Genomic DNA, 72089 nt, shown 5'->3' on the forward strand with positions numbered 1-72089 from the left:
ATGTTGTGTTCCTTAGTCAACATATTATTTCTTCAATTACTTTAGTAAATATATACCTAGATGTTCTATCTTAACCATTAATATTGAATTAATTGCCATTATTTAAATTTCAGACACATATAAAATGATAACAAACCAAACAAAAATGTTAACAAACAGCTGAAAACAGCATTAGCAATCTATTCTTAGTAGCAAAACTATAATAATATATTGATAACATAAATAGGTACTATTTTTCCCCTTTGGACATCTATTTCCTCATTAATAAATGAGGAAACATAGACTTCATAGATTCTCCTTGTCACAAAGAACTAATATTTTTAAATCCAGTGAAATCATATAAACGTATCAAAATGATCAATTAATATTTCTAGAGCTTTCTTAGTATTCTTATTCTTTTTGCTTGCATTTTTCTATCATTTGCTAATGTTCTCATATATTCATATATAATGCCTTTTCAGCATTGCTTTCCTATCTGGAGTAAAAATGTCCCACAGTTTTGCTTAATCCCCAGTCCAAGCATCACACAGCCCGACATTAGGAACCAGAATTTCAAGAAGCCTTCTCCTGTCCTATTTTCCATTAGAATGAGTTTCGTTAATTTATCTAGCAAACTGGAACTCCCAAATGCTAACCGGGATTAGAAGACTAAAGATTACAAAAGAATAGTTAACAACCAGATACACTATCAGTGCATTCATGGAAAATATATTTCAAAAAGTGACTCCATGGCTATTTAAAGAGATGTCTTTAACTGCATAGAGGCACGCAGAATCACTAAATAAACCAGAGCAAAGCAAAGAGGAGAGTAGGCTGGAGGAACAGGGAAATAACTCACTCATTTGCTGTCATCTATTTCCAGTCAGTCTGTGGAGGAATGTTCTTGACTTTTTGAACTCATGACAGCGCAAGGGCAAAATACAGTTTCCACCGAAATAATAACTACATCTCTGACAGAAAATAGCAACGAGAAACGTCATGTTTGATGTCTAGCTTTCAAATTACACTTAAACTTGATAGACCCAAATGCTAACTCTGCTTAGTCACCAGGAGAATAACAAATGTTATATCTGTCTTAACTCCCGATAAAATGGCTTTAACAAAAACGAAACAGTCAGATGTAATCCAGTCCTTTGTCCGCTCTTTCTTCCTGGCGATAGAGCAGTGTGAAGCTAGGTCCATTTTGTCGGATCAATGGGTCTGGACTCCTGGAGAAGCTCAGCTGAAAGCTTTGGAAGGAGTATTTAAAGGCACTTCAGGGACAGGAGAGGAATCCTGGGGGCAGTCCCTTGCCTAATTCCTGGACAAAGTCAGTTTAAAAAAAAATCTGCTTCTCCACCATCTTGTTTAACTTTACTAATTGCATTGCCTTTCCTTATGCAAATTCTAAATTCTTTTAAATTGTTTCAAATACATAATGCCACCCATTTAATATATGTTTATGATTAATGACAAGAAAGTAATGCCTATTTCTTTCAATGGACTCCGTGTATTTAAAATTATTTCTCTGCCTCCACGCCCTAGGACAATAGTTTAATATTAAAGTTATTTTGCTTTTCTATTTTAATTAAGACCAAGCTTAAGTGTGTTTGTATTTTTATTTTCCATGGAGATGCTAGTGAATATGAGGGAGGCCATTTGTGATTCAGTGGTACAATTCTTGCCTTCCACAAAGGAGATTGTTTTGATTCTTGGCCAATGCACAACATACCACCCTTCTCTGGAAGCTGTGTGTTCTCTGATGCTGAAATTGTTACAGCAGAACTTTCAAGCAATATTTGATCTGTTATGTACGGGGACTGACTAGGTAGCAGCTAACAACAAATTCATGCAAATTAACGGATAATGGTCATAATCAAACAACACCTAGTTTAATGAAATGATTTTAGTTTAATATGGAAGAACATTTTCAGAAGAATCTTCTGAAGCCCAAAGGGTCAGATTTTGTTTTTGTTAATCCCAAATCTGGATGATTCCATTTGTGATATTTGGACCCAGTTAAATTTAATTGTTGTAATGTTGGCAAAAGAATATTGAAAATGCAATGACAAAAAATTGATCTTAGCAAATAAAGCATGTAGGTAAATATGTTTACTCCCTCCCTTCTCTCTCAGTGCCATCTTGTTAATTCTGACTTAGAGTGAAAATATTTTATTAACTAGTAAAAATGTAGGGTCAGAAGTAACAGTCCATGCTAAGCCAACATTCTGAGCTGAGAATGTTTGAGCTCTTCCCTTGTAAAAACAGTAGTTTCTACTAGGGATGGAATCTGACCAGTCATTCCATACAACAGTCCATGATCTACATTTAATCTATTGTATTCAACTGTACTCAAGGTTCTTCCAATATCCTCTCTGGAATTCCAACAAAGAGACCTATAGGCATAAGGGAGAAGGAAGATGGGAACAACTCATAGAATGCATGAAAGAATAGGTCTCAAAAAGCCACCTTGAAAATAATAGAAGATATTTTAAGACAAACAAATCCCCCAAAATGTAGTTTAAGTACAAGAAAGCTAAAAAAAAAAAAAGACAAAGGAACAAGAAGACAAATAGTATACAAAATCACAGAATACAAGGGATGCTGTAGTACTGGTTCCAGTATCTTGAGATATGGATACCTTCCTAGTTTTTCCCGCAGTCCATTAGTACGAATATGACTAACATGATTTTCAAAAATAAAATGATCAGTGTTCTCTTTTGAGCTTGACTGAAATCATATTACTTCCAAAATAACAACTGTGATTTTATTATGACATGTAAGAAGTAATATATAACTGTGTCCTCCATTCTTTCATGATACCAGCAAGGGTGTGGAGAACTATTTTAGTGCTAAAAGTCATAGGCATAAAGACAATGTTAGATTGCTTGGGATGAAGGGTGAAGTCAGAACCTTCAAGAACTTAACAACTACAGCAAAAACCAAACCCATTGCCACTGATTAGATTCCAACTCACAGTGACCCTGTAGGCCAGGCCAGAATCTCACCATAGGACTTCCTGGGCTGTGATCCTGAGGAAAGCAAATTGATTTCTCTCATGGGTTCCACGTACTGATGACCTCTCAGTTAACAGCCAAGCTCTAACAATTTTGACATAAGGACTAGATGACCACTAACAATAAAAATTAAATGCCCTTATTTTTCAAATTCTGATTAGAGTTGAATTGTAAGAAAGATAAAGTCACTGCTATATATAAATATATAGAGATAATTTAATACTCTAAATATATTTAGAATATATATAGAGTTCATATGTATTTAATTAAAATATATATAATTTTAGTACTCTCAAGAGTATTAAAAGAAAAATAAAGTCAGAAAAGTAAAGTCACTACCACATATATATATATATACAAAGAGAAGGAGAGAGGACACGAGAGAGAGACTAGAAATCCTCCTTGATATAAATTGAAATAATCAGAGAAGATGTGTAGTATGAAAAATCATTAGACATTAGGATTGGTTGTTGATAAGTGCCAACAAATCATTTTGGACCCGCAGCGACCTTATGCACAACAGAAGGAAACATTCCCTGCTCCTGCCCTATCTTCCCAATTGTTTCAGTTCTTGAGTCCATTGTTGCACCCACTGTGTCAGTTCATCTCATTGAGGGCCTCCCTCTTTCAGATGCCTCTCCACCTTAGCAAACACGAAGCCCTTCTCCAGGAACTAGTCCAAACACCTTTCCCAAAATATCGAAAAGGAAGTCTCGCCATCCTTTCTTCCCAAAATGATAGGTTAGTCTTGTTAACAGCTCGTGGTACTTTGAACATTCTGCTCCAGCACCACATTGAAAATGGAGGAAGGCTTATTTCCAATCTGCCACATGAAGATGACAGCTTGCTTGCTGAAAGTGAGGACATGAACATTTGTGGGTGAAGTTCGAGCATTGCAGACTTCAGGATAGATTACAACTTAATGCAAAGAAAATGAAAATCTTTACAAAGAGACCAATAGGGAACACCCTGGCAAATGGAGAAAAGCTTGACGTTATTAAGGATTTCTCATGCTTGGATCCACAATCAATGCTCACGGAACCAGCAATCAAGAGAGCAAAAGATGTATTCACCAGGTAAGTCTCCTGGAAAAGACATATATAGAGTGTTAAAAATTAAGCAGGTTTCTTGGGGAAATTAGGTGCCCTTGACCCAATCCAGAGTGTTTTCCCTGGCCTTATATGCATGTGAAAGATGGACATTGAATAAGGAAGACCAAACAGAATCAATGCATTTGAATGGTGGTGCTGGCGAAGACTATTAAAATACCACGGAAGGACCATGGACATCGGTTCCTTAGAGACAAGGATAGCAAAACTTCATCTTACATACTTTGTACATATTGCCAGGAGATCAGCTACCGGAAAAAGACATCATATTTGGTAGAGTAGAGGGTCAGCGAAAAAGAGGAAGACCCCCAAGGACATGGATGGATAGAGTGGTTTCAACAATGGCCTCCGGCAGACGAACACGTGGGAGGTCGCGCAGGATTGAGCAGTGTTTCTATTGTACAGAGTCCTTATGGGTTGGAGCCAAAATGATGGCACCTAACAACTAAAACAGAAATCTGTTTGCTCTAAATTGAAAGACATATTTTTATTGACCTCTCTTCTGATTGTTCACAAAGTTTGCCATCTTAACTAAAAGCAGAAACTCTCAACCCATACTAAAAGGTGAAGAAAAACAGAAGCTGTTTGAAGTCTCTAAATATGTCTATTTGAATATTTAGATGGATATATTTGTATGTTAATGGGTAGGATTTGTATATTTAGGAGCATAATTTGTTGGTAATCAGGCAATATGATCCCACGATACTGGTCATAATTTATTCCCTAAACATTCCCTCATCCTGTAATATGTACTTGGTAGTGGGGATTAGTGAGGTAGGGTTATGTGTTTTGGTGCAAGAATTCAGGGAGCAGTCAGGGAAAAGATTTGTCCTTAATTTTACATACAGACTTACCCATCATTTTCCTCCACGGTGATATCTGGAATGTTGTTGTTCAAATAAACTGGAATTATATGTATGCATATTTATACAAAAAAATCATGAGGATGGTGCAGGGCCATGCGGTGTTTTGTTCTTTCTGTTGTACATAGGGTTGCTAGAGTGGGAATCAGCATGATAGCACCTAACAACACAATAATGTGTGTGTATGTTTGCATGTCTTAAAAATTAAAGCTGCTCTTGAGTAAATTCTGATTCATTATAACCCCTTGTGTTTCAGAGGAGAAATCTGTTCCATCAGGAATGAAAAACTTGTGATCTTTAGGAAGTCAGTTACCTAATTTTTCTTCCAAAAGAATTTTTTTTTCATTAAGAGTTGAGCACATACCCGCTTGGATCCCCCAGAGACACTCTCTGTCTAGAGTGGCTGATGGATTCAAACAACTGACTTTGAGATTAACAGCCAAACAAATTATTCCAAGGCTCTTGGACATATCGCAAACCAATCCATATGCACTGCTATTACGTCAATTCTGACACATAGAAATCCAATAGCACAGGATAGAACGGTCCCTGAGATTTTGAAACTGTAATTATTTTTTAATTCTATATTGTGAAATATTTATTTCTAATTACAAATAAATTAAAATTTTTTATTTTAAAATATAATTTTATTGGGGGATCTTACAACTCTTATCATAATCCATATATACATCCATTGTGTCAAGGACATCTGTACATTTGTTGCCGTCATCATTCTCAAAACCTTTGCTTTCTATTTGAGCCCTTGGTATGCTTTGACAGTAATAATTTATAAATTATCAAGGGTTTATGAGGGAGCATGGGGGGGAACAGCATGGGAGGAAAAATGAGGAGAGTGTAATTCTTATTTTTTTCTTTTTAAAATTGTTTTTTAAGGGGCTCATACAACTAGTATCACAATCCATACATGCATCAATTACATAAAGTGCATTTGTGCATTCATTACCCTCATCATTCTCAAAACATGTGCTCTCCACCCAAGCCCCTGGCATCAGTTCCTCATTTTTCCCCTCTCTCCCCACGTACCCTCCCTCTTGAACCCTTGATAATTTATAAATTATTATTTTGTCATATCTTGTTCTGTCCAACGTCTCCCTCCACCCACTTTTCTGTTGTCCGCTCCCAAGAAGGAGGTTATATATAGATCCTTGTAATCAGTTCCACTTTCCACCCCACCCTTTGTCCACCCTTTTGGTATCGCCACTCTCTCCACTGGTCCTGAAGGGATCATCTGTCCTGGATTCCCTGTGTTCCAGTTCCTATCTGTACTCATGTACATCCTCTGATCTAGGCAGATTTATAAAGTGGAATTGGGATCATGATAGAGGGGAAGGGGGAAGCATTTGGAACTAGAAAAAAGTTGTGTGTTTTATCGTTGTTACCTTCTTTACTGGAACAGAAAGGCCCATCTTTCTCTTAAAGCACAGCTGGCTCTTCAGTTAGCACTCCAAGGCGTGTAATCACGGCACCAGGAGGGATTAGTTGCTGGAAAAGAACACCATGCTTGCTGAACACAAGGTGAACAAGTACGATCAAGATGTTAAGATGGATTACCTAAACAAAGAACTCACACATGTCAGCAAGATCAGGAACTATTTTATTCTGTTGTATACTAGTATCCCTGAGTGGAATCAATTCAACAGTCACTAATGACCTTTTCCTAATCTTTTCTATCAGTTTGGCTGCCTAGGATAGATGGGATACATGGAAATATCAACAGTCTGGAATCATGAAAACAATTTTACATTTCTGTTTCTCATAAGCAGGTCTTATGTCCCAGGCAATGTGTTCAGGATACCAAGTCAATGTATCACTTACTATGTAAGCCTTCCAATACCAATGTGCTTGGAAGCATGATAGAGACAGACACAAAAACTATATCTGAATAATTTCCAGTAAGTATTTATGATGAGGATTACACACAAAAATAAATTTGTAAAACAAATAGTTTTAAAGTAATTACATTACTCTATATTATCGAGGCAACCTTAAAGCAACAAAACTATCCTTAATGTTTTAACAAAGAAGCAGAAGAGAAAGAAAAAAAATGTGGTGATTGAAGAAGGGTCAAAGTTATGCAATGTTTCTGGCTTTACAGATGTTAGGGCATGAAACAGGGAAGGTGGGTGGCTTCTAGAATCTAGGAAAATCCTAGATCCCCTAAAAAGAAGTGTAAGGTAAGTAGACTGTTTAGAACTAGGAGGAGAGGGAGGAAGGGAACCTGCTACTGAGAAAGAGAAATTGACCAGTGCAGTGGTTAGATTTTATGTCACCTTGTACCTGGATGAAAGTGGAGTTGGGGAGTTCAGCCTATCCTTCAGGTCACAGCCTGATGGGGCCTCTTAGCAGTGGCCCTTTTTATAAGAGAGTCATTGGGAAACCCTCTTTCTCTTTCTCTCTTGCCCTCCTCCTTCCTGCTTGCTTGAATTTTGTTTCTGCCCCCAGGTAGCTCCCCATATAGGCTGTTGAGTCTGAGAGCTGTCTCCACCCTGCCATGTTTCCATCAACCTTGTATCCACGTGACTCTGACCCCACTGGGCTGGGATCGCCATGCTTCCAAAGTCACCTTGCTGCTTCATTGGCCTGCAGTATGTGAGTCTGAAGAGGGCGCTGGATAACATCAGACACATGGACCTGAGTTGGGGTGGGCTGAGTTGCCTTCTTGATATAACATGACTTCTTGATATAAAGTTCAAAACATATAAAGTTCTACTCTTCGCTGCATGCTATCTCTTGGATGAATTCTTTTTCACAAGAAAACTTACAACCACTCTGCTACCAAATGTTACCGAAACATAGCCAAACTGACATATTTTAGCCCAGTGAGACCTATGTCAGGCTTCCAACTTAGATATTTTTGTTGTAACTAGGTGCTCCTGAGTCAGTCTGATCAATAAGGACACTATGCACATGCTTGGTCATGGTCCATTCTCCCAGTTGTTCGTATGCTGGAACCGGGCCCAATGTTGCAATCACTGTGCCAATCCATCTAGTTGAGTTCTTCCTCGTTCTCCTGCCCCCTTATAATTCAAATGTGCGCATTCCCCTTCAGTCTTCCTAATTCAATGTCCAACTTTCACATGAATATAAGGCAGCTAAAAATACCATGACTGGCACCAGATACACCTTAGTCCTCAAAGAAATATCCTTGCTTTTCAGTATTCTATTATAGTCTTAGGTTCGCCTCATTAATCTCGTGAGACCCATGTACATTCATTGTATAATTAGGGTCCTTCAGTGTATGAAATCCAAGACAGATAAACATTTCAGAAATAGCAAAATGAGTCATGATTCCCGGAAGGTGTGGGAAGAGTAGTGGGGTGAGACTGATAGCAATGATTCCAACTGGAGGGAATGATTTACAAAATTATAGGTGAACAAATACATTGACTGGTATAAAATATGGCAAAAAACCCAAATAGAATTTATAATATAATATAATAAATATAAAATAAAATTAAGTGTTTCTAGGGGGTTAAGGTGGGGGAATAAGGGGAGCTGATATCAAAGAGTTCAAGAAGAAAGAAAATGTTTAGAAAATGATGATGGCAGCAATTACACAATTATGCTTGATCTAACTGAATTGTGGATTGTTATAATATATGCAAGAACTCCCCAAAATGATATAGATAGATAGATAGATAGTGTTTAAGGGCAGGGGGAAAAATGAAGTTTTGTGCATTAGATTTATCAAATGTTATGCGTATTGTGATCCTGACTGCTGCCTCCATTACCCTTGATTGTGGATCTAAGCAAGGCAAAAAACCTGATTTTGATCTTTTCCCTATATATACCTTAAGACAATAACTGTGTGTTGCTTTAAAGCACTATATTTGTAATGATTTGTTACAACAATACAAAAATATTATAACGCAAAAAACATATACTTTAAAGATCCATTACAGATGTCATTTCCAGAATACCAATAATCTCTGATCATTGATGAGTGTCCTCTTTCAAAAAAAGAAGTATAATCTCCATAATAATTTTCTTTAACCCTGTGCCAAAACCTCAAGATCAACTCCTAACCTGAAGTGTTTCCCCAATTCTCACTAAAAATATAAGCTGTGTATTACAATACTTTTATGTACTGACATTTCTAAAAGGGTATCAAGTATAATTTACTGTTTTTGCTTTTTTGAGTCTTACCTGGTTGCTATTTGGAAGCATAGGAGAAATCTCAGGAGGAGAGTAAATATTAATGCATGGCCATTCTTCAGTTTGGGTAATAAAAAATGGATCAAGCAGAAGAAGACTGATTTTCCCTTGCATGGGGGCACCAACCCACAATATCAAGCAATTTTGGTTCATGGTTCTCACATTCCTCACAAAGATGCTTCTATTTTAGCTCTCAGGGTCTCTCATTCTTTCTCTATCATGGTTCTGATTAAGAAAAAAATTTTCTTGAGGTTGCAACTTCAGTTGTCTTTGAAACTCTGTTACTTTCACTGGAAAATCTGACCCTGAGCTATAGCACAGGTTCTTCTTCAGGAAACGTGGAGGCCATGACAACAGGAACTCTAGATTGAGTGCATGTCCAGGAAAGGTGATATGTGAAGGGGCCCCCTCAAAAGAATCATACTTTTCAGTAACAATCAAATCAAAGTGGCCTCAGTAACCAGTAATAAACTATGTGAGATGAATTTCACCTTGAAGTGCACAGAATTGAAAACAAAGCAAAAATGTATACACATGTCAGAATAGATTATTGCAGAACCCATTGCTTCCCATGTCCACACAGAAAAAGAGATGTTTATATTCTTAACCAAACGATATACCAAAGTGCTTAGTAAATTAATATTCATACCAATTAACAACTTTAATCAATTTAGTACAAAGAAAAGAAACAAGAACTTCACGTAAGTAAAAACTCATGTTTAACTTTCAATGTAGATGAAAGTACAAATAAGGAATGGCATTAAAATTAATTTCTTAATCATTGTGAAATTACAGATTGTGGTGTTATCATTGTGAAATTACAGATTGTGGTGTGATGGTAACAAAAATTGGAAACTATCCCTAAGACAGAAATGTACATCTCATATGAACAATTCAGCCCACTCTACTTAAGTCATTATCCTGTTTGAATTGTATTGAAACCTCAGCGTAGTTTTCTCTCTGAGATATACAAATTTTTCTTTGAAATACCCAATATTCTTCTCTGAAAATTATAATTTTCAGCTGTGAAAAAAATATCTACCAGAAAGATCAGCATCTAGAGTGATAATTGAAATGATAATATAAGCAACCGGGCACCATTATCACTTATTTGATCACTGTTCATGACAGCCCCAGTGTTGTACAGAGCAGAACCGTCCCATGGGGGGTTTTGACTGTGATAACTATGGGAGCAGATTTGCCAGGCCTTTCTTCTGTAGCCCTGCTGGGTGGGTGTGCACTGCTAACCTTTAGGTTATTAGTCAGGTGACATCAGAAATCAACATGGGCAAGGACAGAGAAAACACATGAACAAAACCACAAGTGGTCCTAGACATTCAAGAGACAGCATTTTATGTCCTTAGATTTTATGTCAACAGAGTGGTTCCGTATTCTTTCATGAGGTAACCTGACAAAGTATGGTCACTTCCACGATAGGATCTACTGTAAAGCAGCCAAAGAGTTTGGGAAAGAATTGGGTAGAAAACCATTTCTTAATCTGGTCACAGCCTAGATACAACTATGGGAGGATTCGATTTAGGGTGTGGACTACTTTTAGTATCAATTGTCAGTGTGTGGAAGGTAGCTCACTTCTAGTGCTGGATCTGGACTATATCTGGTTCTTCAGTCTCCTTATACCAACTGCCAATCCCAGGAGCCATCAAAAGACGGCTAACCTTGGATTCATTCATCTAAACTGGGATTCATTCAGCATGTCATCTACCAGCCTGTGAGCTTCCTGGTTCATCTTTGCCAGCCACTGCACCTACAGGCATAAGGAAAAGCCTCCAGCTTGTATCTGACCTGTACTAGACCTGGATTAAACTTCCATAATTTAAAACTGTGTGGACCACTTATTAATAAACACCTCTTTGCATATATATTTCTAAGTGGCCATAAATGGTACGCCTTCACTAGACAACCCAATAATATCAGTCAATGGACCTTACATTTCTGTTTGCTTCTGGTGTTATTTCCTCCTCTCCACAAAATAAAGCTCTCTATTCTTCTACATGAAATTGTTTCAACACTAATTAGGATATGTGTTCATATTGCCTATCTACCTGAAGAAACTGACTCTCATTCTCCAACATAGGATTCTATTAAATCTCTAATCAGAAAATAATATTCTCCGTTGAATTATTTTAGGTCAACACAAACCAATCCATTCATCTTCAGTATGCTGAGATCAGTTTCTTGCTCCACAAATTCCTCATGGCATTTTTCACCTCTGCATTTCTTAGCGTATAAATCAGAGGATTGAGCAAAGGAGTTGCAATGGTATAGAACACGGCTATCATCTTATCCATGGAGAAGGTGGTCGCAGGGCGTGTGTATATAAATATGCAAGGCCCAAAGAACAGGATGACCACGATGATATGGGAGGTGCACGTGGAGAGGGCTTTTTTCCTCCCTTCAGCACTGTGATTTCTCAGAGAATGCAAGATGATAACATAGGAGAACATCAGCATGACAAAACTCACTGTGCAAATGGCCCCGCTATTGGAAACCAAGAGGAGGTTGATCACATAGGTGTCTGCACAGGCGAGTTTCAACAAGGGCTGCAAGTCACATACATAGTGATCAATCACATTGGGACCACAGAAAGGTAAACTCAAAGCCAAAATAATCTGCACTGAGGAATGCACACAGGACCCGACCCAGGCGACAGCTACCAATATACTGCAAACCCTCCTGCTCATGATGGTCGTGTAGTGCAGGGGCTTACAGATGGCCACATAGCGATCAGCAGCCATGAGGATGAGAATGAAGATCTCCAGACAGCCAAAGAAATGGAATGAAAATACCTGGAGAATGCACTCATTGAAAGAGATGGTGCTGTTCTTCAAAAGGGCATCCACAATCGTTCTAGGGGCTATGGAAGTAGAGAAGCAGGTATCAGACAAGGATAAGTAGAAAAGGAAGAAGTACATGGGACTCCCAAGTGTTCGGCTGGTCTTGATAGTAATAATTATCAGCACGTTACCCACCAATGTGCCCAAGTAGAAAAACAAGAAGAGGACAAATATGATTTTCTTCTTAGCAGGATCCTGTGTCAAGCCAAGCAGAATGAATTCAGTCACATTATTATTCAGCAGCATGATTTCATGAATGAGAAGAAGTTATACGTGTGAAATATTTTATCTGAAAGAGAAATTACAGAAATCGGTTTACAGTGCTATGAAATTGTCGAATACTTTAACCAAGCTATTTTGTGATGCTATGCAATATTATGAAATATTTTGAGCAAAATGAATAGTCCTTAATAGGGAGAATCTAGCTGTGGTCTATTAATAAGTCACGTCAACTTGTGCCTCAGTTTTTAAGGACCACTTTATAGGGGCATTGAAAGTTTCTTTTTTTTTTTTTAATTTTTTTTAAATTTTGGCATTGAAAGTTTCTTTTTTTAAATTTTTTTTATTTTGGCATTGAAAGTTTCTTTTTTTTAATTTTTATTTATTTTGGCATTGAAAGTTTCAAATAGCTTATGAAAGATTCCTTTCTAGATCACTCTTCAAAGGCAACACTGTGCTAATTGTCATATTTTTGTGTTCTTCTTAAATTAAGTTATTTATTTTAAAAATCTGAATATATGGTTCCAATTTATTTTTTGCCTTTAAAAATTCATATTCAGTGGACATTTGACCCTATGTTTAGCACAGTTTATCACTAAGTTTATATATTTGTTTTTTTGATTTTAATGTTATAAATATCAAATCATACATTATGGCATTTCCTTCTTCATAAAAATGCCTCACTTATACAAATATTTAACATTGCATATATATTAGTGACTCATATTTATATTCAAGAATATTACTTATAAATCTATAATAAGACAAGAACCCAAAAACCTCCAAAAGAGTTGCCATTCCAACTCATGGAGACCCCTTGTGTTGCTAAACAGAACAACTTATGGGGTTCCCCTCATGACAATTTTCAAGGAAATGTCTCATCAGGCCTTTCTTCCCTGGTGGTGCTTGGTAAATGTAATGTCAACCTTTAGATTAGTAGTTGAGCACACACCTTTTGCACCACTGAAAGACCATCAAATAGGATATGGCCCAGTGATTTCCTAAACACGCTCTCCCAATTTTTCCAGTTTGAAAATGACAGTAAGAAACTCTCTTCCTTTGTTGTGGAGTCGGTTTTGATGCATCCACACTGCTGGCCAGTGGATAGCATCGCACAGTGATTCTACAAGACAGAGCACAATGTTCCCAGGGTTTCCAAGGTTGTACATGTTTAGAAGCCAAGTGACACATATGAATCCCACGAGCAGTTGGTGAGTTTGAACCACCTAGGAACCCAATACTTAGTCCACTTTGCCACCAGGGATCCATATAAATTTTTATTGGCCTCTAAGTCATGTAATTTTTACTTAACATTTTAATGGTCTTTAGTGTGTAACACATGCGAATAAAGATAAATGTTCTTTGATAATTGTTCTTAAATTACCTACAACCTTTGGTAGTACAAGGGTTCCAATGCTCAGCTGATCACCAAAATATCTGATGTTGAACCTCACTAGCTGCTCCACCAAGGAAACATGAGGCCGCCTGCTTCCTTGAAGGTCCACAGTCTTGGGAGCTCTATGGAGCAGTTCTCCTCTGTTCTAGAGGGCCGCTAGGGATTGCAATGGACTAGATGGCAGTGGGTTTGGAACAAGGCCTCTCAAAGAGGGTTGCTGACTCCAAGGTCAGCCGTTTACACTACAAGCCTCTCAGCAAAGGGAAGATGGAACTTTCTGCTTTTGAAAAGAGTTACGATCTTGGAACCCACGGGGCAATACTCTAAGGACACAGTGAGTCAGAATCGACTGTATGGCATGTAGTGTGTGATATTCTATGTGGTTGAAAAGTACCAGATAGAAAACTCAGAGTTCTTGAAGTTACATTTCCAAATTTACATGTGGGAGGTGATGGCTTAATGGGTTCTTGTCTGATCATTCAAGTTTTTGGCTTAGATGTCTGAGATCTGTGGCAGTGAGTTTGAGGTTATCACCAGGCTACCAGGCAGCTGGTGCAGAAGCAGCGCATAACTGTAAACCCCAGTAGAGTTTGTATTATCTAAGTGTCTAAAATGCCCATGTTTCTGGAGCAAAGCAGAGAAGCAGCCAAAGGAAGATAGGTACAGGCTCCAGGGAACAGCGCTGCTCCTGTAAAAAAACACCTTCTCCTCAGCATATGTTTCTTGTGACCTAGGTAATTTCCATATGAAAAGGCAAGCATCTTGCTCTCTTCCTGCTAACCTACACCTCTGTTTACTTGCTGCTTTGTTAAATCTCTTTCACAACTCAAGAGACTGGTTTATAAAATTCTGTACTCAAAGACAGTTCATTACAATAACAAAGAAAACGAATTCCCAAATGGCCTAAAGCCCCAACACAGCAAACAAAGGTCTAAAGAGTCCATTTCTACTCATACTTATTAAGAGCAAACCTGGTTATTTCAATCATGTCTTTGTTCATATCACTCAGATACATTTTCTCTAAGCTCTAGTGCAATTTGCTTTGTTCTTTGCACAAAGGGATTTTTAAATCAGTTTTAAGATATCATGGTACAGAGTAGCACAAAACAGTTCCAAAATTAACTATTCATTGAATTCTGTGGATACTAAAAAACATATTAAAGTTCAATAGGAACACAGGAGTAACATGTCAGATGGGAAATTTATCATGAAATAGTATAGAAGGCAAATAATAAAAATGAGGAAGGACAATATCTCAAAACACACCTTGCTGTCTCCTTTCTTCTTGGGATCCTTTCCATTGTCGCTTGCTTCCTCCTTCTCATGACTCCTTAACCAATCATAGAGAATCGTCTGTTCCCATTTCCATTGAGTGGATTGAGACTCATTGTGACCCTATAGAATGTGCACAACTGCTCCTGTTTCTGAGTTTCTGTTCCTCGATTTCCAGTGCTGAAACTTTTTTCTTTTGTTTTTAATTTTTATTTATTTATTTATATTATTAACAAATCATTGTACTGGGGGATCTTACAACATTCTGTACATCAGTGATATCAAGCATATTTGTACATATATGTTCCATCATCATTTCCCAAATATTTTCTCTCTAATGAGCCCTTGGTATAACCTCCTCTTTTATCCCCTCACTCCCTACCCTCCCTCCTTCCTGAATCTTTGATCAATTATATATTGTTGTTAATATTTCGCATCTTTTACTGTCTGTGGTTTCCCTTTACTAAAGGCCCTGTGGTAGTGGAAATTCTCCTGTTTTCCACATGCTGTCTTTGTAACATAACATATTGTTACTTGCAATACAATTATTTGGATGGGGGTGTTTTTGCTTACTTCAAGGAGTAAGACTCTTAGAACACTGTTTTAAGAATTATATTATGTATCAGTTCATACCAAAAGCCTTGTGTAATGTGTACTCAATAAATGTTTTCAAACAGAACATTCTCTGCTTTTAAAACACATTAATATATATATACTTTTCATATATTATTATAAACCATATAATGTGTCTAATTACTGCTATTGTGATTATAAAGTACATTCACTCCATTAATTATGCAGGGCCTTCTACCATTAATTGAATAAAAGGCAGACAAATATACTCCACATTTATAAAGTTCAGATGAGAGGCATGTTTAAAATAAATTAATGAATTCGCTGTATAAACCATATTAGAATATAATGTATTTTTCATCATACCACATTGCCATGTCGGACTCTAGACAAACCACCAACTAAGATGATCATCTTAAGCATTTGGCTTCATGTACATGAATAGTTGACCTTCATTGTTATCTATCATTAAGTTGCTGTTGACTCCTGGAAACCCAGATGTGTAAGAGTATGTCAACAAGTAGCTACAGGCTTTGACGCTCAGAAGTCCAATTTAAAAATACAAAAGTTCACCTTCTGTGAGGTCCTCACTCTGTGTTACTGAATCCCATGCCTCCTGATATCTGACAAAGAGACCTGGAAAAAATCTGACCTGAGAAGAAAGACGTTGTCATAAAACTCAATGTGTATTATTATGCTTCCTATATATAGCTGCCCTGAATATTGATACTACTATTTAATATTTCTTTTTAACTTTTATCAGAGAAGAGGAGTCTTATGGAACCAAAATGGTGGGTATAATAGCAAGAGAAAAGGAGTGAAATAGGGATTAATATCAAGGGAAGGGATGAGTTTTAGCAAAATAGTTTCAAGAACTCCCTTTTCCACATGTAGAGAAAACTATCCTTCACCTCCTTTACATAGTTTGCAGCCTCTTTATTTGAACGTTTCTGTAACAAACCTTTATTCAGCTTTTGAGAATGAATTACAGAAGAGGGTGAACTGAAAAGCACATTTTTTTTTTCTATTTCATGTTGAAAGCAGTGTTATATAATATTCTGGTCCATGCATCTCATGGAGATAGAATATCTGGCATTTTCCAAAAATTTTACCAAGATCACCACCCCCATTCAATTTTTTATCTAATTTCTAACCAGACACAATCTCATTTAACTTTCTAGTGCTTGTAGTTCTCAGTAAGGATTTCATTGCTACCATAAAACAAAAGCATCGGCAAATGTTTCCCCATCTGCCAGCTCAAGCAGCGATAGGCTTCATCTCTGCCCACACAATAATGATGACTTTCGCATAACAGATGTTTAGAATCTTTGTTGAATCCAAAGGATATATATTTTTTTTGAAAAAAAAATTGCCAAGGCATACTGGTTAGGAAGAGATAGGTGGGACGCCTTCAAACTATAGCCCTTAGTCACCCTCAGGACCTGAATTCTCCTCTATGGCAGAGTTATCAGCCATTTAAGAGAAGAAGGGCAGCATTTAACAATGATGAAGTTCAGAGGTGGAGGAAAGAAGGAGGAACAGAAGTAGAAAACACAGGGAGAAAGCAGAGTAAAAGATAAGTACACTGAAGGTATAGCAATGGGTGAGTTGAAACAAAATGTTTATGAATTGTTGAATGTAAAACCAATGATTTGGTACATAAACATTTGCCTCATGAATAATGAAATCATTTAAATAATTTTAAAGGTTCCAAATTTTAAAAGATTGATATTAAAAAAGCTTATATTTTATTTAAACTGTTTCCTAATTTAACAGTAACATTTTTATAAAGGTTCATTTTAAATTTTATTTCTGTTGCTTCTGCAGATCAAGTGAGATCAAGATAGTCAGAAAGAATATGGAAATATATTACAATATAATATTTGATTATTTGGTAAGCTCAGAGTTCATAATGATAAAGATAATGGGTAACTTACTTGTTTGAAGGCTGTCCATTTACTATCACATCTGTCTTTTCCTTTTATACATAAGGCTACTCGTAGCATACTGGAAATGAAAAAAATTTCCTCTCTGTACCCCAGAGGGAATAAACACATAATGACATAGGGCATATCATTCTACAGCGTATTAGTCCCTAACGTCTTCTCCCCCTCGCTATTCAGCACAACCCTCAGTGTGGTAATAAATTAACTTTTTATTTGTCTATTTAGACTATCAGAAGAGCAAGTCATTGTTGGCTGCCATCAAGTTGATTTCCACTAATATCTATCCAGTTTTAATATTTAATCGTTGCTCTTTTTAAATTTTATCAGACAGAGAAAGAAAAGAATTATGGAGCTACATAGTAGATACAGTGTTCAGAGCCTATGAACCAGAAGGGCCTTCATTAAGGACAAACATTGAAGAAAGGATGACTTTGGATCAAAGTGTTTTCATACAAACTATGCATGTTTATCCATTCAAACTATGGAAAGCCTTGAGAAGAATACACCGTCCAGAACAGTTCTTTGTGCTCCCGTGGACTTGCACAAGGATCAAGAGGCAGTTGAGCAAATAGAATACGGGTACACTACATGGTTTAAAATCAGGAAAGATTTGTATCATGATTTTATCCACACATAATGCACATTCAAAATGAATGCTGGGCAAATACCCAGAGAGGTGGTTATATGAAATACAACTCAATGTAAACAAAATTGAAATCTTCACAACTGATAATTAGGTAACATCATGAGAAACTGAGAAAAGCTAGACATTTTTAAGGATTTCACCTTGCTTGGATCAATAAGCAATGCCTATGGAAGCAACTGTCTATACACTAGAGACACACTGTATTGGATAAATCTGCTTCATAATTTTTTAAAGAAAAGTGTTGAAAAGCAAGGATGCTACTTTGAGGACACCTAACTCGAGTAAATCAACTGCCTCGTCTACGTGTGGAAGTTGGACACAGAGTAAGGAAGACCAAATGAAAATAGACAGACACATTTGAATTATGGTACCGATGAAGATATTGAAAGAACATGGATTGTAAAAAAAAACAAAACAAAAAAACGAACAAATCTGTCTTGGAGGAAGGATAGCCAGAATACACTTTATATGCAAAAATAGCAAGACTTTATCTCATGCTTTGGAATGTTGTCAGGAGAAATCAGTTCTAGGAGAAAGACATCATGCTTGGTAAAGAGGAGGGACAGAGAAAAAGAGGAAGGTCTTTGCCAAATGATTAACACGGTGGATGTAGCAATAGGCCAATAGGCTCAAACATGAGTTCAATTGTGAGGATGGTGCTGGGCCAATTGGTGTTTCATTCTGTTGTACATAGGATTTCAATGAGATGTAATTGATTGGATAGGACCTGACAACAACAAATAACTGGCCTGTAATGACTACTCTATTCTTCCTATTTTCATACATTATGAAAATACTTTCATATAGTCATAATGACTACCATATTCTTCCTATTTTCATACTTTCTTTGCTTTTTGTGATCGGTCTTAGTGCTGCAGCTATAGGTTTGCCTTAGTGAATGAGCATGTTTGAAATGTTCCTTGTGTCTAACACTCATTTATTTTTTGTTAATAGTTTTATTGGCACTTACGCCATATATCTTACAATAGATCAATCATTCAGTCATATGAAGCGGAACTGTACAATCATTAACACAATCAATGTGGAGCATACCCCCCAATTCTGATATGATTAAATCACCTTTAAAATGAGTTGTGTAATCAAAATCAGTTCCAGTGCTCCTTCCCCACAGCTAGCCTTCATTGTTTACTCCTGAAATCTCCTCACCCACGCCCCTCACCCACGCCCCTCACCCACACCCCATCACCCACACCCCAACCCTACAGCCCTTATCAACCCGTGCATATGTTATCATTATTCATCAACTTCTGTGTATCACTAAGTGGGAAACCCAACAGAAACAATAAAAACAAAAGCAAAATAAAGTGGTAAGGATAAAATAATAATATAAAGATAAAAATACAAATAATTAGTAAGAAAAAAGACCCCCATCAATATTTTAAAAGCCAGGGAAGAAATTTTTGTCAGGAAAGAAGTAAGAGCATCTTACATCTAGAACAATTTCAGGGTCTGTCTACAGGGAAGCCAACTGTCCAAGCTTCAAGTTTGACCCAGCAGACTCTAGATTACATTGGTCTCTGCCTGATATTGTCCATTCAAGACTCTTGCCTATGGGGCCTCCTCCTTCATGTTGGCTATTTTGTAGTGTGCACAGGAAGATGATGTATAGTTCATGGCCGGTAGGTAGCCTTCTTGTCTTTGTCCAGGAATTGATTCCTAAAACTTGTTTAATTGGTGTTTCTTCTTATAGTAGTGGACTCATAAAATACTTGTCATTTTGTGATTGATTTTCTTCACTCAGCAAAATGATTTCCAGGTCCTTTCAAGTAATGCAGTGTTTCATGCTTTCACTGCAGTTTTTTTGGGATGCATAATAATCCATTGTGTGTGTTTCTTTATCCATTATTCAACTGTTGAGTATTTGGGCAGCTTCCAGGTTCTCATTACTGTGATTTGTGCTGCTATGAACATGGGAGAGCACACTCATATTGTCTTATTTCTTTAGGCTATATCCCTTACAGTGAATTTGCTATATCATATGGGATTTTAATTTCCATTTGCTTGAAGTATCACCATATCATTTTCCACAGAGGCTGTATGTATTTACAAGTGCACCAGCAATGTATACAAGGTCCAATCTCTGCACATCCTTCCCAGCATTTGGTTGGTTTTTTATGTTTTGTTTTTACATTTGGGCTAGTATTGTGGGTGTAAAGTGGTATCTCATTGTGGTTTTAATTTGCATCTCTCTCATGGCTAGTGATTGTAAACATGTTTTCATGTGTTCGTTAGCCATTTGTACTTCATTTTTGGTAAACTGTTAATATCCCCCCACCTTTTTTCAGTTGGGTCTCTTGTTATTTTCTTATTTGGTTGTTGTACAGTTGTGTGTATTTGGGTAATTAGTCCTTTGTCTGATCTCTCATTGAGAATTTTCTTTCCCAATCTGTAGGCTCTCATCTCACTCTCCTACTGAAGTCTTTTGGTGTCCAAAATGATGTAATTTTAGCATGTTCCAATCATATATCTTATCTTCTGCTGAATGTGCTTCCACATTATGCTTGGCAATATAAGTATGCCCTATAATAGGGCTTTTAAATTAGTTCCAGCCTTCTCATTGATCTTCTTGAGAGTTTTGGGGCTTCCATTCAGGTCTTTAATCCATCTTGAGTTCATTTTTGTGCATGGGAAAAGGAATGGATATTGTTTCATTCTTCATTCTTCTGCATATGGAAATCCAGTTTGTCCAACACTATTTGTTGAAGAGGCTGTCTTTCTCCCACTGGACATTTCTAAGTTCTTGGTCAGAGATTAAATGCCTGTCGGCTGAAGTATATATGTTTGTATTTTCTGTTCTGATTCATTGGTCTATGCATATCTCATTGTTCCAGTACCAGGCTGGTTAGACTACTGTGGCTATGTTGTAGGTTTATAGGTCAGTTCATGTTAGGTTGCCTACGTGGTTCTTTGTTTTAAGAAGTTCTTTGCTTATCATGTGTCTTTTCTCTGCCCATAAGTAATTGGTAACTGGTTTTTCCATTTCGTTAAAAACATATTTGGGATTTGAATAGGTATTTCATGTATCTATAAATTGTTTTAGGTAGTATTGTCATTTTCACGATATTAAGTCTGCCTATCGATGGACATGGGCTATTCTTCCATTTATGTAGACCCTTTTTAATTTCTTGTAGTTATATTCCATAGTTTTCTCTGTATAGTTTGTTTCTTTAGTTTAGTTTATTCTTAAGTATTTCATTTTTTGTGTGGCTATTGTAAATTGTATTGATAATTTTCTTTTTTTCAGATCTCTTCCTTGGCATAAAGGAATAAGATTGATGTCTGGTTATTAACTTTGTATCCTCCTACCTTTCTGAATAACTTGATTGTTTCCAACAAGGTTTCTCTGGAGACTTGAGTTTTCTCTATATAGGATCATATCATTTGCAAATAGCAAGACTTTCACTTCTTTGCTTATTTGTATTCCCTTAATGTCTTTTCATTGTCGATGGCTCTAGCTAAAAGTTCCAGCAAAATGTTGAATAAGAGTGGTGACAGGGCATCCTTGCCTGGTACCTGTTTTCAATGGGAATGTTTCTAGCTTTCCCCATTGAGCATGATGTTGACTGTTGGTTTCTCATATATGGCTTTTATATAGTGAGGGTTTTTCCTTTTATTCCTATTTTGGATGACTGTTTTAAACAAAAATAGATGTTGAATATTGTGAAATGCCTTTTCTGCATCTATTGATATGATGATGTGATTTTTATTTCTTACCTTGTTATGTTGGGGTTTAAATTGATAGTTTTTCAAATATGAAATATCCCTTTATACCTGGAATGAATCTCATTTGATGAAGTATATATTTGATATACTGCTGTTGTCTATCACCCAGGATTTTGTTGAGGATTTGAGCATCAATGTTCATGAGGGATATTGGCCTATAATTGTCGATCTTTGTGGGGTGCTTGACTGGTTTGGTTATCAGTATTACTCTGGCTTCATCAAATGGGTTTGGGAGTTTGTTGTCTCTTCTTATATTCTGGAAGAATTTGTATAATATTGGTTTCAAATCTTCTTTGAATATTTGTTAGAAGTCTCTGTGAAACCATTTGGTTTTAGGCTGTTTTTGTTTGATAGTTTCTTAATGACTTGCTCTATTTCTTCGTTGTTATGGGTATGTTAAATTTTAAATATTTTATCCATCAATTTATCCTAGATTGACAAATTTGATTGAGTACAGTTTTTCATATTAACGTGTTATTCTTTTATTTCCATTGGATCTGTTGTAATGTCACCATTTCATCTCTTATTCTGAGTTTTGCTTTTTTTTTTCTCTTTATTAACTTTTGCTAAGTTGGCCAATAATCTCTATTTTGTTAATCTTTTCAAAGAACCAGTTGATTGTCTTGTTGATTTCCCCCACCCCCTTTTTCCCCCATATCATTTATTTTTGCTTTGATCCTTGTGATCTCTTTCCTTCCTTATTGGAGGGATTATGTCACTGTCCTTATTCCAGATCTTGGAGATGTTGTACGAGGGTGTTGATTTTAGATATCTCCTCTTTTTGCATGTGTGTGTTGATAGCTATAAATTGACCTCTAGTTACTGCTTTTACTATATTTCAAAAGTTTTGATATGTAATGTTATGATTCGCATTTTCTCAAGGAATTAAAAAAATTTCTTCCTCTATTTGTCTTATTACCCAGACATTTTTTTCAGTATTTTGCTGTTCAACCTTCAAGTGTTCTTCTTTATATTTCTGCTTGTTTTATTGTTGATTTCTAATTATATCACATTGTGGCCTGAAAGGAATAATTGTGAAATCTCAGTTGTTTTTAATTTGTTGAGCCATGATTTGTGCCCTAGTATGTGGTCTATTAAGGAGACTGTTCCATGTGTGTTGGAGAATGTATAGTGTTTTTTTGTCTGATAACACACTCTATATCTCTACTAGTCATTTTTAATGATTGTGTAATTGAGTTTTTTTAGTCTTTGTTGAGATTTTTCTTGACATTCTGTCTTTCCTTGACAGTGGTGTGTGAAAGCCCCCTGCTATTATTGCTGACAAGTCTTTATCCTTTTTCAGTTTTGTGAGGATTTGATTGACCTATGTTGAGGGCCTCTCATTGGGTGCATACCTATATTACAGTTATGGGTTGTTGAGCTACTGTTTCTTATATCATTCTGAAGTGTCTGTTCTTATCTCTAATTATGGTGTTTCACAGATATCTGTCTTCTTGGAGATTAATATGGCTACCCCTGCTTTCTTTTGTTTGCTGATTGCTTGGTATACGTTTGTCCAGCCTCTGATTTTTAATCATTCATGTCTTTGTTTGTGAGGTGTGTTTATTGTAGGCAACATATTGGTGGATTTTCTTTTCTTTCCCATTCTGCATCTCCCTGTCTCTTTATTGGTACATTCAGTCCATTAGCATTCAGTGGATTTAGTGATAAAATGGGGTGCCCCACTCCAAAAAAATGCTCATTTGTTTGTTGATGTAAGAAGGGTAGTGCATTTGGAGTTTGTTATACCAGGTCAGACTGCTCATCAAACTTTCTATTTAGAGGTTCTGTATGTAACAGTGTGAGACAAAAAGGCCTGATTTGAGGCAGGTAGGGGACTGGTTTCGCCACCACAACAGCGCACGTGATCACAGTCATCTTAATATGCCAATTTTTGGCATAAAACATGTCTCTCTTGCTTCATGACATTACACACCAGACCTCACTCTGTGCAATTCCATTTTTGTTTCTGTAAATGCAGAGCGACATGAAAGGACAGTGATTTGATGTCTTAGAATAGGTTAAAAAATTAGGGAGATTCTGTCTACTATCCAAACAGATACGGTTCATAAGTTTTTCTAAGAAAGGAATCACAGATTTGGCAAATGTATTAAGTGTAATGGAGAGTAAATAAAAGGAGGTATGCAAAAACAAAAGCAGATTTTTTCAAAGCTGTGTATTTAAATTATTTTATAAAACAACCTTATCACCTTCAAAGTATTCTTCATTTAATTTCTCTCTCTCTTTGTTTGTTTTTAGTGTGCACACATATCTTCTGTTGTTTCCTTGACATCTTGGAGTCCCTATTAGGGGTTTTAAGTAGGTGGTGCTCTATGGGTGTGGTTAACTCTGTTATGTGGTATAGAAGAGGGCTGATGGACAGTTTGTATTAAGTATCTGGGGAGAGTGTTAGATTAGGTACTAGGAGAGTGTTCAGAAAGTGGGAGGGGTGAAATAAACAATAGGTAAAGTTTAAAAAAATGGGAGGAATCAGGTAGTGGTTTGGGTAGGTTAAAGGAAGACATAGTAGGTCCCCCAAATGCCTGATTTACAGTGATGGAAAAATGGGTACTATTATTTGCTAGCAAGAAAAAAAAATGTTAATGCAAGAATAGTTTCAGCTATTCATATCCTAATATATATATAATTTCCCCCTGTCCTTATGTATAGTTGCAAATGTGGAAATTCTCGTTTTAAGACAATGCACAACTTTCTAATGAGGTGGGGGAGGGTGGAGTATAGGACTGTGAGAACACAGAACAACAACAATACTAGCACAGTGAGCTACTTGGTCCCACACTTTGCCCTGCAGGGTGTTGATGGGGTGAGTGGACTATTTGGAGCAGCCACCTATTGCACAGTTTAAGACAGTGTTTGTAATATATTGTTTTACTTCCTTGTGATGGTGTAGGGTGTCAGAGTATGGTGGAGATTAAGGATAGGGGAATTATTTAGGTATCTGGTGTGCCTGCAAGTCCTGTATTCTTGTCATTCAATTTAATTATTTTGAAAAGAGAGACCTCTGGTGAATCAGGTCAAAGGGGATGGAGTTTGCTATTTTCAGATGGTGGGAGTGGCTAAGTGGGGGTGGGAGAAGGGTCTATTCCTATCCCTGACCTTTTGGTCTAGAAAGGTGGAATAAAGCAATGACCTACTCAGAGGGTCAGTGATTTTTTGTGGGAGGCTTGGTGTACTCACTAGCTAGTTTTGTGGGCTCTAGGCAGCCTCTGTGCCCCTAGGACTCTGTCTCAAACCTAAATTTATAAAACCTGTTTCACTTGTAAATGTTGCTGCTTGTTTTTTTCTGGCGGTTTCTTCCTGCTTTGTTATGCTCATACTTTGTTCATGAACCAGATGTTTGATGTCTACAATCAAAGGAAGTATGAAAAGTAAACAAAATAAATCCCCAGAGTGGCCATATTTTTAAGATCTTGTTCTTTTAGGGTGTCTTGCAATCAGGGGTTGTGCCGTTCTTCACCTCAGGAAGAGGGATTGGATTTTCCAGGTGGGGTTGCAGTTCCCTGGGCTTTTTTCCTCCAGTTGTGCCTGTTCTCAGTGGCCCTGATAACTCACTTTTGTGTAGCTCCGTAGGCTGACTTGTCCCATGCATTGGGGATCCTGGTCTGTGGTGTCTTCCTGGGTTATTCTGGCCTGGGTGGAGGTTTAGAGCAATTTCTATTTTAATCTACCCAGCCTGCTCCCTTAGATTTATGTTCCTGCCTCTCCTGTGCCCCTCACGCCCTACTAATAACTCAATCCATACACCTGGGAATCTGTGCTCTGTCAGCGAGTGCCATGGGGAAATTACCAAGGGGATTCTAGTATGTAGACATCGCTAATTTCTAATTTTAGTATATTTATATCTCCTTTTCATTATGCTGGGAATCCTGTGGCCTGGAGGTTTAGAATATCTCAGTTAATTCATTTTTTGTGCTGTTCCCTACAGAGTCCTTGCCATTTGTGCTACTTGATTGCCTGCCATCTTACACTCTCTCTCCGCATTGCTTTCTGAAAACAGTGTGAAGTTACTTAAATTTTTACCCTGCATAAGTGAAGATACTTTGTGATTTATCTAAACACTCTTCTATACATGTATGTTCTTTTCCCCAAAGCATTGAAATATCTATATCATTGATTTCATTAGTGATATATATCATTATTAGAATAACCAGTGTCTCATGGAAGTTACTTAAATTACTTCTCCACCAACTGATAATCCTCCATTTAAAGTGTATAAAGGGATATATAAAAACTTTAGCTATACACATGGATTTTGAGCTCAAAATTATGAATCACAGTCTAAAAATAATTAGTTCTTACAATGTGCCCCCATGCAGTAATGATGGAAGATATAGGTGCTGGAGCAAAGTGTAATGACTAAATTAGATGGTGCCTGAATATCAGAAGAATAACATATGGAGTCTTAAAAGCTTTCCTGGAAACAAACAGCATCTAAGTAATGTGTAGAACACATCAACATGTGTGATTCTAAGTTTGTAAATAATAAAATCCAGCAATAAGATCAGTATGAAGAATTGCATTAGAGCTTAAATTCTGAGCACCTAATGTTCAAAAGGCTATGGATGACAGTGAAAGTCTAAAATCGAGTTTCGGAGACTCCATGAAGAGTCTCTGGGTTCAATTGGCTGAGGATGTGAATAGTGTTGCCATCAGATAGAGCGCATTAAAAAGTAGATTGTTGCAGATGTAGGTAGGTAAAAATTGAACATGTAATCAGAATCACTTGTTTTTCCTCTTGACTCATTTCAATGTCTAGTTTTTATTGTTTTCAACTTTCTTTTGGATTAAGATTTTTCTCTGATTTATTTTGTTGGTTTTGGGTGGCATAATTTTCTGTATATGAAATCCATCATAGGTAATCCATAGATTTAGCAACTAGATTAATAATTATTCAGGATATGGCAGTGTTAATAGGGAGCTAATAATAATGGGAACAAGAATGAAGGAAATGATAAAAAATTGATAGCAGTGAAGACTTCAAAATTATATTAAATATATATAAACCATTTAATTGTATGATATGTGAGTTATATACCTATAGAAGTTAAAAATAATATAACAAATATACACTTTAATGAAATTTACCATTAAATATGTACATTGAATACATGTTTATATACTAGATTTTTTGATTACCTCTTAATTCACATAAATAGTCCATGACTTTAAACGATGCCATTTCAATGACATTTCATGATAGAAAGTTGAAATTCAGATAAAATAAGTAGCTTGTCCAGGTTGCATATAATGAAAGTTCAGTAATTGCTTATGTACAATGCATGTTTCCTTCCACGGTTTGTCTTCCTTCTGTCCATTTTCCATGTACTCACCTCAACTGGAAATCGGTACTAGAAAATCATGATGATGAAATATATACAAAATAGCTTAGAAAAATTATGTCAAATGAAGAGTTTAAAATTAATAACAAAGTAATGAAATCAAGTTGATATTCAGGTGTCTATTCTTGTTTGTTAAGGTAAAGTCAGGGCTGAAGAACTAGATTTAGCAATGCTTATTTAATAAGCTAGTAGAAAGCATGGAAATGGAGGAGGTCACTCAAGGAAAAGACATTAAGGCACTGGTTACACGCACCATGTAATAAAATGTAAGGTTACGTCAACATTTAAAACACTGGGGAATAAAGAAGAAAAATAATCTCCAAAGGTACTCAATAATCATGTTCAAAGAATCTTGAGTGAAATCATGAGAGATTAGTGATTGAGAGCCATGACTTTGAACAGTGTCATCCCAGTTCAGTTATTCCTGATGAAGAGACAAAATTTTTAAAGTGGTTTATGTGGAACACTATTCAGAAGGAGGAACAATGATGAGTGGCATTCCTAATAGAAACTTAATCTCCATCTTAGAAAATGAGGGTCGTATATACATTATAGTCGTATATGCATTATAGTACCCATCTTAAAGATGGTGGTAGACACACTAATCTGAAAGTGTGTTGGTCTCCACCATAATCCAAAGTGGATTAATCCCATAATCCAAAACACCAAACTATTACACCCCTTTCAAGTCTCTAATTCTGAGTTGGATCCATAATTTTTCATGTTCCATTGGAAGCATGAAATGAATTTTATTTTAAAATGTCAGATCTGTTCACATTTCTGATTGCTAACCAAGATTAAACTGGTTTGAATCAGTTTGAAGCCCGTGAATGGAAGCCAAAGCTGGATAATTTCAGCAAAGATTGAATCTTGTGGATAAAAAGGTTCCAGCATAAACACTATTGTCTGAGTTTTACCTATGTAATTATTTATTAAAGTGATCAATAAATAGACAAACATAAAATAGAAAAATATCTAAAAGACAGCAAAAATCTACTTCCATTCCTTAAATTTAGCAGGTTCCACTCAATTTTAAACATTTAATTAAATAAGGATTGAGACTGTCTTGTTCACCACCATATCTATTATAGCAAGTATTTAGTGAACAGTAGCCTATAATATGTAGCTGCTAATCTTTTTTTAGCAATTGAATGAATAAATCAAGTAAAATTGAAAAAAGCTAATTTAAGTAATTATTTGTGATTGAGGAACCATAGTAGGATATTGTTTATTCTTCAGGCAAGGTTGGTAGTTCAAAACTCTATGCTACTCCTCAGGAGAAAGACAAGGCTTTCTACTCCTGAAAAATTTAGTGTCCCCGAGACACAAAGAGGCAGTTCTATCCTGTCCTGCAGAGTCACTATGAATTAGAATCGACTCAATGGCAGAGACTTTTGAGAGTCTGAACCTGTAATTACCTTTTCTGATAAGTTCCCTACATAATGGTAAATGAAATAAGGAAATGTTCTGTGAATGTATACTAAAAGAACTACTTGAAAAACAAAGCAAATAGAAGTGAAGAGAAGGCTTGGGACACACACACTTTTCTAGAAATTCTTTTCACTGATGTGACTTAAGAATGCTTAGGATCCATAGCATTGGCTAATGATACCAAATGGAGCATTGACAATGACAGATTGTTTCCATACTAGAGTGTGATGCCTTTCATGATGCAGTGTGAAATGTGATCTACTAAGGAATGAAAGCAGGCAGCCTTTGGTGACTATCTGCTATTATCTAAACATCTTTTCAGATGTAACCTATTTGCCTAATTAAAGGCCATCCTTGCATAAACCATCTTAGTGGCCCTGGTTGTTTATGCCATATACTTCCAAAAGAACAACTCTGATTTTGAAAAATACTTATAGTCAAAATGTTCTTTACACAGGCATGATGAGACTTCTTCTCATGTAATCCGTACATTTGTCAGGTTGAACCAGTCCCTGGAAAAGGACATCATGCTTGCTAAAATACAGGGTCTACAAAAAAGAGGAAAACCTTTAACAAGATGGATCGACACAGGGACCCCAATGGTGACCTCACACATAACAATTGTGAGGAAAGCACAGAGTCAGACAGTGTTTTATTCTGTTGTCCATAAGCTTGCTATGACTCGAAACCCACTGGATGGCATGTCACAAAAACAACAGAGTCCATATTTCTTCTTTTGATAACTGACCATTGATCTTTCTCTGAAAAACTAAATTGCAGAATGGTGTAAGATTTAGTTTCCAAGATAATACCATAGTTCCACAAACAGTACAAGAAATGCAACCTAACTATTTGTCAAAGAAAGGAGAAGATTTGAATATTGTAAGCACCCCTAAAAACTTCCACATGATAAGTGGGTGGGGTTGGGATTAAACAGAATATTCTATTTTTTTATTAACTAGGGGCATGGGTAATCTATAATCCTCAAAACAGACTGACTCTACATATTCATGCTCTAAAAATGTCAACTCCTAACCATTTGATCTGTGTCATATTTAAAATACAATTTAAAAAATACTAAAAGACACTGGCGTCCTATGTAAAAGAAAAATGACCAAAATCCTTTCTTGTATTTTTTAAATATTATTAAGATTTGTGGTCTTTGAGCTTGGGGTATTCAATTAAGTTTTTATTAATCAGAAATATATCTATAAAATGTTTCCATCTGCCACAACACTTGTATTCCAACTGTATTTCAGAATTTTTTGAAGCAAATGACTAAGGAGGACTTGCAGAGGCTAGGCGAGGCATGATAGCGAACACATTGTCCAGCTGTGTGTGATTCCACACAGTTCTTTCTTTCCTAGAATATGATACAGATGGTTTCGGACGTCTCACCAAGCAAGAGAAAGTCTCCTGTTTGGAAAGTGATAATGAGATGTACCTGAACAGTTTTATTGATTTACTGCACAGCTCAAAAATTCCCGATTCTGTTCCTGTATCATTTTAATGGAAGACTCAGTCTGCAGGCATCTTAGCCTATAAGAAATTTCATAACGTGAAAAGGTCTGAAAGACTGTAATCAAAGATATTTTCACCTTAATTCTAGTTCCTAATTTTGTATGGATGCTGATATACATATGCCAAGTATTTCTCTGGGGTGCAATTTCTTGAGGCTAGGAGCTAAATTAGAGCAATGAGAACGGTGTATTTTTATGATCAGCACTGCTTTCAGGTTGCCTAGAACTGCCCCTGGCACATAAGGCAGAGAAAGAGAAAGTGTATTCCCAAAGGTAAGACAGCAAGAGGTGGTCAGTGACTTCTCACTTGGTCTCTTGGTCTCTAAGGCTGATGCAATTCCTTAATTACTCAGAATGTTTGTTGCCAAACTTTCTTCCATACAAACAGGCTTTTTTTTTTTGGTCAACTCCCCAGTGATAACTGCTAGCAGCAGTGGTTTCTTGGCAAGAACTTTGGATCTGAGTCCTACTATTAAGTTATTAAAAATGGCTCCAACTACCAACTTCCTATTGCCTCATCAGCATAAGAGATTCTATGAAGACATTATATGCCGTTTCTATAGTCAGAATCCTAGCTAGTTAAGGACCATGACTCAGGCCTTCTTACCTTTTTGACATCCATGAGTTCAAGCCACCTCTCTGCCTTCAGAGCTCCTTAAACACACTCTTCTCCTCTGTCTGTCATTCAGATCATGGGAAGCACTCCAGCCTCACATTCAAGACTTCTGGTTCCCTTTGAAATTTCCGTATGACCTCAGTCAGAGTGCATGTCAATATGCAGAAATGTTTTTAGCAAACTTAAATACATTAGAGACAACTTTTCAAATGGATTTTTCATTCATTTTCATTTTCTGGCAACTTCCCAGTACTAGATCCATATACCATAAATCCAGCTTAAAAGTATTAAGAGATGTTTGTAGTTGTTTCTTCCCATGTTGGGTCATTCCCATTGCTAGGGTGCCAGACAGAGATGGAGGGTTGTCCCTCCCATGTCAGCAAACTCCCCCTACATGAAGTTGAGAAGGAGAATCAGGCAGTCATTAGCCACCCATAAAGACCTAAACTGGGCATGCTACAATTGAGGCCCCTGAGACAGGTGGGTGTTACACATGGATGCCTCAACATAGGCCCAGGTGGGCTTGATTCAGCCAATGGGAACAACTATGACCTTTGACCACGCCCACCTAGCCATAGTTTAAAATACCCTGGTGGTGGGGAGGCAGTCACGTTTACCCTTTTCCTGCCAATCTCTTTGACCCCTATTCCTGACCAGTGGTAGGTCAGAGAGGTTTTCTCCTCTCTGGTCTCAGGTCACCACTTGTTGCATGCAGTCCAATGTGGTTCCCTGTGTTCAGTTGTGGGCTCCAGAGTGGCTCATGAGTGTGCTTTGGCATGTTTCTGTGAAATAATGGATACTCTTTTGAGACTGTAAGACCTGTAACTTCAGCCATCCTTCTTTTTTTTTTTTTTTTAATTTTTAACAATTTATTGGGGCTCATACAATTCTTTTCACAGTTCATATATATACATACATCAATTGTATAAAGCACATCTGTACATTCTTTGCCCTAATCATTTTTTTCTCTTTTCTTCTTTTACATTTTATTAGGGACTCATACAACTCTTACCACAATCCATACATATACATACATCAATTGTATAAAGCACATCCATACATTCCCTGCCCCAATCATTCTCAAGGCATTTGCTCTCCACTTAAGCCCCTTGCATCAGGTCCTCTTTTTTTCCCCTCCTCCCTCCCCATTCCCCCCTCCCTCATGTGCCCTTGGTAATTTATACATCGTTGTTTTGTCATATCTTGCCCTATCCGGAGTCTCCCTTCCCCCCTTCTCTGCTGTCCCTCTCCCAGGGAAGAGGTCACATGTGGATCCTTGTAATCAGTTCCCCCTTTCCAACCCACTCACCCTCCACTCTCCCAGCATCGTCCCTCACACCCTTGGTCCTGAAGGTATCATCCACCCTGGATTCCCTGTACCTCCAACCCTCATATGCACCAGTGTACAGCCTCTGTCCTATCCAGCCCTGCAAGGTAGAATTCGGATCATGGTAGTTGGGGGGAGGAAGCATCCAGGATCCGGGGGAAAGCTGTGTTCTTCATCGATACTACCTCACACCCTAATTAACCCATCTCCTCTCCTAAACCCCTCTATGAGGGGATCTCCATTGGTCGACACTTGGGCCTTGGGTCTCCACTCTGCACTTCCCCCTTCATTTAATATGATATATATATACATATATATACATACATATATACATATACACATATATACACATACATACACACACTTACATCTTTTTTTTTTTTTTTGCATGATGCCTTATACCTGGTCCCTTGGGCACCTCGTGATCGCACTGGCCGGTGTGCTTCTTCCATGTGGGCTTATTTGCTTCTGAGCTAGATGGCCGCTTGTTCACCTTCAAGCCTTTAAGACCCCAGACACTATCTCTTTTGATAGCCGGGCACCATCAGCTTTCTTCACCACATTTGCTTATGCACCCATTTGTCTTCAGCGATCCTATCATGGAGGTGTGCAGTCAATGATATGATTTTTTGTTCTTTGATGCCTGGTAACTGATCCCTTTGGGACCACTCGCTCACTCAGGCTGGTGTGTTCTTCCATGTGGACTTTGTTGCTTCTGAGCTAGATGGCCGCTTGTTTATCTTCAAGCCTTTAAGACCCCAGTCACTATCTCTTTTGATAGCCGGGCACCATCAGCTTTCTTCACCACATTTACTTGTTCACACACTTTGGCTCCAGCCGTTGTGTCGGGAGAGTGAGCATCATAGAGTTCCAATTTAATAAAAGAAGGTATTCATGCATTGAGGGAGTGTTTGAGTAGAGGCCCAAGGTCCTTCCGCCACCTTAATACTTGACCTATAAATATAGACACATAGATCTATTTCCCCATCCTCCTATATATATTTGCATGTACATGTCTTTGTCTAGACCTCCATGAATGCCCTTTGACTCCTAGCTCTTTCCTCCATCTCCCTTGACTTTCCTCCTGCCCTACTACCATGCTTCATCGCCACCTGGGCTAGAGTATACCTCTTCTCTAAGCAACCTTACCCTTGATCATTTCCCACCAGGCCTGCCACTCCCACTTCTCTACCATTTGGGGTCCCATGTTTTTCCCTTGTCCCTGGGTTTGTTAACACCACTTCCTTACCCCCCCTACCCCCCCACCCCAAGTCCCCACAAAACTGTCGGTCCCGTTGTTTTTCCTCCAGATAGTTCATCCAGCCTGTCCTATTCAGACAGACCTGTGGAGTCACTAACATGCACGAAAACTAGACAGAGGAAAACAAAGCAACAGTATACAACCAGACAACAAAACAACAAAAACAAACCACTGACAAAGAACAGAATAAAACAGTTCACAAGAGAAAAGCTTGTAGTTAGTTCAGGGATTGTTTGCTGGCCCTTAGGAGCGTTTTCCAGTCCAGTCTGTTGGGGCACCACGCCCTGGCTCTGAAGTCCACTTTCAGCATTCCCTGGGGACCTTGCCACTCCATTCCCTTGCTGTTCCGCTGCACTCCCCCAGTGATTTGCCTCGGTGTGGTGGGATCAGGTCAGGTGCAATTCCCACACTGTGTCTCCGGTGCTGTCCCCTGTATCGCCCTTAGTCACTGAGGGGCATCATGTCTCATAGTGGGGCCAGCCATGTTGTTCTCTCTGTGGACTGGCTGCTCTACTCAGGAACATCATCATCACGGCCTGGTGGGCCAGGCTGTGCTCCACTCTCTCCTCCTGCCCCTTCATCTGCTCCCGTGTGCTCTGATCAAATATGTCCATCTCCCATAGCTGCAGAGTCAATGTCGTCCTTTGGAACAAATTCTTTTCGGGGGAGGGGCAGGAATCCACATAATTTATGGTGCTGGGAAAAAACTCCCTTAAATTACAAAACCAGGCTTCAGAATGAATTTTTTCTTGTGTGAATCCAAGAACCGAGATATTACCCATTCAAGAAAGCTCACATCATCAGAAATACTGCATGATTCAAAAGTAAGAAATGTATACATTAAGGTTGTATCCTCTCACCATACTTGTTCTAAGCATATGATCAGAACATTTAGACTATGATAAAAAGAATGAGGCCTAACGTGTGGAGGAAGGCTTATTCAATATTCAAGTGACACAACTTTGCTTGCTGAAAATGTGGAAGGCTTGAAGTACTGTGGACAAAGATTAGGGATTTTAGACTTTGAAGATGGGTTATACATTCATGTAAAGAAAACAAACATGCTCACAACTGAGCTAATATGTAACATTATGATAAATGGAGAAAATATGAAGTTATCAATGATTTCCTCTTGCTTGGATCCACAACCAATGCTCATGGAAGCAGCAGTCACAAAATTAGATTCATTTTATATGAAAAATCTGTTACACAAGATCTCTTTAAAGTATTACAAAGCAAGGATGCTATTTTAAGGGTTAGGGTTTGCCTTAACTGAACCATGGCATTTTCAGTTACTTTATGAATATAAAGATTGGACATTGAATAAGGAAGATAAAAGAAATCAATGTATTTAAATTATACTGTCAGTAAAGTATTTTGGAAGTACCATGGACTAACAAAAGAACAAATAAGCCTGTCTTGGAAAAAGTACTTCCAGAAGGTGCTTTGGAAATAAGAATGGCAAAATTTCATCTTATGTACTCTGGACATGTTGTCAGGAGAGACCAATCCCAGGGAAAAGACATCATACCTGGTAGAGGGGGCAGTAAAAAAGGAGTAAGAACTTGAATGAGATGGATTAACAGTGGCTGCAACATGGGGCTCAAAAATAACAGTTGTGAAGATGGCACACCAGAAGGTAGTATTTCATTCTGTTGTGCAAAGGTCATTATGAGTCAGAAAGGGACGTGATGGCACCTAACAACAGGTGAACACTGATACCGGTTAAGAAAAATGACTTTAATGTTCTGTCCTTTGAAAAATAATTGGAACCACCATTGCATTTCCAGGTACTATAAAAAATAGGAGGTTTGTTAATTGTAAGAGATTTTGAAATAAATATCTGATAAAATCCAGAACAGATGATGCTCCAGAGACTGCTCCGGAAATGGAAACAGATACACTGGCATCTTTCTTATTCCCAGATTATAAGGGGCTTTCAATCATCAAAAAAGGAATGTTAACAGTCAATTAATAGAACTCATAACCTCAGCAGACTTTCAGATTCTCAGGTAAAAATAAAGCAACAAAGACCCTAATCTCAAGTGAAATGGAAAGAACTCTTGATTAAAAGCCTTGACAACAACTTTTTAAAAAACACTGTTGTTGTTAGGTGCCCTTGAAACAGTTCTGTTCCATAGCAACCCTATATACCATGAAGCAAAACACTGCCCCATCCTGTGCATCCTCACAATTGTTCTTATGTCTCAGCTCATTGTTGCAGTGACTGTTGAGCCATCTCCTTGCGGTCCTTCTACTTTTTTGTTACCCCTCCATTTTAACAGGAGGAATTTGCAAAAATGGTAACTGGGACATTGGGCAGCCCTAAGGATGAGTTAATTACAAAGATGCTATGCTGCGGTTACAATCCTAATCTCAGACGAAATTGATCTCAAGTTTGCAATCCATAAGAAGAGAGAAGGAACACTGTATAATGCTCAAGGGAACAATAGACCAAGAACCAGTGAGCTTAATAAACATATACATACTTAACGAGAGACCTATGAAATTTGTCAAACATTCCAAAAGATGTAAAAAGAAATCACAGGCTCAACAATTATAGTAGGTGAATTTAACACACCACTCTCTGAAAAGATAGACCACAGGGACAGAAGTTTAACATGGAGGCTTCAGATCTAAACATTACAATTAAATGACTTAACCTGATAGATGTTTTCAGAGCTTTCCAACCAAATTTTAAAAATGCATTATTTTCAAGGCTACATGGCACACACTTGAAGAAAGACCATATGCTGGGACACAAGTCGAATGTGTGGAAATTCAAGCACATACAGATCATACAGACTTCTCTCACCAACTACTGTGCCATAAGGTTGGAAATCAACCAAAGGATGATAAAGAAATCCAACGTAAAAAATTGGAGGATGAACAACTATTGCAAAAGAGATGAAATTAGGAAGTTTTCAGAAACCAATGATAATGAGAGTCCAATGTACCAAAACCTTTGAGACACAGCATAGGCAATTATCACAGGAAGTTTGATAGCAAGACATGCACACATGAACAAAGAAGAGAGACATATGATTGCTATGCTGATACAAAACTTACACCAATTAAAGCAGAGTCAACAAGATAATCCTACTAACATCAAAAGAAAATAAATAACAAAAACCAGGGCTGAGATTCATGAGAGGGAAAATAAGAAACCTATGGAAAAAATTAATGCAAGTAAAAGTTGGTTCATTGAAAGGATTAACAGAATTGACAGACCACTGGAAAACCTAATTAAAGAAATGAAGGAAATAATTTCAATAGCACTGATGAGGGATGAAACAGGGGACATTATAAGGAACCCTAATGAAAACCCAAGGATAATAACATGATGCTATGAAGAAACCAGTATCTTGGAAGACATGGACAAACACTGTGAAAAACAATCCCTCCCTAGACTGTCCTAGATGAATGTCAAGAAACTCAACAGAGCCATAGCAATAAATAGAAGAAACAAATAAGGTTTTCAAGGGATTATCAACAAAAAATTCCCCAAACCAGAGAATTTCACAATGGAATTCTACCAACCATTCAGGGAAGCACTGAAACCAATCCTATGCAAAATCTTCTAGAATATAGAAAAAGACAGCAAACTCCCAAACTATTTCTATAAAGTTAGTATAACTCTGATACCAAAACTGGGAAAGGATCCCACAAGAATTCAACATCACTAATGAACATCGATACAAAAGTCCTTAACAAAACACTGGCCAATAGAATACAAAAGTATATAAACCAAATAATTCACCATGAATGAATTGAATTAATACCAGGGATGCAGGGATGATTCAACATAATAAAGACCATTAGTATTATTCACCACATTGACATGAAAAATTATAAGAACCACATGATAATATCAACAAATGCGGAAAAAGCATTTGACAATATCCAACACCAATTCCTGTTAAAGAAACTCAAGAAGATAAGAAGGAAAATTTCTCAATATAATACAAGCTATGAATGGAAAACCAACAGCCAGTGTGGCAGTCAATGGAGAAAAAAACAACAATCTCACTGAGAAAGCAGACCAGACAAGGATGTCCCTCATCCCCACTCTTATTTGACATCATACTGGAGGTCCTAGCTAACCGCATAAGACAAAAGAAAACAAAACAAAACCATCAAAGGTATTCACCTAGGGAAGGAAAAGGTGAGCTAACATTAATTCGAAAATGATATTATTTTACATATGGAAAATCCCAAAAGTTCCACAAAGGGAGTCCTGAAAGTGATAGAGGAACATGACAGAATGGCAGGATACAGATCAACAACTCCATCCGAATGCTATACACATTTGACAAGAACACAGAATAAGGGATCAAAAAGGTAGTGCACTTCACAGTAGCAAAGCACAAATTGAAATATCTAGGGATATACCTAACTTTAAAAACAGAGCATTTGTCCCGGGAAAAATACAAAACACTATTGCAAGAAACCAAGACTCACCTAAACAAATGGAAGAATAGCCCATGCTCATGGATTGGAAGACTCGATATAGTAAAGATGTCAGTTCTGCCCAAGGTACTATATAAGTTTAATGCTATCCTGATACAAATACCATCATCTTTCTTCAAGTAATTGGAAAAACTGATCACCAATTTCATATGGACAGAGAAGACCAGAATTCACTGCGAACTCCTCAAGAAGAAGGATAAAGTGGGAGGGCTTGTTTTACTTGACTTTAGCAACTATTATACAGCCACAGTGGTCAAAACAGTGTGGTATTGGTATAATGAAAGATACTCAGACCAATGGAAAAGAACTGAAAACGGAGAAATAAAATCATCAGCATAAAGACAGCTGATTTTTATTAAGGGCCCCAAAAATATCAAATGGGAAGTGAATGCCTTCTTCAACAAGTAGAGCTAGAAAAAAAAGGTGCGATAAGTAGGTTTATTGTGCCAACCTGGCCAATGAACACATATCGGTTTAATTGATGGAGAGAGAGATAGAGATAGATGGCTCTGCAAGTCTCTTGCTCTTAGATGATCAGATCAGTGTGAGACTGCTTCATCTGGTTCTCTGCCTCAATTTGCGAGCTACTTTACCTGTGGGAAACATAACCGGTGGACTGTGTCACTGTAGTTGGAAGTTTCTTCAAGACCTACTTGACATGCTACTAGAGTCTATATTGCTTGAGCTGGGGCCTGTCAGTCCCTGCCATCTGGCTGACTGTTGGTGACCTGTCTTGCTCTTTTCTGCCTATGGCTGGATTGCCTCAAGTGCTCTAAAGAAGACTCAGCTATCTGCTTCCTTGACTTTTACCCATGGCCCTCATGACTTGGAGGACTACCAGTGTATTAGCTGCCTCGGAGAAATGAATTGCTCTGAGCCATTTGTACTGCTCTATAGACCAATTAGCTATTTTTTCTTATGCTTTATATACCTATCTATATAACTATATATAAAATCATTAGTGTCCTCGTTTTGTTTCTCTAGCGAACCCTGCCTAATGTAAATGGGCACCTACCTGCAGAAAAATGAAGGAAGACACTTTCCCTCCATTCACAAGAATAAATTCAAGGCTGATCACAGACCTTGAGGTAAAACCCCAAACTATTTGGCCATCAATAAGATAATTGGGTCAAACCTGAGAACTTTGGCACAGGGAATACACAGGTTATCGGAAATAGGAAAGGATACAAACACAGAGGAGTCACAGATTGACAAGGGGATATATTGAAGATAAAACACCTTTGTACATGAAAACAATGCACCAAGAGAGTAATAAGAGAGCCGACAGATTGGGAAATCATCTTCAGAAATGACACATCAAACCAAGGTCTTATCACTAAAATCTACAATACTCTGCTAGCTTACTGTGGCAGCCACGTAATCTGGTGTCAATTTAAGGATTTCGTATAGGGGTGGAGTTTAGCCTTTCAATCTGGAGATAGCCAATGAGTAGGCATGACCTCCTGAGAATTCTGGGAAACCTGTTACATCCTTCTCTCCCTGCTACTCCCTTGGAGACTCTCTACTGATAAGACTGGCTTCCTGCAAGGCACCTGAGGAGATGCAACGTGAACCTACCCTGATACAGCCCTGGGAACTGGAGTGGCCATGTGGAGACCCCTGCCAGTGCTGAGATGCTTCTAACACCACTGACTTTGTAGCCACTGGCCTGTGATCGTTCTGCATTTGGCATCATTGCATGCTTTTTGTGAGTCCGAAGAGGATTTTATGGATTGCTGTTGGACATATGGACTAATGTCCGACTTAGGGACTTGATCTGGACTGGGCTGGGATGTTTTCTCTATATTCAATTGCTCTTGTATTTAAACCTCTCCCTTATATACATATGAGTGTTCGTATATTTGTGTCTCTATTCCACCCAGACTAACACAGTTAAAATAAGAAAAAAGGCTAATTGCTCACTAAGGAGGTGGGCAAAGGACCTGATGAAAGCTTCTGAAGGGCAGAAATCCGAAAGGCCAATAAACATATAGGAAAATGTTCCAAATCATTAGCCATGAAAGAAATATAAATGAAAGCATTCATGAGATATCACCTAACACCTTCAAAGATAGCCCAATTCAAAAAAAATCAGAAAGTAGCAAGTATTGGAGGAACTGTGGTGAGATAGGAACTCTTGTCCCCTGCTGGTGGAACTGTAAGTATGCACAGCCATTATGGAAATTGATTTGGTGATATCTAGTAAACCAGTTCTAAATTGAGCTACCATATGACCCAGAATAGGCAAGAAACAAACAATTGCCTAACCTCTGTGCTCTATAATGTTCATCATGGCACACTTCACAATCCCAAGGATTTGGAAACAAACCAAGTTTCCATAAACTGGTGTGTCAAGGACTGAATGCAACATATCGTCATGAAGCAGGGGACTAATATAGAGGTCTATGGGGCTAGCCCCAATCTCAACTACGTGGACACCCTCCCACCACCCCCAAGAAGAATGCTCTTCAAAGGACAGCACTGAAGCTATAGTTCAGAGAGAGGAGCAAGTCTGATCAGAGCACACAGGAGCAAAGGAAGAGGAAGGAGAGAGAGTGGAACATATCCTGTTCCACCAAGACCTGAGAATAATATTCCTCTACAGAGCAAACAATGTACAAAGAGCACCATAGGGACCACCCCACCACAAGACCATGCATCTTTCATGGACCCATAATGCTATAGGGGACAACACTGAAGACACAATACAGGAATTGTGCCTGATCTGACCCCAACCAAACAGGGTGAAACACTAAAGGCATGCAGCAGAACAATAGGAGGAAAAAAAATCAATAAATTCTCTGGGGAATAACAAAAATAGATGTTGGGGCCAGGGTGTAACACCCCATAAGACTCAACTGGAATGCACTCTTAAAGGTCAACAGACCTGGAAGTTTTTACAGGCTTTTCTTTTTTGTTGGTTTTTGTTGTTGTTGATTTGTTTTCTTTTGCTTTTTCTTGTGTTTGTGCTTTAATGTCTCTGCATATCTATCTAGATAAGATAGACTGGATAAACAATCTGGAGGAGAAAACAACAGGACCTACGGTTCTAGGGGCACACAGGAGAGAGTGATGTAGGGAGAAAGGAAGTGGGGTGTCAATGAACACAAGGACAAAGGAACAACAAGTAATCTAAAATGGATGGAGAGGAGGGTATAGCAGGCCTGGCGGGGCTTGATCAAGGGAAAAGTAGCCAAGAAATTACTGAAACCCAAATAAAGGCTGAACATGGCAGTGGGACAAAAGGAAAGTAAAAGTAAATAGAGGAAAGAACTAGGAGGCAAAGGACATTTATAGAGGTCTAAATACAAACATGAATATATATATATATATATACACACACACACACACACACAATGATAGGAAGACAGAAGTATGTAGATGTATTTTTCTGTTAATTATTTAGGTAGCAGACAGATATTTGGCTTCTGCTCAAGTCCTCTTTCAACACAAAAACACTTTGCTCTAATAACATTCTGTGATGCTCACCTTCCCAACGCAATAGCTTAAGACAAAATGGGTGCATAAGCAAATGTGGTGAAGAAAGTTGATGGTGGTGGATTATCAAAAGATATAGTACCTTGGGTCTTAAAAAATTGAAGATAAACAAGTGCCCATCTAGCTGAGAAATAAAAAAGCCCACATGGAAGAAGCACATCAGCCTGAGTGATCATGAGTTATTGATGGAATTAGGCATCAGGCATCAAAGATCTAGAACAAAAAAGTCAGATCAATATGAATGAGGGGAATGCAGAATGGAGACCCAACGACTATCTGTAGAAAATTGGATATCTCCTTACAGAAGGGTCACAAGGCAGAGATGATCCAGTCAGGGCGCAATATAGCACTGAGGAAACATTCAACTTTCCTCTATTTCTTTAATACTCACCCACCCTCTATCGTGACCCCAATTCTACCTTACAAAGCCAGATAGATCAGAGCAAGTACACTGGTATAGATAAGAGCTAGCAACACAGGGAATCAAGAACAATCATGAAAGTAGTGATGTCAGGAGTGTAAAGGTAAGGTGAAGTAAGAAAGAGGGAACCGCTCACTACGAGCTACACATAACCCCCTCCCAGGGGGAAGGATAATAGAAAAAAGTGGGTGAAGGGAGATAGTGATCAGTGGAAGACATTTAAAGAATGATAATTTATAAATAATCAAGGGTTCATGAGGCAGGGAGGGTGAGGGAGGGCAAAAATGAGCTGGTCCCAAGAGCTCATGTAGAAAGAACATGTTTTGAAAATGATGGTGGCAACATATGGATTGTGATATGAGCTGTATGAGCCCCCAATAAAATGATTAATAAAAACAAACAAACACAAGTGATGCGATGATAAGCATGCTGGAAGAAAGTCATTGCAATCCTCTAATTCAGATCAAACTCACTGCCATGGAGTCTATTGTAATGTACAGCAACCCTGTGGAGGAGGGTAAACCTGGCCCTGTGGGTTTTTGCAACTGTAACTCTTTACTGGAATAGAAAGCCTCGTCTATCTGCCGTGGAGCAGCCCAACGCATAACCACGAGGCCACTTCTGAAAAACCAGTCAATGAAAGTCTTGTGGATTGCATCTGTCCAGTCTGTGAGTCATCCTGGGGATACTACAGGAAGGAGCAGCATGTTGTACACACACCAAACCCATTGCTTTTAAGTTAATTCTGACTCATAGCGACCCTCCATAGGGTTTTTGAGAGTGTGAATCTTGATTGGAGCAGGAAGCCTCATCTTTCTCCTACAGAGTGGTTATGTTCAAACTATGTATTCCTTTCTCAACTATTTGTCTTTTGTGGACATCTGTTATTCCTCTAACAGCTCCCAAGATGACCGTTGACTTATTAGCCAAGGGTAAAAGGATCTCCTACGTGGGGTGCGTGTTGCAACTCTTTGGGGACCATTTCTTTGGCTGTATTGAGATCTTCATCCTTACTGTAATGGCTTATGATAGGTATGTGGCCATTTTTAACCTTTACACTATATGACCATAATGGACCGGAACAGATACAATAAAATGTTACTAGGGACATGGATATGTGGGTTCATACATTCCTTTATTCAGATGGATTTGGTGGTCCAACTACGCTTTTGTGGACCCAATGAGATTGACCACTGCTTTTGCGATGTCCACCCTGCATTGAAACTGGCTTGTACAGACACCTATGTGGTTGGTGTTGTTATGACAGCTAATAGTGGGACTATTGCTCTGGGAAGCTTTGTGATCTTGTTAATCTCCTACACTGTCATCCTGGTGTCCCTGAGAAAGCAGTCAGCTGTGGGCAGGCACAAAGCCCTCTCCACTTGTGGCTCTCACATTGCTGTGGTCATCATCTTTTTTGGTCCTTGTACTTTCATGTACATGCGCCCCGATACGACCTTTCCTGAGGATAAGATGGTGGCTGTATTTTACGCCATCATCACCCCCATGTTAAATCCCCTAATTTATACCCTTAGAAATGCAGAAGTGAAAAATGCAATGAAGAAACTCTGGGTTAGGAAGGTTTTCTGGGATCCTAATGGAAAATAGAATGAAGCAATGACATTTCAAGTTGTGTGAGTTTAACCCCTCAGCCAAAATAACCATACCATGAATACAATACTATCTACCTGGCAAAATTTGTAAAAGAAAGAAGAAAATCCTAACACATCCCACAGAAGTATGTATTCATTTTCATTATCATTGAATTTATTCCTCTATTTCATTATCAGTAATTATGAAAATAACTCAGTCAGAGAAATCTTATCACACTCCGGATGGCATTATAGTCCACTCAGCATCTTATTTTTCTCCTGCGTATTCATGCCCACTTTCTTTCCATCAAAGGTAAAGGTCTCCTCAGTGTTAAGAACTGCGAGCAATACATGCTAAGTACTCCATATGCATATGTTGTATGAAAAGGTTACAAGAATTTGAGCAAGAATCTGAGCGAAAGCATGCTGAGATATACATTTAAGAAACAATAATAACAAAGAAACCCTCACTGCCATCGAGTTGATTCTGACTCACAACGACCTTATAGGATAGAGTAGACATTCCCCTGTGGGTTTCAGAGAATGTAACTCTTACGGGAATAGTAAGTCTCTTATTTCTCCCATGGAGTGACAGTTGGTTTTGAACTCTTGACTCAGAAGTTAGTAGTCCATTCATAACCATTATGCCACTATTCTGCTTAAAATTAAGATTCTTGTGATGTCTAAACCTAGAAAGTTAAAAATGGGAGAGGAATGATATGAAGAATGTAAAAATGATAAAACACAAGCTTATACATCGTCCCCCCGTCTTTAGCGGTCGCCCCTTTAACAGCAGTATTGCTTGTGCGTTTCATCTAGAAAAATCTGAACCACCGCTGTTAAAGGACTTTTCTGTTAAAATGTGAAGGAAGCAGTTTTTGTTTTGTCCTGAATGTGTTCTCACACATACTTGATGTATAGCCACTAAAAGTTAAGTTGATGCTCAGTAGGGCTTGCCTTCGTCCTCTTGTTAAACTAAAACTGCGTTTTCAATAGGAGGCCATTGTGCTTTTCCAGAAAGTTCACCCATGTTTGTAAAGTTCCTCCAATACAAAGTTCCTCCAACACACTGAGAACGGTGTGTGCTGGAACTATGCCTGGCAAGACTCGGGCAAAGCTTGCATCTCCCAATTCCTTGTCCAAGTGAGATTTTCAGCCTGGACCTTGTAGAACACAGGCAGTCCCCGACTTTTGATGGTCGTTTTCTTCTGGTGGTTCCATCGTATGTTTTGATGGAAGTCAAAGATTTCATTTTATTTTGTTTTCATGATTATTCCCTTTGAGTATCAGTATCATTACATATCATAACATCAAACATCCGCGAATGGGAATAGCAGCAAACTACACCCTGAGACAGTGGTCTGTAGTGCATATTCCTAGTGATGAGATGTACCGAAAAACACAGTCCTTAGTGGGCTTGGTCACAACGAGACTACATTGGGAGTTGGGGACTACCTGTCCTTTTAAGTTCACAATGCTTTGAAATACATACCTAAATTTGTAAGATAAGTTCCTTTTTAGCTTCTGTTTGGACCCACCAATGCTGTCAGCAAAGGGCTACTGAATTGGCCCAATGTCTTCCTGTTCCCTCTCTGTGAAGCCATTCTTCTTGACCTAAAATCTCAGGAGCCTGTCTTGGGCTGTGTTGTCGCACTGTTCGTGTGTTAAATTTTGAAAGAATCATCTGGACTTCCACTGATGTAGAATGTTGAACTGCAAGCACAAGTTCAGGTTTCTGGTAAGAAAACACTCACTCTGCTGTTAAACTTCCTTGAATCAGTAAGTTATAAACTGGTTGTTCTTTTAATTCTTAAAAAAAAAAAAGGCATTCTCATCCTCTTATCTTGGGGGGCAGATTACAACTTTGGTTTTCTATTTCTCATTTTGTTTCCCAGATATTTAGACTATTGGAACTGTTTTCCATTTTTTAATTGCAATAGGCCTTAATCTTTGTATTCATTTACTCTAATCCTTGCCTGAAATCTGTAGCCTGATATCCTGATTAATGTAAAACAACTGAAAAAGGATTCTGAAGAAATGGACTGAGAACACACCTAATTTGATTATTGAGGTCTGATGATGCAATGAACACGACAAATATAATTTTTATTAATTTACCTGTCACTCCATGTTTTACAAAGCAATTGATGGAATTCAGCGAGTCTCCTTTCACTACTTAACTTACCAGATTCCTGTTGGCTAATTTCATAGAAACTCATTGTGACCAAATAAGCAAAGGCCTTGTTCATGTGAATGATCACTTGTCCTAGTTAAGAATTTTCTCCTTAAGTATGGGATGAAACCTGACACCCTGACCACACACTCTCACCCCAGTAATGGTAAGCATACCACCTATTACCTTCTGCTACTCTCTAATCACCTCTTCTATTTATACAGTTATCATATGCATATCTGGTATCTATGTGTGACACCTGGGTGTGTGCAAACATTTATCATAATAAAAACTATTGACAATTAGTGCTTAAAATACTTCTTGATATTAATGTAGTCACAGAATTAAAAATAGGAAAGGTTAAAATGCAGTAAGACATCTAAATCAGAAGTCATAATCAAGACATCTTTGCCCTGAGACTTTAGCTTTCATAGTTATTGTTTCAGATTAGGAAAGTGTGCACTATGTCTCCATAGGTTTCCATTTTTTTGCTTAAAAATGAGCATAATCTGAGTGCTTTCAAGCTAAGCTGATTATTGGAATCACCCTGGGAGATTTTTATAGGACATAGTTGAACCTCTTTCAGGTAAATCTTGTTCAATAGGACAGGCATATATAGTCTAAAAATCTTTAAATTTACACACTTTCTATATTCACAAGCTCCCGTGATTTTTAATGCATTCAGGGAATTTGAACTGAAAAACCCTAGAATTAGACACCATTTAACGTTTATAGAGCTCTGTGCGTCAGTGCATCCATAGAGCCTGCATTGGCTATATGTCCTCATCTGCTGTGATGAGTCTTCAAGACTCTTAAAGGTGTTATTATAAAAATAAAAGGAGCTTACATTGAACTGAATTTTAAAACCATGGAATACATAAATGTTACTCATTTGGGAATTTTATCCCCCTTGCTCTTTCCCTTATGCCTTTGCAGCAAATGTTTGAAGATTGGATTTTAATATTATGGCTGGTGCAGATTTGAGTTTCCTAAGAAAGTAGAAACTCCTAAGAAGGGACCCTGATAATGCAGTGGGTTGAATGTCAGACTGCCACCTTCACGTTTGGTAGTTCAATCCCCCCCATTTGATCCACTGGAGAAAGACAAAGATTTCTGACCCTGTAAAAATGTACAGTTTCTAAAATCCATAGCGACAGTTCTGCTCACGATCATAACATCACTAATAGTTGGAATTAATCAATGACAACATTTCTCTTGCTTTTGAGTTTAAGAAAATTTAAGATGCCAGGTTCAAGGCTCATAGAGACAGGAAGAGGACATATGCAATTATACTCAAGACTCCACTCCACTCGTAACTTTATAAAGTGACCTCTGCTCACAAAGTCTTCTCAGAGTCATTGGAGGTAGTTGCCACCAAACCAACATCAGAACCAGACTCTGACTTGCTCTGGCTTTCTCCTTTTGGCATCCCAAGGACGTGATTTGTTTTCAAAATCATGTTGTTGGAGTTAACATATCATCCCGTAGTTCAGTCACATCAAGCAGTTTGTACAATTGCTACCACAATCAGTTTCTTTTTCCTTCCTGAATTCTTTGACATCGGATCCCTTTTATGCCCATCACCAACATTGTAGCCCCCCCGCGCCCCAAACTCTTATTCTACTTGCTGTCCCTATACTTTCATCAATCCTGGGTTTCATATACTGAAAAACATATAGCAAAAATTCAAGTGTGACCCCCCCAATGATAACACATCTGAGATAAACCCCAGAATGGACAAACAAAAAATATAGAAAATGTTGCAAACCAGATCAGGCTTAATGTGCATCACAGAGATCACCTGCCAAGATTGTAACCATTCAGGTCAGCTTTATCCGTTGATTTTCTATTGTCATCTCTCCAGTGTACTCTGTTTTGTAACCTTTTCTCTCCCATCCCTCTATTATGGATAGAGGGAAATCACCAGAGGCTTATTTCTTATGTAGACCCCACAAATGTGTTTTGGGTTACCTCTGTCATCCATAGGCTTCTGCAAAATGAATTTTCACACGTTAGACTCTGATACTATTCCCTCCTTTGACTTTGGATTATATAATTTCTAATATTTCAATGGCTGAAGCTGGTGTGATTTTTCCATGTTGCCTTCGTTGACATCTCTCTTGGAAATAAGCATCAAGTGCCTGATATTTAAGAATAATTTATCCACTGAAATTGAGTGGAGTCTAACTTATCACAACCCTATTCTAGCCAGTATATGTGGAATTTTGAAAGGAGAAAATCTTACTGAAATCTCCCATCATTTTTGCAACTAATTTCTACAAATGTGCCCCCATCTGAAATCATGGCATGGATTCCTGCCCACAAGAGGGGGAAAAAACACTTTAAGTGTGCATAATTCATTTTCTTTGTTGGAAGTGGAATGTATAGAAAGGAAAATAGCAATTTTTGTTTTCTTGTGTTTATGAACTTAATGAACTTCACAGATTTTTCTCATCTATTTTCCAGTATATTTTGGTAGAAAATGGCAGGAAGTGATCTTGCACATTCTATCCCAGTTCACAAAGCTCAGAAAATCATCTATTGTGAAAAAACAAAGGTGATCTTGGGGGCGATGTTCCCGTCTTCCGTTTGTCCTAGTGAAACAGCCTGCTCTGGTGAAGGGCAAACAATTTTACAGAGTATGAATGCTCAAAAAACACCTGAAAGCATGCAATTTGCATGGGGCAATGCAGAGGACTAAATTAAACACCACGGACATCCGCTTCTTTCTCTATGTGCCTTCCTAAATTTTGGGTAATTCAAAGAGTGTGAGATGCCCTTAGTTCACTTTACAAAGTGCATCAATATGATATTTAAGTCATGAAGATCTTTATTTATTTATTTATTTATTCATTTACCTTTTATTAGGGGCTCATAGAACTCTTAACACAGTGTGTGTATATATATATATATATATATTATATATATATATATACACACACACATACATCAATTGTATAAAGCACATCGCACATTCTTTGCCCTAATCATTTTCAAAGCATTTGCTCTCCACTTAAGCCCTTTGCATCAGGTCCTCTTATTTTTTCCCCTCTCTTCCCGCTCCCCCTCCCTCATGAGCCCTTGATAATTTATAGATTGTTATTTTGTCATATCTTGCCCTATCCGTAGTCTCCCTTCCCCACCCCCCCTTCTCTGCCGTCCATCTCCCAGGGAGGAGGTCACAAGTGGATCCTTGTAGTCAGTTCCCTCTTTCCATCCCACTCACCCTCCACTCTCCCAGCATTGCCCCTCACATCCCTGGTTCTGAAGGTATCGTCCACCCTGGATTCCCTGTGCCTCCAGCTCCCATATATACCAGTGTACAACCTATGCCCAATCCAGTCCTGCAAGGTAGAATTCGGATCACTGTAGTTGGGGGGAGGTTAAGCATCTAGGATCTGGGGGAAAGCTGTGTTCTTCATCGGTATTACATCGCACCCTGACTGACCCATCTCCTCTCTTAAACCCCTCTGTGAGGGGATCTCCAGTTGCCGACAAATGGGCTTTGGGTCTCCACTCTGCACTTCCCCCTTCATTCACTATGGTATATATATACCATATATGTGTGATATATATACCTATATATACATACCATTATATATATATATATAAATATTTGGCATGATGCCTTATACCTGGTCCCTTTGGCACCTTGTGATCACACAGGCTGGTGTGCTTCTTCCATGTGGCCTTTATTGCTCATGAAGATCTTTTAACTTAAGTTATAAATCAGTCCTGTGGAGATGGTACATCATCAAATCAAATTTTGACTCATAGCAACCGATGGCACACAATAAAACTGCCTGATAGAGTTTAATAAATAATAATATTCATGGGAATAGATCACCAGGTTTTCTCTCAGGGAGCCACTGGTAGAGTCAAATCATTGATCTGGGTAGAAGCTAAACATGTAACTATTGTGCTCCTAAGGTTTCTAAATAACTGAGATATAGCTTTATATGATTGTAGGGGAAAGATATACATCATCCAACTTGAAATTACAGTTTCTGGAATATACTACATAGAGATTTGGTATTGTTGCTAGTTACCATGAGTCGGCGCCAAATCACATTAAGTTTATGTACAACAGAATGAAACATAATTGGTTATGGTGATATCAGAATTACAGAATAGTATCCATGATAAAATCATATTGCATTGCATACTTTGTTCAATGTAAATATTTAATATTTACAACACTTCTGACTGTTAGAGCATTGCTTTATTTTTATTTAAATGGGAACCTCAAATATGAAAGACTTAGAACTTGTTTCAATCTATGAAGGTGTCTCAGCAAGACATAAGGGACCTTCAAATGGTTCATAAATGATATGTGTTTTGAGAAAATTATGCATGGACTTTCAAAATTTTTCACTGAAATAAACTCATTTTAACTTGTTATAAAAAAGACTTTGAAGTAGACTATCAGATTAATCATTAGGTTGCTTGCAGGATTGGTGTTTCAAACTTACCAGCAATTCCATGAGAGAAATATGATGTCTGCTGGTGTGAAAATTTACAGTCTCAGAAAAATCTATGGAACAACTCTGCTTTGTCTTACAAGGTCTGTGTCAGTTGGAATTGACTTGATGTGGGTGACTGGGAACCTTATTGTAGCATGTCTGAATGGAATGCAGTTTGAGGCACTGAGGATAAGACATCAGTTTGTAAAGAGCTCCTATCAGAGCAACATGAATCCTGCTACAACGGAACCAAGAACAGACACCCAATTTAGGATTCCCTTTGAGTGAAAGAATGGTGAAATCAGTGATACTTTACAAAATTTTATTGTGACATGCCCCGAAGAAATCACCAGCAGTTTAAAAATGGAAGGGACAAAATGATGCTGGACAGGAAGCCTGTAGTGGCAAATTATCCACATTAATTCCCAAGGGAAAATGAACTTGGTGTGCGCCGTAGAAAAGGAGGACTGTGATTAACAGTGTAAAAGGAAAGGATATCACAGAAGTCTCAAATAGTTCAGCTTACACAATTCTGACTAAAAAATTAAAGTTGAGCAAATTTTCTTTTCAATGCGCTCAAAACCCTTGCACCCAGATCAGATACACACAAGAGGAGATATGTCATTGGAAATTATAATCAAGATTTTGAACAATTTCTTGGAAGCCTTGTCATAGAAGATAAAGTACAGCTTTACCTGACTGAGAATGGAGACAAATTTCAATGAAAGCAGTTATTATCAAGATGTGGAAGTAGTGTAGTCCAAGCAGATGCACACTGATCAAGAGTAAAGTTCATGACAACAGTATTGAGGGATGCTCAAGGTATTTTGCTTGTTAACTTTCTGGAAACCCAACAGCTAATACATAGGTTAACTGAATCTGCACCTATCAACAACAAAAGAACACTAATATGTGCTAATGATGTGCTTTGAGAAAGTTAGCCAAAACTTCAGCCGGAAATTGACCAGGCAAATGTCACCAAAAAATTTCCACCAAGACAATGGTCTTGCTCCTTGTGAAAGTTTCTATGGGAAATCATTAGGCACCAACCTATAGTCCTGATTTGTCTCTTTCCCACTTGTTTTGTTTCCTAATAAAAAAAAATTCTCAAAGGCACCCATTTCCTGTAAAAGAAATCATATTAATGTGGTTAAATCCCCAGGTTTTTTAAGAATAGACTAAATGACTCATAAAATTGATTCCAAATGTGTCTTAACATTGAAGCCGCTTATGGTATAAAATAAAATTTGTATATATTTTATTGTTATCATTTACATCCATATTTCCCTATAAACCTTTTCAAGTCCTCTTGTATATTTTTCTTAAAGCAGGGTAATACTCAAAAACTTTGCAATCTTTATAATCTGTGCTGATAAAATGCAGCAATTTCCACTCTGTCTAACACCCAAAATGACCCTGAGAGTCACATGAAGAGACCAAGAAAAATAAAGCAGAAGATGAGAATGGCCAATAAGTCTTCTCCTTTTAGGGACTGAAACTTTGCTGACATCACACCACCCCTCTGTCCTTGCTGCACTGGTCAATATTGGTGACGCATCGGGCAAAGAATATCATTTCCAAGGGCATCATTTTTGTTCAGACAGCTTGTCTCGGCACCATACTTTCCTCATGGCATTCTTCATGTCTTTGTTTCTTAGTGTGTAGATGAAAGGGTTGAACATGGGGGCAATCATAGTGTAAAACAGGGCAAAAACCTTGTCATCGCTGACAGAATCGGCTGTAGGGACATAGGTGAAGATGAGGGGCAAGAAGAACATGAACACCACAGTGATGTGTGAGCCACAGGTGGAGAGAGCTTTACGGCGGCCCTCAGAGGAAGGAGCCCTCAGGGTGGACAGGATGATGATGTAAGAAATAACCAAGGCAACGAAGGTCAAAATGGCCAATATTCCAGTGGTGGTGATGACGATTATCACCAGTAGCCTGGTGTCAGTGCAGGCCAGCTTCAGCAATGGAAATACATCACAGAAAAAATGGTCTATCTTATTGGGTCCACAGAAAGGAAGCTCGATAATAATCAATACATGTATTAAGGAATGAACAAATGCTCCAACGATAGAAGCCATCACCAGAGCATAGCACACCTTTGTGCTCATGATGACCATGTAGTGAAGGGGTCTGCAGATGGCTGCATAGCGGTCATAGGCCATAGCCACCAAAATGAAAATCTCAGTGGCACCGAAGAAGTGGGCATAAAACATCTGGGCCATACAATTCTTGTAGGAGATGGTTTTCTGCTGGACCAGCAAGTCTGTGATAAATTTGGGGGCCACTGTGGAGGTGAAGCAGACATCCATGAAGGACAAGTAGCTGAGGAAAAAGTACATGGGCTGCTCACGGAGGTGGCTGCCTTTTATAGTTATAAGAATGAGCAAGTTTCCTGAGAGAATAGCAAAATAGCACAGTGAGAATAATACAAAGCAGGCAGCCTTTGCATCCCCATCATCACTGAGAAGTCCCATGAGGATAAATTCTGTGATGTTTTCTTGTCCCATGGTTCCTGTTGGGTTGACAGTTTAGAAAAGGTTAATATGCTGGACACACTCGAATTATGTATAATTGTTTATTAATTCTTCTTAAAGGCATGCATTGTCTATGTTCTTCTTTTTCAACTATGATTCTCTCACTCTAAAGGATGCAAAAATGAACTTTAAATGTATACGAATTCTACATAAAGGGTAATTCATTAATGTACAAGTAATAGAAATAATGACACAAATTAATAATGGAAAGTGTGATAAATTTTAAGTTTGTACACATATATGAGCAACAGGGTGAATACTTGAAAAATGAAACATTCATAGTCAAGTGTATTGATAGGCGCAAGTTCAGTGTTAAATCTCAGACATGAATAATTTGTGCTGCATATACATAGCAATGAAGTTACCTTGTTCTTCATGGGCAAGGTGGACACTATATATTCTCAGCCCTTACCGAGGACTAGGAGTGTGCAACTGTAAAATTTGAAGGATGTTGTTATAGCTCAATCAGCTCATCATTTTATATATTCAACCTCTTGGTGTACAACCTAAAAATAGTGCCTTTAGTACCTTTGCACAAATGATCACATAACTGCAATAAATTATATCAAGGGTTGGGGAAGCAACAAGTAAAATGTTGGAGAAAGGGTCTCTCCCATGTGTGGATTCACCAAGACAGCTATGGTTTTCTGGAATTTGCCTTTTCTTGACAAATGATCTCACCTTTCATCAGAAATTTGAGCACTTCTTTTTTATGGGGCACATTTTACAAACCGATTACATCCACAGTTCCTTCTTCGCTTTATCTATTTAACCCCTTTCTATCTCTGTGAGAAGAACAATTTTCTGCGCTTACCACACCCACTACACACTCAAGTACTGGAATGCTCTTTTCTGGAATGATGTATTAATTTGTTGCATTACACTGCATCTGTTATTTCCTTTCAGTAGTATTGTGAACTAGTCTGTGTCAGTAAGCTGCTAAGCTCAGTTTAGCTTTATAAAAATATAGTGCTCCCCACCCCCATATTTGTTTCAATTTGTCATGATGGTTTTAAGAGGAAAGGCCAGCAGTTGAACAGTATCTTTTCTTTTGCAAGATTCCCCATGAATTGTTTCTGAAGATAAATAAAAAATGCGCATGTGGCATAGTGGTTTCAAGTTTGGCTGCAATCTTCTTGGTCAGCAGTTCTAAGCCACCAGCAGCTCTATGGAGGAAAAGACTGGGCTTTCTACTCCAGCAAACACTCACAGTATGGGGAAGCCCACAGAGCACCTCTATGAATCAGCATAGACTCAATGGCAGTCCAAACACATAGAGATGTTGAGTCTGATTCCAGAGTGTTCATAGATTTTAGATTTGAAGTCTATGTACGGACTCCAAGTTCACCCTGTGACTGAACGGCTAGCAAAATATCTGGAAGTATCAGTGTCACAGAAGTAAAAGTCCAATTGCAGCTGTCCTTAGCATCAAGGAAATAAGTTTTTAACAAAAGTGCAAATATGCTTCTATCTGTAAGTCTTCTATCTCAGCCTTCAAAATAGAATCTTATTCTTGAATAATTAAAAAAAGTACTAAGCCTTCATAGAATCAAGGAAATACAAATTAAACAGTAGAATATTCACAATTTTTGAAAAAATCAGGCTATATCAAATTTTGAAAGAAACTATGTATAGTTTCTCTATATAGCTTCTACCAGTACCTATTTCCTGATAAATGCACTGAAAATAAAATGTAGAAAGAAAGCTTTGCCTCTAAGGAATACAGTTTTGAGCAAATGGAATTTTATTACTATAAGTATTTTCATTTTTCTATTGGTTTATATTATAAAATTATACCTGTAATCAAAGTTAATTAAAAATTCTTCAATTTTTAAATTTGTAAGAGGGGTGCATTGCATAATATATTAAATATAATTCAAAAAAGAACAATTATAATTCAGTGAATATTTTAATAATTTTGTGTTCCTTAGTCAACATATCATTTCTTCAATTACTTTACTAAATATATACCTAGATGTTCTATCTTAGCCATTAATATTGAATTAATTGCCATTACTAAAATTTCAGATACATATAAAATGATAACAAACAAAACAAAAATGATAACAGCTGAAAACACCTATTAGCAATCTATTCTTATTAGCAACATTCTACAATGTTATTAGCAAAACTATAATAATATATTGATTACATAAATAGGTACTATTTTTTCACTTTGGACATGTATTTCCTCATTAATAAATGATGAAGCATAGACTTCATAGATTCTCCTTGTCACAAGGAACTAATATTTTTAAATTCAGTGACTTATTAAATCATATAAACTTATCAAAATGATCAATTAGTATTTCAAGAGCTTTCTTAGTATTCTTATTCTTTTTGCTTGCATTTTTCTATCATTTGCTAATGTTTTCGTATATAATGCTTTTCAGCATTGCTTTCCTATCTGGAGTAAAAATGTCCCACAATTTTTCTTAATCCCCAGTCCAAGCATCACACAGGCCGACTTTAGGAACCAGAATTTCAACAAGCCTTCTCCTGTCCTATTTTCCATTAGAATGAGTTTCGTTAATTTATCTAGCAAACTGAGACTCCCAAATGCTAACCAGAATTAGAAGACTAAAGATTACAAAAGAATAGCTAACAACCAGATACACTATCAGTGCATTCATGGAAAATATATTTCAAAAAGTGACTCCATGGCTATTTAAAGAGATGTCTTTAACTGCATAGAGGCACGCAGAATCACTAAATAAACCAGAGCAAAGCAAAGAGGAGAGTAGGCTGGAGGAACAGGGAAATAACTCACTCATTTGCTGTCATCTAATTCCAGTTCAGTCTGTGGAGGGATATTCTTGACTTTTGAACTCATGACAGCACATGGGCAAAATACAGTTTCCACTGAAATAATAACTACAACTCTGACAGAAAATAGCAATGAGAAACGTCATGTTTGATGTCTAGCTTTCAAATTACATTTAAACTTGATAGACCCAAATGCTAACTCTGCTTAGTCACCAGGAGAATAACAATTGTTATATCTGTCTTAACTCCCGATAAAATGACTTTAAAAAAAACGAAACTGTCAGATGTAATCCAGTCGCTTGTCCTGGCTTTCTTCCTGGCGATACAACAATGTGAAGCCAGGTCCATTTTGTAGGATCAATGGGTCTGGACTCCTGGAGAAGTTCAGCTGAAAGCTTTGGGAGGAGTATTTAAAGGCACTTCAGGGACAGGAGAGGACTCCTGGGGGCAGTCCCTTTCCTCACTGCTGGACAAGGTCGGTTAAAAAAAAACAAAAAAAAATCTGCTTCTCCATCTTCTTGTTTAACTTACTAATTGTTTTGCCTTTCCATATGCAAATTTTAAATTCTTTTAAATTATTTCCAATACATAATGTCACATCTTTAATATATGCTTATGATTAATGACAAAAAATTAATGCCTATTTCTTTCCATGGACTCCTTATATTTAAAATTATTTCTCTGCCTCCACTTCCAAGGACAATAGTTTAATATTAAAGTTATTTTGCTTTTCTATTTTAATTAAGACCAAGCTTAAGTGTGTTTGTATTTTTATTTTCCATAGAGATGCTGGTGAATATGAGGGAGGCCATTTGTGATTCAATGGTACAATTCTTGCCTTCCACAAAGGAGATTGTGTTGATTCTTGGCCAATGCACCACATACCACCCTTCTCTGGAAGCTTGTGTGTGCTCTGATCCTGAAATTGTTACAGGGGAACTTTTAAGCAATATTTGATCTGTTATGTACGGGGACTGACTAGGTAGCAGCAAACAACAAATTCAAGCAAATTAAGGGATAATGGTCACAATCAAACAACACCTAGTTTAGTGAAATAATTTAAGTTTAATATGGAAGAAAATTTTCAGAAGAATCTTCTGAAGCCCAAAGGGTCAGATTTTGTTTTTGTTAATCCCGAATCTGGATGATTCCATTTGTGATATTTGGACCCAGTTAAATTTAATTGTTGTAATGTTGGCAAAAGAATACTGAAAATGCAATGACAAAAAATTGATCTTAGCAAATAAAATATGATTAGGTAAATATGTTTACTCCCTTCTTCTCTCTCAGTGCCATCTTGTTAATTCTGACTTAGAGTGAAAATATTTTATTAACTAGTGAAAAATGTAGGTTCAGTAGTAACAGTCCATGCTAAGCCAACATTCTGAGCTGTGAATGTTTGAGCTCTTCCCTTGTAAACACAGTAGTTTCTACCAAGGATGGAATCTGACCAGTCATTCCATACAACAGTCCATGATCTACATTTAATCTATTGTGTTCAACTGTACTCAACGTTCTTCCAATATCCTCTCTGGAATTCCAACTAGGAAACCTAATCTAGGCAGAAGGGAGAAGGGAGATGGGAACAACTCATAGAATTCAAGAAAGAATACGTCTTAAGAAGCGACCTTGAAAATCATAGAAGATATTTTAAGAAAAACAACCCCCCAAAAAATGTAGTTCAAGTACAAGAAGGCTAAAGAAAAGACAAAAGAACAAGAAGACAAATTGTATACGAACTCACAGAATACAAGGGATGCTGTGTCCTGACATATGGATACCTTCCTAGTGTTTCCCGCAGTCCATTAGTACTAATTTGACTAACATGATTTTCAAAAATAAAATGATCAGTGTTCTCTTTTGAGCTTGACTGAAATCATATTACTTCCAAAATAACAACTGTGATTTTATTATGACGTGTAAGAAGTAATATATAACTGTGTCCCCCATTCTTTCATAATACCAGCAAGGGCGTGGAGAACTATTTTAGTGCTAAAAGTCATAGGCATAAAGACAATGTTAGATTGCTTGGGATGAAGGGTGAAGTAAGAACCTTCAAGAACTTAACAACTACAGCAAAAATCAACCCAATGCCACTGATTAGATTCCAACTCACAGTGACCCTGTAGGCCAGGCCAGAATCTCACCATAGGACTTCCCTGGCTGTAATCTTGAGGAAAGCAAATTGATTTCTCTCATGGGTTCCACGTACTGATGACCTCTCAGTTAACAGCCAAGCTCTAACAATTTTGACATAAGGACTAGATGACCACTAACAATAAAAATTAATGCCTTTATTTTTCAAATTCTGATTTGAGTTGAATTGTAAGAAAGATAAAGTCACTACTATATATAAATATAGAGATAATTTAATACTCTAAATATATTTAGAATATATATAGAGTTCATATGTATTTAATTAAAAATATATAATATTAATACTCTCAATTATTAAAAGAAAAATAAAGTCATAAAAATAAATTATTAAAAGAAAAATAAAGTCAGAAAAATTAAATCACTACCACATATATATACAAAAAGAGAGAGAGAGGGGACAGGAGAGAGAGACTAGAAATCCCTCATTGATATAAATTCAAATAATCAGAGAAGGTGTGTTGTAACAAAAATAATTAGACACTAGCATTGGTTGTTGATAAGTGCCAAAAATCATTTCGGACCCGCAGCGACCTTATGCCCAACAGAAGGAAACATTCCCTGCTCCTGACTATCTTCCCAATTGTTTCAGTTCTTGGGTCCATTGTTGCACCCACTGTGTCAGTCCGTCTCATTGAGGGCCTCCCTCTTTCAGGCGCCTCTCCACCTTAGCAAACACGAAGCCCTTCTCCAGGAACTAGCCCAAACACCTTTCCCAAAATATCAAAAAGGAAGTCTCGCCATCCTTTCTTCCCAAACAGATAGGTTCGTCTATTCAGCAACCCATGGTACTTTGAACATTCTTCTCCAACACCACAATGAAAATGGAGGAAGGCTTGTTTCCAAGCTGCCACATGAAGATGACAGCTTGCTTGCTGAAAGTGAGGACATGAACATTTGTGGGTGAAGTTCGAGCATTGCAGACTTCAGGATAGATTACAACAATGTAAAGAAGATCAAAATCTTCACGAGACCAATAGCCAACACCATGGCAAATGGAGAAAAGCTTGAAGTTCCTAAGGATTTCTCTTGCTTGGATCCACAATCAATGCTCATGGAAGCAGCCGTCAAGAGAGCAAAAGATGTATTGCACTAGGTAAGTCTCCTGCACAAGACATATTTAGAGTGTTAAAAATTAAGCATGTTACTTGGAGAAATTAGGTGCCCTTGACCCAATCCAGAGTGTTTTCCCTGGCCTTATATGCATGTGAAAGATGGACATTGAATAAGGAAGACCAAACAGAATCAATGCATTTGAATGTTGGTGCTGGAGAAGACTAGACAAGGATAGCAAAACTTCATCTTACATACTTTGTACATATTGCCAGGATATCAGCTACTGGAAAAAGACATCATGTTTGGTAAAGTGGAGGATCAGTGAAAAAGAGGAAGGCCCCCAAGCACATGGATGGGTAGAGTGGCTACAACAATAGGCTCAGGCAGACGAACACGTGGGAGGTCGCACAGGACTGAGCAGTGTTTCTATTGTACAGAGTTGCTATGGGTTGGAGCCAAATTGATGGCACCTAACAACTAAAGCAGAAATCTGTTTGCTCTAAATTGAAACACAAATTTTTATTGACCTCTCTTCTGATTGTTCACATATTTTGCCATCTTAACTAAAAGCAGAAACTCTCAACCCATACTAAAAGGTGAAGAAAAACAGAAGCTGTTTGAAGTCTCTAAATATGTATATTTGAATATTTAGAGGAATATATTTGTATGTTAATGGGTAGGATTTGTATATTTAGGAGCATAATTTGTAGGTAATCAGGCAATATGATCCCATGGTATTGGTCATAATTTATTCCCTAAACATTCCCTCATCCTGTAATATGTACTTGGTAGTGGGGATTAGTGAGGTTGGGGGTATGTGTTTGGGTGCAAGAATTCAGGGAGCAGTCAGGGAAAAGATTTGTCCTTAATTTTACATACAGACTTACCATTCATTTTCCTCTTCAGTGATTTCTGGAATGTTGTAGTTCATATAAATTGGAATTAAATGTATGCATATTTGTACAAAAAATCATGAGGATGGTGTAGGGCCATGCGGTGCTTTGTTCTGTTGTACATAGGGTCACTAGAGTGGGAACTGGCATGATAGCACCTAACAACACAACAATGTGTGTCTGTGTGTGTGTGTTTGCATGCCTTAAAAATTAAAGCTGCTCTTGAGTAAATATTCTGATTCATTGTAGTCCCTTGTGTTTCAGAGGAGAACTCTGTTCCATCAGGAATTAAAAACTTGTGATCTTTAGGAAGTCAGTTACCTGATTTTTCTTCCAAAAGAACCTTTTTTTTTCATTAAGAGTTAAGGACATACCCGCTTGGATCACCCAGAGACACTCTCTGTCTATAGTGGCTGATGGATTCAAACAACTGACTTTAGATTAACAGCCTAACAAATTATTCCAAGGCTCTTGGACATATCATAAACCAATCCAAATGCACTGCTATTACGTCAATTCTGACAAACAGAAATCCAATAGCACAGGATAGAACGGTCCCTGAGATTTTGAGGCTGTAACTATTTTTTAATTCTATATTATGAAATATTTATTTCTAATTACAAATAAATCAAAATTTTGTTTCATTTGAAACTATTTTCTTAGGAGCTCTTACAACTCTTATCATAAACCACACTTCCATCCATTGTGTGAAGCACATTTGTACATTTGTTGTCGTCATCATTCTCAAAACCTTTGCATTCTATTTGAACCCTTGGTATGCTTAAACAATAATAATTTATAAATTATCAGTGGTTCATGAGGGAGCATGGGGGGCAAGGGGATGGGAGGGAAAAATGAGGAGAGTGTAATTCTTATTTTTTTCTTTTTTAAATTGTTTTTTAAGGAGCTCATACAACTATTATCACAATCCATACATGCATCAATTAAATAAAGTACATTTGTGCATTCATTACCCTCATCATTCTCAAAACATTTGCTCTCCACCCAAGCCCCTGGCATCAGCTCCTTATTTTTCCCCTCTCTCCCCATGTACCCTCCCTCACGAACCCTTGAAAATTTATAAATTATTATTTGTCATATCTTGTTCTGTCCAATGTCTCCCTCCACCCACGTTTCTGTTGTCCATCCCCCAAGAAGGAGGTTATATGTAGATCCTTGTAATCAGTACCCCTTTCTACCCTACCCTTTGTCCACCCTTCTAGTATCGCCACTCTCTCCACCGGTCCTGAAGGGATCATCTGTCCTGGAGTCCCTGTGTTTCTAGTTCCTATCTGTACCCATGTACATCCTCTGATCCAGGCAGATTTGTAAAGTGGAATTGGAATCATGATAGTGGGGAAGGGGGAAGCATTTGGAACTAGAAGAAAGTTGTATGTTTTATCCTTTCTACCTTCTTTACTGGAAGAGAAAGGCCCGTCTTTCTCATACAGCACAGCTGGCTCTACAGTTAGCACTCCAAGGCGTGTAATCACGGCACCAGGAGGGATTAGTTGCTGGAAAAGAACACCGTGCTTGATAAACACCAGGTGAACAAGAGCGATCGAGATGTTAGGATGGATTGCCACAACAAAGAACTCACACATGCCAGCAAGATCAGGAACTATTTTATTCTGTGGTACACTGGTATCCATGAGTGGAGTCAATTCAATAATCACTAATGATCCTTTCCTAATCTATTCTAGCAGATTGGCTGCTTAGGAATGATGGGATACATGGAAATATCAACAGTCTGGAATCATGAAAACAATTTCACATTTCTGTTTCTCACAAGCAGGTCCTATGTCCCAGGCAATGTTTTCAGGATACCAAGTCAATGTATCACTTACTATGTAAGCCTTCCAACAGACTCAAAAACTATATCTGAATAATTTCCAGTAAGTATTTATGATGAGGATTACACACAAAAATAAATTTGTAAAACAAATAGTTTTAAAGTAATTAGATTACCCTGAGTTATCCAGGCAACCTTAAAGCAATCAAAACTATCCTTAATGTTTTAACAAAGAAGCAGAAGAGAAAGAAAAAAATGTGGTGATTGAAGAAGGGTCAAAGTTATGCAATGTTTCTGGCTTTACAGATGTTAGGGCATAAAACAGGGATGGTGGGTGGCTTCTAGAATCTTGGAAAATCCTAGATCCCATAAAAAGAAGTGTAAGGTAAGTAGACTGTTTAGAACCAGGAGGAGAGGGAGGAAGGGAACCTGCTACTGAGAAAGAGAAATTGACCAGTGCAGTGGTTAGATTTTATGTCACCTTGTACCTGGATGAAAGTGGAGTTGTGGAGTTCAGCCTATCCTTCAGGTCACAGCCTGATGGGGCCTCTTAGCAGTGGCCCTTTTTATAAGAGAGACATTGGGAAGCCCTCTTTCTCTTCCTCTCTTCCTCTCTTCCTTCCTGCTTGCTTGAATTTTGTTTCTGCCCCCAGGTAGCTCCTCATATAGAGCTATCAGCCTATATAGCTATCAGCCTATATAGCTATCAGCCTATATAGCTATCAGCCTATATAGCCTATATAGCCTATATAGCTCCTCATATAGGCTATCAGCCTGTCATGTTCCCATCAACCTTGTAACCACACCACTCTGACCCCACTGGGCTGGGATCGCCATGCTTCCAAAGTCACCTTGCTGCTTCATTGGCCTGCAGTATGTGAGTCTGAAGAGGGCACTGGATAACATCAGACACATGGACCTGAGTTAGGGTGCGCTGAGATGCCTTCTTGATATAACATGACTTCTTGATATAAAGTTCAAAACATAAAGTTCTACTCTTTGCTGCATGCTGGCCCTTGGATGAATTCTTTTTCACAAGAAAACTTACAACCACTCTGCTACCAAATGTTACCGAAACATAGCCAAACTGACATATTTTAGCCCAGTGAGACCTATGTCAGACTTCCAACTTAGATATTGTTGTTGTAACTAGGTGCTCCTGAGTCAGTCTGATCAATAAGGACACTATGCACATGCTTGGTCATGGTCCATTCTCCCAGTTGTTCGTATGCTGGAACCAGGCCCAATGTTGCAATCACTGTGCCAATCCATCTAGTTGAGTTCTTCCTCGTTCTCCTGCCCTCTTACAATTCAAATGTGCGCATTCCCCTTCAGTCATCCTAATTCAATATCCAACGTTCACATGAACATAAGCCAGCTAAAAATACCATGACTGGCATCAGATACACCTTAGTCCTCAAAGAAACATCCTTGCTTTTCAGTATTCTATTATAGTCTTAGGTTTGCCTCATTAATCTCGTGAGACTCATGTACATTCATTGTATGATTAGGGTCCTTCAGTGTAAGAAATCCAAGATCGCTCTATAATCCCACTGGAGGGGAATGAATTATAGAATTATAGGTGAACAAATACATTGACTGGTATAAAATACGGTAAAAAAACCCAAATAGAATTTACAATATAATGTAATGAATATAAAGTAACATAAAGGATTTCTAGGTGGTTAAGGTGGGGGAATAAGGGGAGCTGATATCAAAGAGTTCAAGAAGAAAGAAAATGTTTAGAAAATGATGATGGCAGCAATTGCAGAATTATGCTTGATCTAACTGAATTGTGAATTGTTATAATATATGTAAGAACTCCCAAATATCATATAGATAGATAGATGATAGATAGATAGATAGATAGATAGATAGATAGATAGATAGATAGATGATAGATAGATAGGTAGACAGATAGATAAAGTGCTTAAAAGCAGGGGGAAAATGATGTTTTGTGTATTAGATTTATCAAATGTTATGCGTATTTTGATCTTGACTGCTGCCTCCATTGCCCTTGATTATGGATCTAAGCAAGGCAAAAAACCTGATTTTGATCTTTTCCCTATTTATAACTTAAGACAATAACTTTGTGTTCCTTTAAGGCACTATATTTGTAATGATTTGTTACAACAATACAAAAATATTATAACGCATAAAACGTATACTTTAAAGATCCATTCCAGATGTCCTTTCCAGAATACCAATGATCTTTGATCATTGATGAGTGTCCTCTTGCAAAAAAAAAAAGTATAATCTCCATACTAATTTTCTCTACCCCTGTGCCAAAACCTCAAGATCAACTCCTATCCTGAAATGTTTCACCAATTCTCCCTAAAAATATTAGCTGTGTATTACAATACTTTTATGTACTGACATTTCTAAAAGGGTATCAAGTGCAATTTGCTGTTTTTGCCTTTTTGAGTCTTACCTGGTTGCTATTTGGAAGCATAGGAGAAAGCTCAGGAGGAGAGTAAATATTAATGCATTGCTATTCTTCAGTTTGGGTAATAAAAAATGGATCAAGCAGAAGAAGACCGATTTTCCCTTGCATGGGGGCACCAACCCACAATATCAAGCAATTTTGGTTCATGGTTCTCACATTCCTCACAAAGATGTTTCTCTTTTAGCTCTCAGGGTCTCTCATTCTTTCTCTATTGGTTCTGATTAAGAAAGAAATTTTCTTGAGGTTGCAACTTCAGTTGTCTTTGAAACTCTGTTACTTTAATTGGGAACTCTGACCTGAGCTATAGCACCAGCTCTTCTTCGGGAAACGTGGTGGCCGTGACAACAGGAACTGTAGATTGAGTCTATGTCCAGGAAAGGTGATATTTGGTGTATTTCTGAGGTCCCCTCAAAAGAATCATATACTTTTCAGTAACAATCAAATCAAACAGTAGCCTCAGTAACCAGTAATAAACTATGTGAGATGAATTTCACCTTGAAGTGCACAGAATTGAAAACAAAGCAAAAATGTATACACATGTCACAATAGATTATTGCAGAACCCATTGCTTCCCATGTCCACACAGAAAAAGAGATGTTCATATTCTCAAGCTAAAGAAATACCAAAGTGCTTAGTAAATTAATATTCATACCAATTAACAACTTTAATCAATTTAGTACAAAGAAAAGAAACAAGAACTTCAAGTAAGCAAAAACTCATGTTTCACTTTCAATGTTGATGAAAGTACAAATAAGGAATGACATTAAAACTAATTTCTTAATCATTGTGAAATTACAGATTGTGGTGTTATCTGGATGGTAACAAAAATTGGAAACTATCCCTAAGGCAGAATTGTACATGTCATATGAACAATACAGCCCCCTCTCCTTAAGTCATTATCTTGTTTGAATTGTATTGAAACCTCAGTGTAAGTTTCTCTCTGAGACATACAAATTTTTCTTTGAAATACCCCACATTCTTTTCTGATAATTACCACTTTCAGTGGTGAAAAGAGAACATCTACCAGAAAGATCAGCAACTAGAGTGATAATTGAAATGATAATATAAGCAAATGAGGACCATTGTCACTTAATTGATCCCCGTTCATGACAGCCCCAGTGTTGTACAGAGCAGAACCGTCCCATGGGGGGTTTTGACTGTGATAATTATGGGAGCAGATTTGCCAGGCCTTTCTTCTGTAGCCCTGCTGGGTGGGTGTGTACTGCCAACCTTTAGGTTACTAGTCAGGTGACATCAGAAATCAACATGAAAAATGACCGAGAAAACACATGAACAAAACCACAAGTGGTGCTAGACATTCAGTAGACAGCGGTATGATCCTTAGGTTTTATGTCAACGTGAGTGCTTCCGTATTCTCTCATGATGTAAAATCACAAAGAATGGTCAGTTCAATGATAGGATCTGCTGTAAAGCAGCCAAAGATTTTGGGAAAGAATAGGGTAGAAAACCATTTCTTAATCTGGTCTCAGCCTAGATACAACTGAGGGAGGATTCGATTTAGGGTGTGGACTACTTTTAGTATCAATTGTCAGTGTGTGGAAGGTAGCTCACTTCTAGTGCTGGATGTGGACTATATCTGGTTCTTCAGTCTCCTTATACCAACTGCCAATCACAGGAGCCATCAAAAGACGGCTAACCTTGGATTCATTCATATAAACTGGGATTCATGCCACATGTCATCCACCAGCCTGTGATCTTCCTGCTTCATCTTTCTCAGCCACTGTAGCTACAGGCGTCAGGAAAAGCCTCCAGCTTGTATCTGAATCCTTAACTAGACCTGGATTAAACTTCCATAATTTAATACTATGTGGACCACTTATTAATAAACACCTCTGTGCATATAAATTCCTATGCGACCATAAATGATATGCCTTCACTAGACAACCCAATAATATCAGTCAATGGGCCTTACATTTTTGTTTGCTTTTGGTGTTACTTCTTCCTCAACACCAAATAAAGCTCTCTATTCTTCTACATGAAACTGCTTCAACACTAATTAGGATGTGTGTTCATATTGCCTATCTTCCTGAAGAAACTAACTCTCATTTACCAACATAGTATTCTATTAAATCTCTAATCAGAAAATAATATTTTCTGTTGAATTATTTTAGGTCAATACAAACCAATCCATTCATCTTCAGTATGTTGAGATCCGTTTCTTGCTCCATAATTTCCTCATGGCATTTTTCACCTCTGCATTTCTTAGCGTATAAATCAGAGGATTAAGCAAAGGCGTTGCAAAGGTATAAAACACAGCTATCACCTTGTCCATGGGGAAGGTGGTTGCGGGGCGTGTGTACATAAATATAGAAGGCCCAAAGAGCAGGATGACCACGGTGATATGGGAGGTGCATGTGGAAAGGGCTTTTTTCCTTCCTTCAGCACTGTGATTTCTCAGAGAATGCAAGATGATAACATAGGAGAACATCAGCATGACAAAACTCACTGTGCAAATGGCCCCACTATTGGAAACCAAGAGGAGGTTGATCACATAGGTGTCTGCACAGGCGAGTTGCAACAAAGGCTGCAAGTCACATAAATAGTGATCAATCACATTGGGACCACAGAAAGGTAAACTCAAAGCCAAAATAATCTGCACTGAGGAATGCACACAGGACCCGACCCAGGCGACAGCTACCAATATACTGCAAACCCTCCTGCTCATGATGGTCGTGTAGTGCAAGGGCTTACAGATGGCCACATAGCGATCAGCAGCCATGAGGATGAGAATGAAGATCTCCAGACAGCCAAAGAAATGCAATGAAAATACCTGGAGAATGCACTCATTGAAAGAGATGGTGCTGTTCTTCAAAAGGGCATCCACAATCGTTCTAGGGGCTATGGAAGTAGAGAAGCAGGTATCAGACAAGGATAAGTAGAAAAGGAAGAAGTACATGGGACTCCTAAGTGTTCTGCTGGTCTTGATAGCAATAATTATCAGCACGTTACCCACCAATGTGCCCAAGTAGAAAAACAAGATGAGGACAAATATGATTTTCTTTTTAGCAGGATCCTGTGTCAAGCCAAGGAGAATGAATTCAGTCACATTATTATTCAACAGCATGATTTCATGAATGAGAAGAAGTTATAAGTGTGAAATATTTTATCTGAAAAAAATTACAGAAATCGGTTTACAGTGCTATGAAATTGTGGAATATTTTAACCAAACTATTTTGTGATGCTCTGCAATATTATGAAATATTTGAGCAAAATGAATATTCATTACTAGGGATGGTCTAGCTGTGGTTTATTAATAAGTCATATCAACCCCTTGTTCCTCCATTTTTAATCACTAATTTATATGGGCATTGAAAGCTTCAAATAGCTTATGAAAGATACTTTTTCAGATCACTCTTCAAAGGCAACACCATGCTAACTTTAATATTTTTACTGCTCTTCTTAAATTAAGTTATTTAATTTAAAAAATCAGGGTATGTGTTCCAATTTATTTTTTGCCTTTAAGAATTCATATTCAATGGACCTTGGACCCTATGTTTTGCAGTTTATCACTCAGAGTTTACATGTTTGTTTTTTTGGGTTTAATGTTGTAAATATCAAATTATACATTATGGCATTTTCTTCTTCATAAAAATGCCTCACTTACACAAATATTTAACATCACATATATATTAGTAACACATATTTATATTTATGTGTATTACTTATAAATCTATAATAAGACAACAACCCCAAAACCTCCAAAAGAGTTGCCATACCAACTCATGGAGACCCCTTGTGTTGCTAAGCACAACAACTTATGGGGTTCCCCTCATGACAATTTTCAAGGAAATGTCTTATCAGGCCTTTCTTCCCTGGTGGTGCTGGGTAAATGTAATGTAAACCTTTAGATTAGTAGTTGAGCACACACCTTTTGCACCACTGAAAGACCATCAAATAGGATATGACCCAGTAATTTCCTAAACAAGCTCTCCCAATGTTTCCAGTTTGAAAATGACAGTAAGAAAACTCTCTCCCTTTGTTGTGGAGTCAGTTTTGATGCATCCACACTGCTGGCCAGTGGATAGCACCTCACAGTGATTCTACAAGACAGAGCACAATGTTCCCAGGGTTTCCAAGGTTGTACATGTTTAGAAGCCAAGTGACATATATGAATCCCACGGAGCAGTTGGTGAGTTTGAACCGCCTAGGAACCCAATACTTAGTCCACTTTGCCACCAGGGATCCATATAAATTTTTATTGGCCTCTAAGTCATCTATTTTTGACCTAAAACATTTTAATGGTCTTTAGTGTGTAACAGACAGAAATAAATATAAATAAATGTTCTTTGATAATTTTTCTCAAATTACCTAGGACCCTTGGTACTACAATGGTTGCAATGCTCAGCTGATCACCAAAATATCTGATGTTGAAACTCACTAGCTGCTCCACCAAGATAAGATGAGGCCGTCTGCTTCCTTGAAGGTCCACAGTCTTGGGAGCTCTATGGAGCAGTTCTCCTCTGTTCTAGAGGGCCGCTAGGGATTGAAATGGACTAGATGGCAGTGGGTTTGGAACAAGGCCTCTCAAAGAGGGTTGCTGACTCCAAGGTCAGCCGTTTACACCACCAGTCTCTCAGCAAAGGGAAGATAGAACTTTCTGCTTTTGAAAAGAGTTACGACCTTGGAATCCACGGGGCAATACTCTAAGGACACAGTGAGTCAGTATTGACTGTATGGCATGTAGTATGTGATATTCTATGTGGTTGAAAAGTACCAGTTAGAAAACTCAGAGTTCTTGAAGTTACATTTCCAAATTTACATGTGGGAGGTGATGGCTTAATGGGTTCTTGTCTGATCATTCAAGTTTTTGGCTTAGATGTCTGAGATCTGTGGCAGTGAGTTTGAGGTTATCACCAGGCTACCAGGCAGCTGGTGCAGAAGCAACGCATAACTGTAAACCCCAGTAGAGTTTGTATTATCTAAGTGTCTAAAATGCCAATGTTTCTGGAGCAAAGCAGAGAAGCAGCCAAAGGAAGATAGGTACAGGCTCCAGGGAACAGCACTGCTTCTGTAAACAAACACCTTCTCCTCAGCATATATTTCTTGTGACCTAGGTTATTTCCATATGGAAAGGAAAGCATCTTCCTCTCTTCCTGCTAACCTACACCTCCATTTACTTGCTGATTTGTTAAATCTCTTTCACAACTCAAAAGAGTCTGGTTTATAAAATTCTGTACTCAAAGACAGTTCATTACAATAACAAAGAAAACGAATTCCCAAATGGCCTAAAGCCCCAACACAGCAAACAAAGGTCTAAAGAGTCCATTTCTACTCATACTTATTAAGAGCAAACCTGGTTATTTCAATCATGTCTTTGTTAATATCACTCAGATACATTTTCTCTAAGCTCTAGTGCAATTTGCTTTGTTCTTTGCACAAAGGGATTTTTAAATCAGTTTTAAGATATCATGGTACAGAGTAGCACAAAACAGTTCCAAAATTAACTATTCATTGAATTCTGTGGATACTAAAAAACATATTAAAGTTCAATAGGAACACAGGAGTAACATGTCAGATGGGAAATTTATCATGAAATAGTATAGAAGGCAAATGATAAAAATGAGGAAGGACAATATCTCAAAACACACCTTGCTGTCTCCTTTCTTCTTGGGATCCTTTCCATTGTCGCTTGCTTCATCCTTCTTATGACTCCTTAACCAATCATAGAGAATCGTCTGTTCCCATTTCCATTGAGTTGATTGAGACTCATTGTGACCCTATAGAATGGGTACAACTGTTCCTGTTTCTGAGTTTCTATTCCTCGATTTCCAATGCTGAAACTTTTTTTCTTTTGCTTTAAATTTTCATTTATTTACTTATATTATTAAAAAATCATTGTACTGGGGGATCTTACAACATTTCGTACATCAGTGATATGAAGCATATTTGTACATATATGTTCCATCATCATTTCCCAAACATTTTCTCTCTAAGGAGCCCTTGGTATAAACTCTTTTTTCCTCTCCCTCCCTAGCCTCCCTCCCTCTTGAATCTTTGATGAATTATATATTGTTATTATTATTTCACATCTTTTACTGTCTGTTGTTTCCCTTCACCCACATTTCTTTTATTTGCCCCCTTCTGGGGGGTCCTATATATCCAACCTTGTATTGGGTCTCTGTACCATGCCCCTACCTTCACGATATTGCTACTCCCACCACCATTCCTGTGGAGTGTATCGGGCCTGAATTCCATGTGTTGAGAGCACTTATCTGTTCCAATGTGTGTTCCCTGCTCTAGCCAGACAAGTAAGGTAGAACTGTGTCATGGTAGTGGGGGGAGGGGAAGCATTCAGCAGCTAGATGGATGATGTGGGTTTCATTGGTCCTGTATGGCACCTTGTTGAATCATCCCTTCCTTATAACCCTTCTGTGAGTCAGAGGTGGTGGGATGGGGGTTGGGGGGATATCTAATTGTCTACAGATGGGCCTTGGATCTCTATCCTAAATCCCCTCATTTGCATCAATATAGTTGTTTGTTTTGGATCTTTTGATACTGGATATCTGATCCTGTGGACACCTCATGATCACATGGGCTGGTGTGCCTCTTCCATGTGGGCTACTCTTTTTAAAACTCATTACCATCCAGTCAGTACTGACTCATATCGAGCCCCTGAGTGTTCCTGAAACTATAGCTGTTTACAAGAGTAGAAAATCCAGTCTGTTTCCCAAGGAGTTGCTAGTGGTTTTGACCTGAGACCCTGAGAATCTCAGCCCAAAGTGTGAGAAAAACTCTTTAAGGAAGTAGAGCTCCTCATGCTCTTCCTACAGAGCAGCTGGTCAGCATATAACCCACTAAGCCTCTGGAACTTCAAACCCTCATTAGGTAACCTTTACTAAAGGCCTTGTGGTAGCGGAAATGCTCTGTTTTCCACATGCTTTCTTTGTAACATAATATATTTTTACTTGCAATGCAATTATTTGGATGGGGGTGTCTTAGCTTCCTTCAAGGAGTAAGACTCTTAGAACACTGTTTTAAGAATTATATTATGTATCAGTCCATACCAAAAGCCTTGTGTAATGTGTACTCAATAAATGTTTTTAAACAGAATATTCTCTGCTTTTAAACACATTTATATATATATATACTTTTCATATATTTTTATAAACCATATAATGTATCTAATTACTGCTATTGTGATAATAAAGTGCATTCACTCCATAATTATGCAGGGCCTTCTATCATTAATTGTATAAAAGGCAGACAAATATACTCCACATTTATAAAGTTCAGATGAGAGGCTTGTTTAAAATAAATTAATGAATCAGCTGTATAAACCATATTAGAATATAGTGTATTTTTCATCATACCACACTGCCATGTCAGACTCTAGACAAACCACCCACTAAGATGATCATCTTAAGCATTTGGCTTCTTGTACAAGTATAATTGACCTTCACTGTTATCTATCATTAAGTTGCTGTTGACTCCTGGAAACCCAGATGTGTAAGAGTATGTCAACAAGTAGCTACAGGCTTGGATGCTCAGAAGTCCAATTTAAAAATACAATAGTTCACCTTTTGTGAGGTCCTCCCTCTGTGTTACTGAATCCCATGCCTCTTGATATCTGACAAAGAGACCTGGAAAAAATCTGACCTGAAAAGAAAGACATTGTCATAAAACTCAATGAGTATTATTATGCTTCCTATATATTGCTGCCCTGAATATTGATACTACTATTTAATATTTCTTTTTAACTTTGATCAGAGAAGAGGAGTCTTATGGAGCCAAAATGGTGGGTATAATAGCAAGAGAAAAGGAGTGAAATAGGGATTAGTATCAAGGGAAGGGATGAGTTTTAGGCAAAATAGTTTCATGAACTCCCTTTTCCACATGTAGAGAAAACTATCCTTCACCTTCTTTACATAGTTTGCAGCCTCTTTATTCGAACGTTTCTGTAACAAACCTTTATTCAGCTGTTGAGAATGAATTACAGAAGAGGGTGAACTGTAAAGCACATTTTTTTCTATTTCATTTTGAAAGCAGTGTTATATAATATTCTGGTCCATGCGTTCTCATGGAGATGGAAGATCAGGCATACTCCAAAAATTATACCAAGATCACCACCCCCATTCAATTTTTTATCTAATTTGTAACCAGACACAATCTCATTTAACTTTCTAGTTAAATGAAACATAAACCATAAAACAAAAGCATAAAACAAAAAGCATCAGCAAATGTTTCCCCATCTGCCAGCTCAAGCAACGATTGACTTCATCTCTGCCCACACAATAATGATGACTGTCGCACAACATATATTTAGAATCTTTGTTGAATCCAAAGGATATATATATATATATATATATATATGTAAAAATTGCCCAGACTTACTGATTAGGAAGAGATAGGTGGACCCCCTAAAACTATAGCACTTAGTCATCCTCAGGACCTGATTTCTCCACTATGGCAGAGTTATCAACTATTTAAGAGAAGAAGGGCAGCATTTAACAATGATGAAGTTCAGAGGTGGAGGAAAGAAGGAGGAACAGAA

At 37.8% G+C, this 72089-nt stretch overlaps 3 protein-coding genes and 1 pseudogene across 3 annotated transcripts; 1 reads left to right on the forward strand and 3 right to left on the reverse strand.

Annotated features, from left to right (window-relative positions):
- Nucleotides 1–11318: 11318 nt before the first annotated feature.
- LOC142445746 (olfactory receptor 4C11-like) lies at nucleotides 11319–12275 on the reverse strand. Its single transcript, XM_075547671.1, has one exon. The coding sequence runs from the start codon at nucleotides 12243–12245 to the stop codon at nucleotides 11319–11321; it is 927 nt and encodes a 308-aa protein (XP_075403786.1). The 5' UTR covers nucleotides 12246–12275.
- Nucleotides 12276–42542: 30267 nt separating this feature from the next.
- LOC142446521 (olfactory receptor 4S2-like) lies at nucleotides 42543–43307 on the forward strand (annotated as a pseudogene).
- Nucleotides 43308–51513: 8206 nt separating this feature from the next.
- Nucleotides 51514–52443, reverse strand: LOC142446522 (olfactory receptor 4P4-like). Its single transcript, XM_075548270.1, has one exon. The coding sequence runs from the start codon at nucleotides 52441–52443 to the stop codon at nucleotides 51514–51516; it is 930 nt and encodes a 309-aa protein (XP_075404385.1).
- A 13292-nt stretch (nucleotides 52444–65735) lies between these two features.
- Nucleotides 65736–66692, reverse strand: LOC142445747 (olfactory receptor 4C16-like). The gene has a single exon (XM_075547672.1). It carries the CDS (start codon nucleotides 66660–66662, stop codon nucleotides 65736–65738), a length of 927 nt encoding a protein of 308 aa, XP_075403787.1. The 5' UTR covers nucleotides 66663–66692.
- Between the last annotated feature and the right edge of the window lie 5397 nt (nucleotides 66693–72089).

The sequence above is a fragment of the Tenrec ecaudatus genome, chromosome 4 (genome assembly GCF_050624435.1).
Source record: "Tenrec ecaudatus isolate mTenEca1 chromosome 4, mTenEca1.hap1, whole genome shotgun sequence".
In the NCBI taxonomy this organism is placed as follows: Eukaryota; Metazoa; Chordata; class Mammalia; order Afrosoricida; family Tenrecidae; genus Tenrec; species Tenrec ecaudatus.

Coding starts and splice junctions, on each gene's coding strand:
- LOC142445746 (XM_075547671.1), bottom strand. CDS start 12,245: ATGCTGCTGAATAATAATGTGACTGAATTCATTCTGCTTGGCTTGACA.
- LOC142446522 (XM_075548270.1), bottom strand. CDS start 52,443: ATGGGACAAGAAAACATCACAGAATTTATCCTCATGGGACTTCTCAGT.
- LOC142445747 (XM_075547672.1), bottom strand. CDS start 66,662: ATGCTGTTGAATAATAATGTGACTGAATTCATTCTCCTTGGCTTGACA.